General features: G+C 43.7%; 2 protein-coding genes across 2 annotated transcripts; both read right to left on the reverse strand.

Moving 5' to 3' along the window:
* Positions 1-17937: 17937 nt before the first annotated feature.
* On the reverse strand, positions 17938-23958 carry LOC138303570 (trypsin-like). Its single transcript, XM_069242834.1, has 5 exons — positions 23842-23958; positions 22086-22245; positions 21158-21411; positions 19181-19317; positions 17938-18189 (listed from the first exon to the last, which is right to left on the reverse strand). The coding sequence occupies exons 1-5, from the start codon at positions 23879-23881 to the stop codon at positions 18040-18042; spliced, it is 741 nt and encodes a 246-aa protein (XP_069098935.1). The 5' UTR covers positions 23882-23958; the 3' UTR covers positions 17938-18039.
* A 16655-nt stretch (positions 23959-40613) lies between these two features.
* LOC138303571 (trypsin-like) lies at positions 40614-46641 on the reverse strand. The gene is made up of 5 exons (XM_069242835.1): positions 46525-46641; positions 44762-44921; positions 43834-44087; positions 41857-41993; positions 40614-40865 (listed from the first exon to the last, which is right to left on the reverse strand). Exons 1-5 carry the CDS (start codon positions 46562-46564, stop codon positions 40716-40718), a joined length of 741 nt encoding a protein of 246 aa, XP_069098936.1. The 5' UTR covers positions 46565-46641; the 3' UTR covers positions 40614-40715.
* Between the last annotated feature and the right edge of the window lie 25448 nt (positions 46642-72089).

Consider the following 72089-nt stretch of genomic DNA (forward strand, 5'->3'; position numbering starts at 1 on the left):
TTCCACAATGAAAGGGCAGAATTACAGTGGTCAGACATTTTCCCATGAACTACGCATCTAAAAAATAAACTTTTCACAATGCAGGCCATACTAGCCACATGAGGCACCTAAGCCTCTGCCCATTCCGTATTCTACCACACATGAAATACTCTATTCCCTCTTTGTGATGTACATGTATATCTGTCAGGAAGCAGTTAATGTAGAGTCACTACAATGAACTATGCAGTGCACAAATGATGACAAGTGTGCCTATGTATGTGTCTTCATCACACCTTTTTGAAACCCCTCGTAGGTACCGACCCTTGTGGCGAGGAAGGGCACCATCGGTGTACAGACCACTTGTGGAGATGAGGACCATGGTGGAGTGTCAGATCATAATCAATTGCAGACTCACATGTGCAACAATTCAGGAACTTTGTGTTTTACTGGACCCTGCACTAACTCCAGGAAATCGTATTCAGCATGCCATCCCAACTGAAGTGCAGCTGCTCTCCGCACTCTATTTCCTGGCCACGGGCTCATTTCAAGTGACAGTGGGCATGGGTGCTGGGTTTTCACAGCCAATGTTCAGCATGGTACTGACAAGATTTCTGAATGCATTAGTACAACACCTGCAGTCGTATGTGAGATTTCCCCAAAGTTCTGACCTCAATGCCATCAAATCGCAATTCTATGCCTTTGCCAACATACCCCAAGTTATAGGTGCCATTGATGGCACCCACATACTGATCATCCCTGCAAGAGTGAGTAAACAGGTGTACAGAAACAGAAAGAACTTTCACTCCATGAACATCCAATTGGTATGTACTGCAGACCAGTACATCTCACATGTGAATGCCATGTTCCCAGGTTCAGTCCATGATTCCTTCCTTTGTGTTGAGGAACAGTAGTGTGCCACAGAAGATGGAACAACTCCTAGAGGACAGATAGTGGATCATAGGTAAGTGTGCCTGTCACTAACTGACACATAGCAGACAGCCAGGCTGTCTGGCTAAGGGGCATAACAATGACGACTCTGTACTGCACCTTTTTCTAGGTGATCCTGGCTATCCAAACTTGCGTTGGCTCCTGACACCAGTGAGGAATTCCAGGACAGATGTAGAGAGGTATTACAATGAGGCCCATGGACGGACTAGGAGGGTCATAGAGTGAACTATAGGTCTCCTGAAGGCTAGATTTCGTTGTCTACATATCTCTGGGGGTTCCCTGGCCTATGGGCCTGATAAGGTGTGTAGAATAGTGGTGGCCTGCTGCATGCTGCACAACATGACAGTGAGACATTCTATCCCCCTCTTGGAGGTGGAGGGTGCTGTATGTCCTGACCAGCTACCTCAGAGAGGGGAGATGAGTGATGGTGATGATGAGGAAGGGGAAGATGTCAATTCCAGGTACCAACTGATCCAACTCTACTTCCAGTAAATGTGTGGGACTTGGACCTGACATTGGGGTTTGTGACAAATACTGTCAGTGTGCTCAGTCTTATAGGGGGGTTGGTACTGGTAGGTGAAGCATGTTCCACTTCTGCATGGTACAGATTGGAATTTTATGCATTTACTTATTGCCACGATTTAGGCACACAGGACTCCCTTCATGCACAGGTTTGACAATAAAGTAGATATCAGCCAGTTGCATCCATTCTTCACTTTGTTCGCAATTTAAAACAGGGGACAGTGTTACAGGTGTGATATGTGTTTTATTGGTTGATGTGAGTGAATAGTGCTATTTACAGTGATGGCAAGTCGGAACGGGTGCGTGTCCTCAAGACCAACATGGTGGCAGCCTTGTTGGTAATATTAATAGGTCCATCTTGTCTCACAGTAGTTCATATTGCCTCTTAGAAATGTGTGGTTGGTGATTGGGTGGGATGGTTGCTGTGCAGATTGTTGCAGAGTTACTTCTTGAAGGGGGCCTTGTTATTTGCTGGGGTTCCAGTGCCATATCTTGGCCTGAAGGTCAGTTTGGGTGCCTGCTGTTGATCTTCAGGGGATGACATGATAGGCCCTTGGGTTTCCTGTGAGGGGAGTTCCTGGGATGTTTCTGCTGATGGGCTAATCTCATGGTGGTTGTCCGGTGCTGTTGTGGGGGCCTCTTGTCCTGTGTGGGTGTCAGACTGTTTTTTATACCAGCTGCAGCAGTGCTCCTGCAATGGTGGCCATTGTGGCGTTGTGCTCTTTCCACTGCTCCATGGCCTGTTGGTGGTGTTCCTGCTGCATCCTCTGACTGTGCTCCAGGGTGGACACAATCTGTGTCAACTGGTCATGGGTATGCTGGTAGGCCCCCAATACCTCTGATATCATGTCCTGGGCTGCTGCATCCATCCTGTGGCCTCCCCCTGGCCTACTGCCACCCTTGCGCTTGCCCTAGCCCCCCTGTGCCTGTGTCCCCTGCACAGGTCTGGCAGTACCACTTGTACTGGGGCCCTCGCCTTCCTGCATGTTGGGAGTGGGAGACTGTGGCCTCTGTACCTGTGTTCCACCAGTCTGTGGCCTGGATACACTGGTGTGGGGACGCTTGACCTGGGCTGCTGGTCTTGACTGGGTGGTAGGGGTGACAAAGGTTTCCTGGGTGGGGCTGCTGCATGGTGAGAGTCCAGGACTGTGTGAGAGGCCTGCCTGCTCACCAGTGTCCAGGGATCCTTCACCAGTGTCCAGTGAGGTGCCTCTGTCTCCCTGGGGGGCACTGGCACTCCTTGTCCCATCCGTTAGGGTTGCATGGTTGGTGGTCATAGACATGTCTGTTACAGCTGTATGAACATTTGAGGTGAACAGGACTGGGCTATTTTGGGCTGGTGTTACTTTCAGTGGCCTTCCAGTGTGCCTTTGTGAGGTTGACATTGGATTTAGCACCAGTGTGGGGTTGCATTGTGGTGGGGGGTGTCGTTCCATTGTGGGTACTTGCAGGGGTAGGTGGCTGTGTACAGGGGGATGTGAACCTGTTAGTGGGTTTGTGGTCATGCAGGGGGGGTGGATTTAGTGGCTGATGCCTGGGTGGGGTGTTGGTCCTGGTGGGTGTGGGTGGGATGGGGTGGTGTATGCATTACAGGTATGGTGTTTATGGGGTATATGTTGATGACTTACCTGAGTCCATTCCTCCAGTGAGTCCAGTGAGTCCCTCAGGGTGCAGGATGGCCAGTAATTTTTCCTCCCAGTCTTTGTATTCTGGTGGTGTTGGTGACGTTCCTCCCCCAGTCTTCTGCACTGCGATGTGGTGCCTTGGTGCCATGCCCCTGATCTTCCCCTGCAGGTCCTTCCATCTCTTCCAAATGTCATCCCTGGTGCGTGGATAGTGTCCCACTGCATTGACCCTGTTCACAATGGTCTGCCACAGCTCCATCTTCCTTGTGATGGGTGTGTGCTGCACCTCGGCCCGAACATTTGTGGCTCCACCTTCAAGATCTTGTCCACCATGGTCCTTAACTCCCTTTTGGTGAAGCGTGGATGTTTGGGGGGTGACATGGTGAGTGTGGTGAATGGTGTCGGTGCTAGGAAGGAGGTGAGGGTGCTCTGCTGTGGGTCGGTGTGCGTCTCCTGTATGCTGGCGTTCGTTGTCTGCCTCTGGTGCTCTCAGTCTTCTTGGCCTACTTTCGTTGCAAAGGATTGTGGGGTATGTCTGGTGGTGTTTTATGGGCTTATGAATGTGTGTCAGGTGTATGGGTTATACGCTTAGCCAATGTGTGCACTTCTTGCTGGTGAGTCCACTTGCTGCCCGTGGCGGTCAGAGCCACCAATGGTCGTCCGGCCTCCACTGTCCGCCAAGTTGATTTGTGCATCATTAGTTGGACGGCGGGATGTGGGTGTGCTGGTAGTGTGCATCATTAGCTTGCTCTTGTACCCCTGGCGCTGCCCTTGTTGGCCCTTGTCTCAGGGATCAAAACGGAAGCAGCAAGAGATTGTTAACAAGGCTTTATTAGCAGTGTTTCTGTAGTTTCAAATTGTTCCCTGTTCCCTAGGACCTCAGCAGTAAAAAGAAGGCCTTTGAGAGGTCAAAGGTGGGAGGAAGGTTGGCCCTGTGACACCAATGAGGACCGAATGGTGTATGATATCTCTTCTTCTTCCCCGACATGTTTGTGACTCAATAACCCATTACTTTGTCCCTGATTTATATTTTGGTGGTCAGAACCTCCACCAGGTGATGTGATAAAGGTATTTAATCTATCACCTCGGCGGAACAATGGCGAAACCACCAAAATATAAATATTGGCCAGAGTGATGGCTTATAAATCACGTTGGGAAAGAAGAAGTAATATCATACACCATTCTCCAAATTAATAAATGACCACCAAGTTGGCTGTCATTTTTATAGTATTTTCAGCAACAAATGCCATGGTAGTTCCTGTCAATGCATAACACTTATCTGTGCAGGGCTGCTGTATCATGACACAAGCCTGCACCGACAGTATTCTTTTTTATTTTTAAAAAGAAAATTCCAAAGCGGGAATTAAAATAAGTAAAGCTCCCATCACCATGGGAGCCTTATTTGATTTTTATTTGACCCTCACCATGAGGGTTTGCCTGGCAGTGACGGACTGTAAGTAGTAAATCAGTAAAATAATGGCTACCTGTCCACCCACCCTGATTGGGCTGATGGACATGTAGCCATTTCTCCATCGGAGAGATTTGTCTATAGCGGTGATGGAGTAGTGACTGCCATAGCCAAACCAGAGGTATGCTCACTCTTCCATTGAGCGGGTGGACCTTCATGTTAGTAGCATGTATACTCTGTTGCAAAACAATAGCAAGACTAGTGGAGCTTTTAAGAGGCAGAGAAGAGGATGTTTCACTTTATATATTGCTCCACAATAAAGAAATTGAGAGAGACTGGAGTAAGGTACTCCGTTGCAACGGAGTATACATACCCTCAGCATATAAATCAGACCCCTTGTTGCCAGACAATAGGATTGTTACTGATGGAGGGAGAAAGAGAGGGGGTGAAGCAAGTTAGCAGCAAAGTCTTCTGTTCTCACTGAAAGTAGAATGTTTAGATGATAGGAATGAAGTGTAATACTCTTATGTTCTTTTGACAGCATCTTGGAACAGTAGAGCAACATTGATGCCTTTTGGACGTTGATGCCTCCAATAAGTTCACTTCCTCAATTCTTCCAATTGTGTCTGGTTATAGTATCCCTACCTTGGAGCACTGCATACTTCACTACTTCATCTCACTATATTAATCCATCAGGCTGAGTTCCCTAAAAGCATCCAGAGTCTGGGAGCTCTATAAACACTAACTACGAGCTCTGACCTGACTCTATATTTGTGGCTTCACTTCAGTCACCACCTCTCTTCCTGGTCAGGATGTGCATGCATTCTGAGAAGCAGTCCTTGTAGTAGTCGATGGGCTTTAACAGTGATCTTTGTGTAATTCTTCCACCTCATCCATGGTGTCCTGTCCATACACACTCACACACATAAATACACTAACACACACACAGACCCATACACACTAACAAACACACACACACACCCTGATATGCACATTGTTGCACACTGGCAAGTTCCGCTAGACTTCATCCTGCCTGCTATCATCACATCTCCTACTCAAAATCACCAGTATTAGAGTGAATTTTGAAACTGTTCATATATATCTTTGGCGTTAACAGTTGCTAAAATGAAATCTAATGAAATAACCTGTTTAAACCAGGTGCACAACTCTCAAACTCAGTGGTGCTTTATTGTTAGTGCCTCTTAGTTAATTATTAGAGTCAGGGAAAAAGCTAACACCTTGCAGCTGGCATCCTCTGTCTTGGATCAAATAATGGATTACCCGTCTGACTCAATCTGGATAAGATTAAACTGCAAGGGTGTTTTTGAAGTGGAAGCATACGTGTGGAAGGCATTGATACCACACAGCTAAATAAATAACTAGTAAAGAGTAAGTTAAATTCCTAACTTGAGAAGCTAAGCATGTTTTAAAATACATTTTATGGAAGATATGTATTTGTTTAAAAAAATACTATATGCACTGTTGCATTATAATACAAGATTGTTGTTGAACCTGAACATTTTAAGTAGGATAATTTTCAGGTGATTTGTCCATAAGCTTAGATAATTTCTGTCTATAAATATAGATCATCCCAGGTAAAATAATATTTTAAAAAATAAAGCAGTGGGGACTGAGGAAGTTATCAGGTAGGGGCAAGAACCATGCAGCTTCTATTCTTTAGCATTCCAGTAAAATAACCCCATCTCAATTTGAACACAAATATGGCTGTTAGGGATATTTGACTAAAATATAAAATTGAAATACATTTTAAATCAGAAAGTGTCCATATGACATGGAGAGAAGGAAATCCATTTCACTCGTTGACCTAACACATATTCATGTGGGGTGTGCAACTTAAATCATTTTAAACACCTCAAATCAATTTCACTAAGTCACAATCATAACCTTAAACTGTTTTTACCTTATAAAATTGTTATTTGTCAATATGAAAAAACAATTACTGTGGTGGAATCAATGCATTTCAAATCTTACCTGCTTCTGGGAGTTGTAAGTTCACTCCATCTGTAAAACATGATCAACACCTACAACTTGTCAGTTTGTGGGTATTCACAATTTTTTAAAAGGTATTTTCCCACCTTGAAAAGTTCCAAAACCTATATTTCTTATCATATTTTATCTATAGTCCTTAAAAAGAGGGGGAGGGGACTGATCCACTTTCTGCAAATCTCTCTCCTGGCCAATAATATCATGTAAAAAAGTAGTTTTGCTTAATCCATCTTACTTGCCAGTATATCATGACGGCACCCAAATATAACTAGCGGAGCTCTTACCTCCAAGTTTACTTGAAAGATATTACTTATCACTCCACCCACCTTTCCCCAGAACTCTCCAAGCTGGGGGCATATGTTAATCATCAGCTGCAGATAACCCACATTTTTTACAGTTAACAGGAGCGCCTGTTCCCATTTTTGAAAGCCTTGCTGGTGACCAAAAGGCTCTGTGGATTGAAAACAGATGGTTTCTCCTAAGGGAAGCAGGTTTAACTGTGTTGTACAAAAGAGATAGAGATACTTGCCAAAGCTCTTTCAATTGTATCCACGACAAACGATTGCTCAAAATTCCTTCTGGGAAGATAAATTCACCATCCGCACTGTCCGTTATTAACCAATACCATCTAGTCACCTCTATTTTCAACAGGATTGCCAAATGAACCTGATCCTCCAAATCGTTTGAACCTCCCAGTTCCTCCTTCACATTTGATGGCCAGCTTATTATCTGGAGGTATTTAAACTTAGAGAGGTTACCCCCTACCTCACTAATTAGATTTTCATATGATCGTATCTCCCCGTTATAGCAGAGATGACTGCATTCTACTAGACCCACTTCCTTAAGCTGGACGGCCAAAACATCTTTAGTCCAGCCAGGAGAACCTGGCGAGTCCCAGACGGGGGCATTCCCACTATATTATGGAAAACTTGTAGTCCTCCTCACCACATACCAGAGTTTTACTGCATCGTGAAGCACCTTAAATCTCACTTTTTTTCAAGACTTTTGATCTCCAAATTTGCATAAAAAACCCAACTGCCCTCCTCCATTTATCTCTATCATTACTTTAAATATCTTCCCCAGCTCCGAATATCCTGGCTCATTCAACAACTCCCTTACATTTTTTAATAAAAAAGTCCAGGCATAATTTTGCACATCAGATAAGGCCAACCCCCCTTTCTCTTTTTTCCTTCTCAATTTTTTCCAAGCGATACTGGGGCTTTTGGTGGCCCAGATACAAGTGCAAATGTTTCCCTGCAGTTTCTTTAACCACTCCTTATTATACATTAATGGAACTGAGTTAAAGACAAATAAGAATTTGGGTAAGATCGCCATCTTAAATTTACTCGTCCCACAATAGTTAGGGAGAGATTCATTGATCTCTTCATCAGCTGATCAATGTCTTTCAATAATCTCATAAAATTCGTTTTGGCTAGCTCATCTATATTGTGTGTAATAATATTCCCAAATATTTGACCTCCTTTTTTGTTGGAAGACTGCCAGTATCCAAATTCCAAGACATGGCCTAATTTTTATCGTTGTTAATCTCATAACCAGAAAAGTCCCAAAATCCCACTATCACTTCTTCCAATGCTGGTTTTGCTTGGTTAAAATTTGCTGAATAGACCATCAAATCATCCGCATATAAAGCTGCCTTTCTAGATAGATTCCTACATGAGACTGGCACTATTCTTTGATCCCCTCTTATTCTACATGTCAGAGGCACAATACACAAATCAAATAGTAATGGAGAGAGAGGACACCCCTGTCTCGTACCTCTTTCAATCTTAAACGTGGGGGTTGGAGAGCCATTTACTAAAATCCTTGCAGTTGGATCCTGATAAATCTTTTGTAGCACTTTAGTGAACGTCCAGCCTAGGTTATAAATCTCACATAGAGTAATCAGGTAATCCCAATTAACCCTATCAAAAGCTTTTGTTGCATCAACCATTACCATAGCTAAAGGAACTTTACATTTGCAGGCAAGATAAAGTGTGCCTACCAAACCCTGTGTCAATCCATGCATATACCTTCCCTTTAAAAAGCCTTTTTGATCAGTATGAATAAGCTTCCCCACAACTCCCCCCCAGTCTGTCTGCTAGCATTTTTGCAAAGAGTTGATAATCGCAATTAAGCAGTGATATCGGTCGATAAGAGTCACTTTTTAAAAAATCTTTGCCTTGCTTTAAGATCACTGTAATAATGGCTTCCTTCCACGATGAGGGGAGCACAGCGCCATCGAAAATGTCATTACACAGCTCTGCAAAATGTTCCACTATATTACTCCCAAGACTCTATAAACTTCCAAGGGTAGCCCATCCAGACCTGGTGCTTTGCCCAATTTACCAGCTTTAATAGCTTGCTCCACTTAAGGCCTCCCTCTTTGATTTCTCGTTTTTTACACCTCCTAGTCTGTGGCATGACGGTGTCTTGGCTGCAGGTGTGCTGAGAACCACAAGAGGTGATGAGCCTAGTTACTTTTGTCGGCCTATGGTGCATGTTCAATGGGAATGAGTTGACATGAGGGTGTGAATGGGAAGATATTTATGTCCACATACTTTTAACAGCTATTAATAGCTTTCACCTCATTATGTGGCCTTGCAGGTTTCAGGAAGGGCAATTAACAACTAATAAGGCCATCTACAGAGGGAGCTAACTACTGATAACACCATCGGTAGTGAGCTAGAATACTTAATTCAGGAATCATTTAGTTTACCTGATCACGCTCCCAATCCAGGGTATAATGTATTTGGTATTATATAATTGTTCATTTTGGTTTAAACCACTACAGAGATACCTTTTCTGATTCTGATGTTGACTTCTTTTCAAATGGGAGCAGTGCCTCAAGGCCCTCATGGGTGATTTGCTGTGCTCTATAAATGTTTGCTTGACTGATTAATTGACCATAGAAGCAGCTGTCCAATTAGTGTTGTGTTCTCATTACCTATGTGCACCTTAAAGATTTGTTTATCATTTGACTTTTAATTCTTAACACAGCCATTACAACAAAACGTCACTAGCCATATAATTTACCAAAGTCTTATGGAACAGATATCTAATCGATTGACTGGTTATAACAAACTTCAATCCACGTTCTGCTGTTTCCCATTTGCAAAAATGTTCAGTGTCTCCCTAATTGCTAGTTTTTAAAAGATTCTGTCATTCTCTTTCACAATATTCCCCCAATCAGTCATTCTATCTTACTCACACTGGCTTTACTCATTCATACGCATGCTCACTCACTCATTGATTCTCACTCTTTCATTCTCAAACACATTACACTTACACACACTCTCACTCAATCTTATTTTCCCTCCATCACTCACAAACACAGTTTTACTCATACAGACACTGTTTTTTTTCACTTAACATTCTTCCTTTGCTGGCAACTCAAAGGCTCCATTGCAGCAGCAGAGCAGAAATCTGGTGTTGTACATGGAACCAGGAAGCCATGATTCCCAACAGGAGCCAGACAGAGGAGCAGGGCCTGGTTGCAGAGGAAGACCCACAACAAGCCTTCTCTTATGTTCTTGTTAGGACTGAAAGCACAGTCCTATCAGGCGATGGGACAGTTCTGGAGGTCCTGCCCCTGTTGGTCTGCATGACATTTCATTGGCCTCAGGGATGCACTACATATAGTTTAGGCAGGGGCACTGTAGCTCGGCATGCAGGAGGTGCTGCAGCACCCCAGCATCACCATGAAAGAGATCAAATCGAGAATGAGCACTATTGAGGCCCTTTGCGTTTCTTGTAGATTTTGTTGTGTTTACAAAGACAGGCTTTCATTACAAATTAGGCAGAATAGAGTAATACCTTCCCCTGGGGTAAATTGCATCTAAACTTTAACTTGCAAATAAGGTATAACATACAGAATCATTATTTAATACACCAAGGCCAGATGAATCGAGACATTTTTCATTCGCAAACGGTGCATGTCACAGGATTCCATCGTCTGCGAATGCAAAATCGCCTTTCACAATGTATGAAAGGCATTGAAGTGCAAATTTGGAGAATCGCAATTTTTTTTATTTCTCTAAAATTGTGACTCCGAACATAGAATCACAATTTGCGATTCACTAAATAAAAAATCACAAATAGGGAATACCTATTTGCGATTATCTATGCACATAAATCATGCATTTCCTAAATGCAAACTAGTCATTTAGTAAAGGCAATTACCACCAACTCCAAATTGGTGATAACCACTTGTGACTTTAAAAAATGCATTGAAAATGAATTTTTTAAAGTGCCATGTGCACATATTGTTTTGCGGGGTGTGCATCAAAGGGGGCCTTAGGCCCCTCAGCACACCTTGGATTTGCATTACCTAAGTTGCAAATTTCTAAAAGGTATTCGCAAATTATGAAATTCAAACCCATCCGCACCTATGGACCTTCAGGCCCATAGGGATGAATGGATTCCCATTCCCTAATAGCGATTGCGAATTTTAAGAAATCGCTATTAGGCAATCACTATTCTCTGACATACCATTTTGCATTTCTCAAATACCGATTTCTTAACATTCGCTATTTAGGAAATGCTAAACGGTACTTTGATACATCTGAACCTCACATTCAGCATGTTTTGTCCTTTCTTATGGACCTTTTCCCTTGATACGTTTCTGCAGATTTGACCTGCAAGAATTTATCAGCAGAAAATTAGGAGGGTGTTATAGTTATCACACAAATCTTAATTCTCACCCTGGGCATGACTCGAAACTTAGGGCCAGATGTATCATCACGGCCCATGGCGATTCGGTAATAGTGATTTTTAAGAAATCGCTATTACCGACTCGCAAAGGGCCATGTATCACATTTGAGAATCGGTAATAGCAATTTCTTAAAAATCGCAAATGCTATTACCGAATCGCAAATTGCGATACTGGCCCCATTCGCAGCTATGGGCCTGTTGGGGCATAGCTGCGAATTTTTTGCATTTCCAAAATTGTGATTTATGAACCAGAAATCGCAATTTTGGAAATGCAGAAGGCCAGGGTGCTGGGGGCCTAAGGCCCCCTCTCCTGCACCCCAAAATCTTTTTTTTCAACATGTAAGGTGCACACATGCCAAAAGAACATGTGTGCTTTACATGTTCAATTTAAAAATGCAGTTTTACTGCATTTTTAAATTTTGCACCAGGTTACCACCTGGTTGCAAATCATGGTATTTTGCAAGTGCAAAATGCCATTTTGTGAAAAATCGCAATTTGCGATTTTCTCCATCATATCCGTGCGACCTGGAATTTGCGAATTGCAAATTGCGACTCACAATTTCCAGGTCGCAACGCAAGAAATCGTAATTTTAGCGATTTCTTATTTGTGGTCTGCAAATGCATTTCATGCATCGCAGACCACTGTTTTGCACTCACAAATTTACCGATTCGCACCGTTTGCGAGTGCAAAACTTTTTCATACATCTGGCCCTTAGCCCCGGGCTTGTAAAGAGGGCCATACTGTCAAGTATCATCGTAGAATAACCTGCTCATTTTTTATTTTAACATGGAGATATGTGAGTGTTTTTTTTTTTTTCTCTGACTGAAAAATGAGTGATCTGTGAAGAAGATGCTGAATCATGGCATAGTGTAAATTCACCTTTGAAATTCACCAAAGTAAATTTGCACTTCCATAAGGATTTACTCATGTGTAATGCAGCCCAGTATGGTGTAATATTTTGCATGAGTAAATATTTTCCTAGGTGTTGCAAACGAAATTCTGGTGCAGTCATGCCATGAAAGTTTGGAAACACACACAATACCACAAATTGTGGGTATTCACACACATCTCCACCACAGATTCTACCCTGTAAACGAGGTTTCAATCCTGTCGATCACAGGAGTACATTTGTTTTCAAGGAGGGGTGGAAAATAAACATTTTAAAATTAGTTGAGGGTATAGGAATGAATTTCTCCACCTAAAAACGATTTCCTAGAAGAATTAAAAGGAACAAAAGGTCAAAAAATTGCAAGGGTGCAATACATTCTGTACAATAGGTCATGTGGAATTGCTTTTTCACATACATAGTTGGGAATTCACAAAACATTTCCAAAAGTCTTCTATAAACTTTCAACTATTTCATGGCTCGGAAAGTACTTATGAAAAGGTTGTGAATTTGCAAAAAGCGCATGTGCAAACTTTTTTTTCAGAATGCACCTTCTATGCTCACGTATGAATTGAACAATTGTTTTTGTGAGGGCAGAACAAGCCATGACACAATAGGTTTACTTCGTGTGATGCATACAAGGCTAAAACCGCTCAGAAGTGGCATTTCTTTATTTTCATTTAAAGTTCCAACCATGGCAAACCCAATGTTGACCTTATTACTGATGCTACAGACCAGTTTAATATATTGGTATATACCACTATTATCACTAGAAAACACTGGTAGAAAATGTGCAGGTACAAACGTGTAAAGCAAGTGATGAGTGTTGTAGTATGTCAGCCCGCCGCTCACCACCTTCAGGAGGAACCTCAAGATGTGGCTCTTCGGATGGAGGCCCCTCCCCCCAGCGCCTTCAGACCCTCACGGGTGATTAGCCGCGCTTTACAAAAACTGATTGATTGCTGATTGATTTGTGACCAATACATGCAACCTTGAGAGGTAAAGCTCAACAGAAAGGTTATTTCTGCTATCGGGGTTCACCTATTGATTATTGAGCACCTTTGTGTTTCTTTAATCTTCTGCTCCCGGATATCCTATTTTTGAGTGTATTGTAGTCGATGGTATTTTTGACCTTTGTAGCCACCTTTTCCCACCTTTGAGTTATTCAGAGGACCGCCACAAAGAATCAGGCTCTGCGTTAGCTTTAACTGAGGCTGACCACTGTTTAAAAGTTGTCTCTTGGCTCTAGAAATCTACGTTTAAATGGTCTAAAAAAGTTGATGTTAATAGGATGTCAGAAATTTAGAGCTTGCTTAACTCAACACACCCCACATAGTTCCACTGAACAACCACTAGTACAACCTGTGTAACTAGAGAGGGAAGGCACATAACACCACGCCCAATTGTGGACAGAATACCCACTCTGAAAATTGGTCCAGCACCAAGGTCAGCTTTTTGGCACTGGTGTGCGATTTAAAAAAAAAAAAAGACTACAGGCATATGGGCATGGGCTGCTTATCTGCCCGAAACTAGAAAGGCAACTTTAGGCCGGATTTAGAGTCCGGGGTTACTCCCTTACAAACGTAACGGATATCCCATCCGCCGTATTACGATTTTCATAGACTATGGGCCTGAACTAGATATTTACGGGGGGTTACTCCTTCACAAAGGTGACGGATAAACATGTAGATTTTGGGGAACTGGATATCTCTCACCATTGTGACAGAGTAACCCCTCCGCTAATATCTTAATCAGGCCCCATAATGGATTGTAATACAGCAGACATGATATCTACCAAGTTTGTGATAGAGTAATCTCCTCTGCCAAACTCTGAATAAGGACCCTTGTCCTATCTGCCCCTCCAGTTTGCAGTGAAAGGAGAGCAAAGGAGAAACAGCTTTTGGAGACCAATGCGAGATGTGTAAGGGCGTCATTTACGGGTTGCCTGGGGTTGCAGTTGCAACCCCTGTCCTGTCCTCTGCTCCCCTTGGCACTGCCCTTGCATCCCCCAAATCAAGATTCAAAGTCAGAACCACTGCATGTTAGAAAATACAAACATTTTGAATCTGGTGTCTGTAAAACAGCAGCTGAAAATTGAAATGGTTTCAGTTTGTCCAATCCAGCCAGGGTTTGACAAGAAGCACTTCTGTCAGGTTCTCCTGGGCCCCATGTCCCTCCATTCACAGCTGCAGAGTGTTTCACTGGACTGGACTGGAACTTGGTAGTCACAGATCTCAGAGAAAATACTGGCTTTTAGTTTGTTTTAAGATTTTTGAATAGCCAGGTGCTGGTTTTCAATGAGAAGTAAAATTATTTATATATGTTGTTACAAACCAATTCTCCACCTCTCTGCTTTAGTAATCAATTATTAGTTAGGGTTTGTTAGGAATGCACAAAAATAGTTTGCAGTGAATTCCTATTGCATTTCTTGTATTAAGTTAAGAAATAATTGGCAAAAGTCCTGACTTATGTTGCTATGTTATCAAGTTTTTCTCCAATCTCGGCAATGTTATACTGTCCGTGTTGGTCTATTACTGGACACATGACAAAATTTCATGACAATAGTCTCTCCTAGGTTACATATAACATTTCTAAATTGTCCTTCCTATGGCTATATTAGGGCCTTCTATCAAATAGTGTTACCTCTTTTGATGTCACCAAGACTAAAGATAATATTGTGCCATATCCTGTGATGTCTCATCCTGTAATTTCAAAGGATGGGATCAAAGGGCATGTGATGTCGCTTCTGCTACTCCTGGCATTTCAGGGAATCACAATCCAAAGAGAAGCGCCTGAAAATTAGCCCATCAACTTGTCATTCTTCAATGCAAAGACAAACATGCACTGAGCCACATGGGTAGGAATGATGACTTTAAAATATTCCATTCAAGACTATTGCCCACCCCTCCAATAGAGAAGCTCTAAAGCTACAACTCAGAATCAGGGCCATAAATCTAACTTTTTTACTACTCAGTAAGGGTGGAGAATCATACACTACATGTTATCCGAATGGAAAACATTTTATTGAAATAAGTCCACACAATAAAAATTAAAAATATTGACTTGTTGCGTACTGAGATAGGGGAGTTTCCATCCATATTTACATTTGTGAATCACTTCATTATTTCACAAAACAATGTAATCCATTTAAAAGAGTTTTCTTTAAAAAACAAAATCTCTTGAAGACTGTTCTATGACCTGTGTAAAGAGGCCCAAAATGTAGAAATGTGGAGATTAAAAGCCGAACTAAAAATAGTGCAACTTTGTATTCAGTTTAACTTTCATTCCCCTTGATTAACTGAACTTTGTGATGTGCAGAATGCTTAAGAACTACTCCCTTATTTCATATTTTTAAGCAAGTTCTCTTTCTTGGAAAGTAGCCATGAATACTTAACAAGAATGGTGTACCCAGCATGTAAATGTAAATCTTTACCAAGGAACAAAAATTTGATTATTACAAAAGGTGAAACAGAATAGTGGATCAGGAAAAACAAACAGGCATTATTTACAAGTTAGCCTTGGTATCATTTTGTTAATGCTAAGGTCACGTTAAGGAGGCCTTTCTCCTAAGCGCATTTACAAAGTGTTGCAATGTTTTCATTGTGCACACTTTGTAAACCCTTGTGCCACATTATGCCTGTAAGAGGCATAATCTATGCAATGGGGGGTGGTCCGACGCAGGTGTTAAAATGACGCACCCATTTTAATCAATGTGCCTCCCTGTGCTTTGCTGCACTAGCATCAACGATAGTGCAGCAAAGTGCCACAATATCATTAAAGATGTTGATGCTAATGTCCTAACGCCTGCCATGGTGTGTTTTATAGTGAATAAAGTGCAACCATGGTGTTGTTAGGTGGGGCACGGGCAATGCAAGAAAAGTGGTGCATCGGGACCGATGTGCCTGTTCCTTGTAAATGTGCCTTAAGTGTGCCAAGCAGAATAACGGGTGAGATGTACATAGGATGTGGAAAGTATCCAGTCTCTTGAAAATGAATCAAGGTCAGCCTCAAGTGATCCTGTGAACTCCATTCACATTGGTAAGTTTAATCACAAGTGCTTGGAGGTCATAACAGAAAGCGTGTGCACTGGTCAACCTTAGGATGTTCCTAATAAACAGGTTAATGTTAAACAGGTTGAATGTTACCAGTGTTACACTGAACAAACTTTGACAACCGAGAGGGATCTGTGTGGTCCTGATGAAAGCAGATGACCCTTTGGTTTTAACACAATTGGCTGAGACATGTTGGCCTGAGAATATTGGGGGATATTTTCTCCCAAGCCACATCTTGCCCTGTTTTTAACTCACCACTAGTACTCTAACAGAAAAAATATTTTGGGAGTACCTGTAGGCTTTTTTAATTCCTTTACTAATCTCTTGATCATTTGATAGAGTTTCAATTTAAAGAGCTATCTCCAAGAGCAGAGTTGGCAGATGAGGACTCAATGATAAAGCACTCCACACTTACGTGTGGGTGAGAGTCCTTTTAAGAAACAATAGTGCTCTTTGGTTTTCAGTAGAAACTAACCATCATTTCCCTCATTTTTGGGGAGTACCTCCCTGTTTGTTAGGATATTTGCTAGGGAAGACAAGAGTTTCTTCCTACCTTCTTTCTTCCCCACCCCCTTTGTTTAGAACTTTAGGAAAACACTTACATTATTTTTCTTTTATTATTGATGACAAAGAAAACCCTTTTCACTACCTGTTTTCATTGGGAATGGTTTTCACAATGGTTATCTTCCCATTTATTTTCATAGTATACTTTATAATTTTCATAGGGTACATTGTTAGCATAACATTTTGCTTGTGGGGATTATTACTTTTAGGATTGAATGGTGTTGTTTCTTCATATATCCTAGATTTGTGGGACTTTTGCCAAAGATAAAATGTTATTCATATTTTTATATTTAAATTCTATTTGGACACTGATATTCTTTATGTCTTACTGTATTGTAGTATATTGTTGTTATAGTAAGTTTGTTATGCACAACTCTTAGATGCACTGTATTGTCTAATTATCTTAACTTCGATTGCCCATATTTGTATTAATTGAGGTTTGAATTTGCTCTGTGGGGTGGACAGTGCAATATTCACGAACAGAGCAGTGTCTGGCAGTGTTTTTTCAATCACATCCACCAATGATTTGGTTAGAATTAATAGGGTATCATTGATATCAATAAACCTGGGACTGTTTTTTTAATCAAAAAGTAGTTTTGACTTTATGTCTATAAGTGAAAGAGTATTATATTAGAAGTGTATTGGTATTTTTGTATTCATTCATTAAACATTAAATAACGCATTGCCATCCCACTGTTAAATACAGTGTTTTTGAGTGAAGTTGGTACCCTCAGATCGCAGCAGTGCTAGTAATTTTCCCAGTTCGTGTTACAGTTTCTTGACAAAGACAAATGAGGAAACATAGGCACCTAATTTTACTTGTTGCTTTACTTGAAAGTGTCATAGTACATGAATTTGGGGTGAAACGCCTTTTAGAGCAAGGATGGGAAAATTCACTAATATTAGTCTCAAGATCTGGCATCACTAAGAGGTTGTCATAATGTTTTATATGCCACAAGGGAACAGAATCACGCTGCAAATTGTATAAAAAAGTATGTGGAGGGATAGTTAATGTTCTAATTGAATACTTCACAAGTCAATCAGGGTCCTATTTGAAAATATGTTAAATAGTTAACATTTGTAGTCAAGAAGTTGATTGTGTCTTCTCTTGCAATGCATTCAAGCTAATATTTTAGAAAATAATTCTCCTTTGTGAATGTTTGTGTAGGCATGTCTTTGCTGTTTCAAGTAGTATACAAGAATTAATGACTAAATAACACATTCCACAAAAGAGATAAGCATAACATTCTGTTTCATAATTTATTTTGTCTCCACAACAGTGCTGCATGAAATCAAGACTTGAGTGTGGGGATGATCGTCACTTATCATAAATATTCTTAGTTTGAAGCAACAGTGTTCTGAATCCAGCTGACGTAGTTGCAGACCTTGGTGTAAACTCCTGGGTAGTTCCTCTGAGCACAACCAATGCCCCAGGAGACCACACCCTGGAGCTGACCATTGCAGACCACTGGGCCACCAGAATCACCCTGAAAGAAAGAAGACAATGTTCAATCTGCGTTGGACTGGAAACTGTATGAATAATCAGAAAATACACAATGAAGTGCATCCTCACTGGCCATTTCCATCAGCATCAAACAATGAAATCACAGCTGACATCATCCCGAAGCGTGAATAACAGAGCGAGGGTAACATTCTGTTTGTATTTGTTTTCAACATTTACACATAAATGTCCACACTTAATTGACAAACATCATTATAGCTGGTATGGTGATTGTTTTGTATTTTAAAAGTATTTCCTGATATACTGAGTTATAAAAAAATGTAGGTTACTAATTATATTATATGTTATATATTTGTGTTTGAGGTTATTTCTGATCATCTTCTGTGGAGACAGGTGAACCAAGTTTCCACGCAACACATGATTTGTGGTGCATATCAAAAACAAAAACAGTGGGTAGCATTGTGTGCAACAAATTCTATACTTAGACTGCACATTTATCATTGCAGTTCAGTAATACTGAGTACTGAGTTCATCAGATGGTAGGAGGGAGAGGATAATGGGAGCTCTTAATTCAGAGGTGGTTGTAGTGGAATATATTTAAAACCTGTATCATCTACAAAAGCGATCCTTTTCACCAGACCATGAGTTCTACAATGGGAACACAAGCTTTTTAAAACAAATTCTGGGCATATGTTATCAGATTGACTGTCATTTTATTTAAAGAGCATTATAGTTGGTAGCAAGGCAAATTCTAATGCACTTTGCTATGACTATTTTTGACAGATGGACCCAGTGAATAGAAATAGCTTCCTAAATAAGCAGATACAAATTTATACTACTAAAATTCTATGGCTGGAATTAACTTCAAATTTGAGTAAACTAGTAATTAGCTCTCTTTTGTTGAGGTCTGTCTCTCACAATCTGTGAATTCTGTCACCAATAATCCAATACTTCGATCTGCTACAGGATGAAGCATGCAGTGCACAAAGTGTGAAGAACCTTCAGATGTCACATACCTGACAAGAGTCCTTCCCGCCTTCAAGGAATCCTGCGCAGAACATGTTGTTGGTGATCTGCCCAGGATAGGAGCTGGTGCATTGGCTGGTAGTCAAGATTGGTGCATTGAGGCACTGGAGGGCATTAGGGTAGTTTGCTGATGAAAAGAGGAAAATAAAGAAAGGTGTATTGTCAGCTGCTAATAAACAACTTTGAAACTGGTTCAATATTAGAGGTGGGTGTAACTCTTATAATTCTGTGTAGAATAATCATGCAGAATTACCTACGAATACCACAAATTTATACATATAATTATGTGGAAAGAATAATTCTGCATTTGACGCTATTTCTAAATTAAAAAAATGTCCTCTCCCATTCCAAAATGGATGTGTGTATGCATTGTGTGAAATATCGCTAAATGCAACAGAAAATAAATAACCAGGATGTGTGGCCACTCGCCTCGCTAAATGTTCTTTTGGGGTAGGATATTCATCCCCCCAAGTTACTATTGGCACTTAGAGCACTTTTGATTCCAAAATGTACACTAAATTTTTGGTAGGAGTTCAGTATATACTGCAGGCCTATAGTCATCTTTACCTGGTATGTTTTTTTGAGCTGGACCAACTCTTTTGTGCACTACCAAATTTTGATAATCCCAAATAATTTTGGAGAACATTAGTGGCAAATACTGATTTTTTAACTTGCAATAAATAGCCACGCTAATTATTTCTTGGAAAGATTAGAGACACTCTTACAGTTGGTGAATTTTTGAAGAAATTAATTCCAAAAGTCTTCATTAGTACACACTGGCTAAGTACAATTGGGAGAAACCTGGTGGATATCCCAGAACTTTTGTGAGTAGAAAGGTGACAAATTGAGCATTGAGAATCATAGGGACATTTGTGAAAACCCAATAAGATTACAATACTAGCCTTCAAAAATGTTTAAAGGGTTTAAGTGTAAGTGAATTTTCTCTATTTTAAAATATTTGGCTTAGCACCATTGACCAAACCGGGCTTAAATATAAATCCATAGGATAATGTTGAGGATCTCTATACCCATTCCCATGGATTATTTTGAGGACATCCTTTGGCATAAGCCCCAGGTAGCAGCTGTGGTGTCCAAATGACATGTAGCTATCTAGTCACCTTGCCAATCAGTTCTCTGACATCGCAGATGGCTTTCCAAAGATGGATTTCGCAACTTCTTTTAGAATGACTAAGAGAGGCATGATGCAACAGTTTGAACTGTAAAATACACACACTTTCTGAGCAACCAAATGTACATATCAACTAAGAGAGATGTTAAAAAAAGCTTGACTTGAAGGAAAGCTCACGCATGGTTTTCAAGCTGGCTTAAAGATATGATTTAAGCTGCACCTCCCCATGAAGCCTAATAAGGCTGAAACTGTGGTTGTTTGTGTCCTCATTCAGAGAGGACCTGGTTTATCAGCTTGAGCTACAGTACCCTTTTTAGGGCAGGGCCTAGTTTGATTTGCCTAAGGCAGATCATTACTTTAATGGCACACACCATCAATAAATGGTGGAATTGATTCCAGCTCAGAGTGAATACCAGTGGCTAAAATGTATATACAGATTGCAACCATACTTTTGTTCTATCTGACTTTTCATGACATCACAGCCTACGCTGATCAGAGCAAGGTCCTGAAAAATAACAAAAGCAGATTGTAATTTTATCAGACTTCAGGGGATGGAAAATTGATTTAGTTTTAGGCAAGTATTAGCATAAATTGTGCGCAGAGCAGGACCTACTATCACTGATCCACCCTTGTGGACCAATGAAGGCATGGGCCATAAATATTCTTTCTCCTCTGAGCTCAGGGGGCAGCAGGAGTTACCATGACTCTGGAGAACTACAGCTGCTGCCTCATCTCACTGCGTTTGTTCTCTCATTCACCACCTGCAAGCAGGCAGTCCTCTTAGAATGAAGTCCCTGGCTCTGGCTGATGAACGTTCCTTCAGTCCTTGAATACTTACAGCCACTGCCGGACAGGTTGCCCCATCCTGAGATCAGGCACTGGGTTCCCGCTGCCGCACAGCCTGATGGGAGAGCGACGGCCTTGACGTAGCTGTTGAGAGTCGCAGCTTTGGACAGCTTGATCAGCATGATGTCATTGTCCAGGTTCCTGGAGCTGTAGTTTGGATGTCTGATTACTTTGACGGAATCAATGAACTGTTCAGTTCCTTCATTTGATGCAATGTTGTGCTCCCCAAGTCTCACGTTGATACGTCTAGAACACAGAAGATAGATGTATGATTTAACATGACATTTTTTTCAGACAAGATTCAGTATTCAAAAAACATGTGTTCACCATAATATAGTATGCCTTTCTGTGTTCTTCCACTGGGTGGGGGGAGAATCATTTCTTCTCCTGTGTGCTCACATGGGGGCAGAAACCCTGACCGGTCTTCACCACAACAAAGTTTCCCAACTTTAATAGACCCTGCATAGGTAGGATAAAATGCATCCCTAATCACAGCCTGATAAATTATAAAATGTAATAGTCTTGCCTAACAAATCCAATAACATTGACAAATTCTCCCATATTCACACAAATTGAAAGACTTTTCATTGCCTCTTTAATTGTGGCTCCAGTTGAGATCAACTTGAGAAACACACTCACTACCAAAAACATTGATGCCACAGCAGTAATAAGAATTGACTGAAATGCCTATTTTTATAATCACTTCCAATATACATGTTTGTTTCCTATAATATAATATTGTAAAGTGCATTCATTAATAGTTCTAAAAATATCAGTATCACTGCACAAATGGGAATTAGCCTGATAATAAGTGATCTTAGAAAATCAAACTTTGGTACCTGTTACAGTCTAATAATGTCATTAAAATTTGCACTTTTGTGGCAGAAGAGTTTTGAGATATGGGACAAACACAAACTTACGATTGATAGCAGTGAGCAGCCGACACAACCCATTGGCTGTTGATGAGGGACCCGCCACAGAAATGGTAGCCGACATTCAGGGACACCTGGTAGGGGAGCGCGTTCTTCGTACAAGTGTAGCCCCCAACAATTTTATCATCATCATCAACGGGGAAAGCAGCTGAAAGAGAGGCAAGAAATGACACAAGTCAATTTTTAACACAATATTTCAAAATACAGGCTCCCAGTGAACAGGCGAACAAAATAATCACAATTAAATAAATGCTGCCAGACCTTTAAAATAAATATGTGTATCATCATGGTGTCAATGCCGTAGAAAACACGTCCAGTAACTCAGTCCCTCCCAAAGCATCGGAAACATTACTGAACATTTCTAGTAGGTGGGACGACAAAAGAGCACACCTCCTAGTAATTAATTTACCAATGTGCCTCGATGACTCTAGCTCCTGGAGGAGAGATTCAGGAATAACTGGTGATATCCATAGTGGCACCATTTCTAACTCCTATATAAATGGTAACTTTAATAGAACTTGTGGCGCTGCTGTTTCTGTTCTCTCTAGGCATGTGCAAAGTCTGAGCCTTTTGGGTCCTTTCAGAAAAGTGCTACCCCGGAAGGGGCCCCGCAACCATTTATTACTCCACTCAAAGCAATTTTCCACCTTCCTTCGGGAGTTCTGGATTGCTAGTGCCCCGGAGACGTAGGTGTTATTCATGACAGCCGTTAAAATCCAACGCTGGGGATTTGTAATAAATATCACATATTTCAGCACTCCACAATGGTGCATAGCACGGGATTGTTGGTGCTTTTCTTACCAAAATCTGCATTTTCTGGCCTTTACCCCTCTTGAATTCTGGCTGGTTTGAGGGTGCGGTCTTAACTGTACCCGATAATTACAGACACTACTTGTAACTGCAGCCTCTGGACACTACTTGTAATTACACTCTTGGCACTTCTTGTAATTGCGATCTCTGCACACAGATTAATTATCCTCTGACCTTAAACTAAAGTAAATGTGTCCACGTAGCAGAGATTGTACACAATCTAAATTGTGTACAGGTACTAACAAGAATAAAGTTCAAATTATGTTGTCTCACCTTCAAAGTCGTTCATTCGGACTTAGACAAATAAGAAACCAAAATATCTGCAGGTTGAAGCACCAGGACCTAAAACTACTCTTTATCACCAATGCTCCAGTTCTGCTGTTGTGACCTGAGCTTGAAAACTCTCCTCCATGATACTGAGGTGAAACAAAACGTTCTCATAGTTAGGAAACGCCTCGAGGAAACCTTCAGTTCTGAAGCCCTCCAACTGCAGCTCTGCAGTGGCACAAGACACAACTGTTAATTGTATGAAAACAAGATGCAACAGTGTGATGCTCGCCTTAGGTGCACTAGGTGTTAACACTAATCTAAGAAAGCCCCATAATATTTACAGAAGCACAAAGGTACAGCATCTCACTAAGGAAGCCTCTGGTGCCCAGCTGTGCCTAAATAATACAAATATTCTTCCACATCCTTTCACTTGCCTCATTAATCAGTGAATAGAAAATAACTTTGGAACATGTGTGAACCTTTGCGTTCATTGAAATGCCACTGTGGATCCCAGGTGTGACCCCTCTAGGTCTCTGAAGACAGATTTGTGGAGGCTTCAATAGAGGCCCAATCACTAGTTCCCTGGGCTGCTGAAACAAGACTGTGCACACTGCAGTGAAAAGTCCTTCCCATCTCTAACAAAGAGTGTACACCCTGCACTCACCAGCAGCCCCCAGGAGGGCACAGATCAGAAGGAACTTCATGGTGGTCCTGTCAGCACTGGCAGTGGTGACTCCTCTAGAGGAGATCCAGATATTTATACCCAACTAGACCAAACTTTATCTGCTTCTTTCCAAGGATAATTCTATTTCTGCACAAAGCTAATGATGTCATGGAAGGCAAATAGCTGCAATGCATCGAGAAAACCACTATGAACAGGTTAATGATTGTCTGTGCTCCACACACTCCAGGTGTGTCCTTGACATTACACAAATATTCTACATCACGTTTTCTAAAATTCAACTTAATGAGCAGTGGTTCCACACTACCGCATGAGGAGAAGTGGAAAATGTTGGAAACGTAGAAGATTTATTGGAGAACTATTTGTAGCATGACATGTATGTTTAATTTACACGTTGCATGTATGAACACCTAAGTTGAGTTGTCAACTTTTTCAAGGGACTTGTGTGAGCCTGAGAGAAATATCCTAATGGTGTCTGCAGCGCAATGGCTGAAAGTGGGGACCCAGGTAAGAACTTAGAGACCAACATGAATATGACCGTAAATTGTGAGCAGTATTAATTTAATAGGGAGTATTTACAAAGAACCCAATTAAAGGGCAGTGGAGCAATATACTTAGCAACAGGCTATTTATTCAACAAGGGAGGAGAGAGAGACATGTCAGTACATTTACAACTAGACCTCAGGTCAGTAAGTGCATAATAGTCAATAATCAATTCATCATTATAAACAAAATACAAAGGGAAGGTCAGACTTCCTAAAAAATGAAGGTCAGTTTGGGTGCCTGCTGTTGATCTTCAGGGGATGACATGATAGGCCCTTGGGTTTCCTGTGAGGGGAGTTCCTGGGATGTTTCTGCTGATGGGCTAATCTCATGGTGGTTGTCCGGTGCTGTTGTGGGGGCCTCTTGTCCTGTGTGGGTGTCAGACTGTTTTTTATACCAGCTGCAGCAGTGCTCCTGCAATGGTGGCCATTGTGGCGTTGTGCTCTTTCCACTGCTCCATGGCCTGTTGGTGGTGTTCCTGCTGCATCCTCTGACTGTGCTCCAGGGTGGACACAATCTGTGTCAACTGGTCATGGGTATGCTGGTAGGCCCCCAATACCTCTGATATCATGTCCTGGGCTGCTGCATCCATCCTGTGGCCTCCCCCTGGCCTACTGCCACCCTTGCGCTTGCCCTAGCCCCCCTGTGCCTGTGTCCCCTGCACAGGTCTGGCAGTACCACTTGTACTGGGGCCCTCGCCTTCCTGCATGTTGGGAGTGGGAGACTGTGGCCTCTGTACCTGTGTTCCACCAGTCTGTGGCCTGGATACACTGGTGTGGGGACGCTTGACCTGGGCTGCTGGTCTTGACTGGGTGGTAGGGGTGACAAAGGTTTCCTGGGTGGGGCTGCTGCATGGTGAGAGTCCAGGACTGTGTGAGAGGCCTGCCTGCTCACCAGTGTCCAGGGATCCTTCACCAGTGTCCAGTGAGGTGCCTCTGTCTCCCTGGGGGGCACTGGCACTCCTTGTCCCATCCGTTAGGGTTGCATGGTTGGTGGTCATAGACATGTCTGTTACAGCTGTATGAACATTTGAGGTGAACAGGACTGGGCTATTTTGGGCTGGTGTTACTTTCAGTGGCCTTCCAGTGTGCCTTTGTGAGGTTGACATTGGATTTAGCACCAGTGTGGGGTTGCATTGTGGTGGGGGGTGTCGTTCCATTGTGGGTACTTGCAGGGGTAGGTGGCTGTGTACAGGGGGATGTGAACCTGTTAGTGGGTTTGTGGTCATGCAGGGGGGGTGGATTTAGTGGCTGATGCCTGGGTGGGGTGTTGGTCCTGGTGGGTGTGGGTGGGATGGGGTGGTGTATGCATTACAGGTATGGTGTTTATGGGGTATATGTTGATGACTTACCTGAGTCCATTCCTCCAGTGAGTCCAGTGAGTCCCTCAGGGTGCAGGATGGCCAGTAATTTTTCCTCCCAGTCTTTGTATTCTGGTGGTGTTGGTGACGTTCCTCCCCCAGTCTTCTGCACTGCGATGTGGTGCCTTGGTGCCATGCCCCTGATCTTCCCCTGCAGGTCCTTCCATCTCTTCCAAATGTCATCCCTGGTGCGTGGATAGTGTCCCACTGCATTGACCCTGTTCACAATGGTCTGCCACAGCTCCATCTTCCTTGTGATGGGTGTGTGCTGCACCTCGGCCCGAACATTTGTGGCTCCACCTTCAAGATCTTGTCCACCATGGTCCTTAACTCCCTTTTGGTGAAGCGTGGATGTTTGGGGGGTGACATGGTGAGTGTGGTGAATGGTGTCGGTGCTAGGAAGGAGGTGAGGGTGCTCTGCTGTGGGTCGGTGTGCGTCTCCTGTATGCTGGCGTTCGTTGTCTGCCTCTGGTGCTCTCAGTCTTCTTGGCCTACTTTCGTTGCAAAGGATTGTGGGGTATGTCTGGTGGTGTTTTATGGGCTTATGAATGTGTGTCAGGTGTATGGGTTATACGCTTAGCCAATGTGTGCACTTCTTGCTGGTGAGTCCACTTGCTGCCCGTGGCGGTCAGAGCCACCAATGGTCGTCCGGCCTCCACTGTCCGCCAAGTTGATTTGTGCATCATTAGTTGGACGGCGGGATGTGGGTGTGCTGGTAGTGTGCATCATTAGCTTGCTCTTGTACCCCTGGCGCTGCCCTTGTTGGCCCTTGTCTCAGGGATCAAAACGGAAGCAGCAAGAGATTGTTAACAAGGCTTTATTAGCAGTGTTTCTGTAGTTTCAAATTGTTCCCTGTTCCCTAGGACCTCAGCAGTAAAAAGAAGGCCTTTGAGAGGTCAAAGGTGGGAGGAAGGTTGGCCCTGTGACACCAATGAGGACCGAATGGTGTATGATATCTCTTCTTCTTCCCCGACATGTTTGTGACTCAATAACCCATTACTTTGTCCCTGATTTATATTTTGGTGGTCAGAACCTCCACCAGGTGATGTGATAAAGGTATTTAATCTATCACCTCGGCGGAACAATGGCGAAACCACCAAAATATAAATATTGGCCAGAGTGATGGCTTATAAATCACGTTGGGAAAGAAGAAGTAATATCATACACCATTCTCCAAATTAATAAATGACCACCAAGTTGGCTGTCATTTTTATAGTATTTTCAGCAACAAATGCCATGGTAGTTCCTGTCAATGCATAACACTTATCTGTGCAGGGCTGCTGTATCATGACACAAGCCTGCACCGACAGTATTCTTTTTTATTTTTAAAAAGAAAATTCCAAAGCGGGAATTAAAATAAGTAAAGCTCCCATCACCATGGGAGCCTTATTTGATTTTTATTTGACCCTCACCATGAGGGTTTGCCTGGCAGTGACGGACTGTAAGTAGTAAATCAGTAAAATAATGGCTACCTGTCCACCCACCCTGATTGGGCTGATGGACATGTAGCCATTTCTCCATCGGAGAGATTTGTCTATAGCGGTGATGGAGTAGTGACTGCCATAGCCAAACCAGAGGTATGCTCACTCTTCCATTGAGCGGGTGGACCTTCATGTTAGTAGCATGTATACTCTGTTGCAAAACAATAGCAAGACTAGTGGAGCTTTTAAGAGGCAGAGAAGAGGATGTTTCACTTTATATATTGCTCCACAATAAAGAAATTGAGAGAGACTGGAGTAAGGTACTCCGTTGCAACGGAGTATACATACCCTCAGCATATAAATCAGACCCCTTGTTGCCAGACAATAGGATTGTTACTGATGGAGGGAGAAAGAGAGGGGGTGAAGCAAGTTAGCAGCAAAGTCTTCTGTTCTCACTGAAAGTAGAATGTTTAGATGATAGGAATGAAGTGTAATACTCTTATGTTCTTTTGACAGCATCTTGGAACAGTAGAGCAACATTGATGCCTTTTGGACGTTGATGCCTCCAATAAGTTCACTTCCTCAATTCTTCCAATTGTGTCTGGTTATAGTATCCCTACCTTGGAGCACTGCATACTTCACTACTTCATCTCACTATATTAATCCATCAGGCTGAGTTCCCTAAAAGCATCCAGAGTCTGGGAGCTCTATAAACACTAACTACGAGCTCTGACCTGACTCTATATTTGTGGCTTCACTTCAGTCACCACCTCTCTTCCTGGTCAGGATGTGCATGCATTCTGAGAAGCAGTCCTTGTAGTAGTCGATGGGCTTTAACAGTGATCTTTGTGTAATTCTTCCACCTCATCCATGGTGTCCTGTCCATACACACTCACACACATAAATACACTAACACACACACAGACCCATACACACTAACAAACACACACACACACCCTGATATGCACATTGTTGCACACTGGCAAGTTCCGCTAGACTTCATCCTGCCTGCTATCATCACATCTCCTACTCAAAATCACCAGTATTAGAGTGAATTTTGAAACTGTTCATATATATCTTTGGCGTTAACAGTTGCTAAAATGAAATCTAATGAAATAACCTGTTTAAACCAGGTGCACAACTCTCAAACTCAGTGGTGCTTTATTGTTAGTGCCTCTTAGTTAATTATTAGAGTCAGGGAAAAAGCTAACACCTTGCAGCTGGCATCCTCTGTCTTGGATCAAATAATGGATTACCCGTCTGACTCAATCTGGATAAGATTAAACTGCAAGGGTGTTTTTGAAGTGGAAGCATACGTGTGGAAGGCATTGATACCACACAGCTAAATAAATAACTAGTAAAGAGTAAGTTAAATTCCTAACTTGAGAAGCTAAGCATGTTTTAAAATACATTTTATGGAAGATATGTATTTGTTTAAAAAAATACTATATGCACTGTTGCATTATAATACAAGATTGTTGTTGAACCTGAACATTTTAAGTAGGATAATTTTCAGGTGATTTGTCCATAAGCTTAGATAATTTCTGTCTATAAATATAGATCATCCCAGGTAAAATAATATTTTAAAAAATAAAGCAGTGGGGACTGAGGAAGTTATCAGGTAGGGGCAAGAACCATGCAGCTTCTATTCTTTAGCATTCCAGTAAAATAACCCCATCTCAATTTGAACACAAATATGGCTGTTAGGGATATTTGACTAAAATATAAAATTGAAATACATTTTAAATCAGAAAGTGTCCATATGACATGGAGAGAAGGAAATCCATTTCACTCGTTGACCTAACACATATTCATGTGGGGTGTGCAACTTAAATCATTTTAAACACCTCAAATCAATTTCACTAAGTCACAATCATAACCTTAAACTGTTTTTACCTTATAAAATTGTTATTTGTCAATATGAAAAAACAATTACTGTGGTGGAATCAATGCATTTCAAATCTTACCTGCTTCTGGGAGTTGTAAGTTCACTCCATCTGTAAAACATGATCAACACCTACAACTTGTCAGTTTGTGGGTATTCACAATTTTTTAAAAGGTATTTTCCCACCTTGAAAAGTTCCAAAACCTATATTTCTTATCATATTTTATCTATAGTCCTTAAAAAGAGGGGGAGGGGACTGATCCACTTTCTGCAAATCTCTCTCCTGGCCAATAATATCATGTAAAAAAGTAGTTTTGCTTAATCCATCTTACTTGCCAGTATATCATGACGGCACCCAAATATAACTAGCGGAGCTCTTACCTCCAAGTTTACTTGAAAGATATTACTTATCACTCCACCCACCTTTCCCCAGAACTCTCCAAGCTGGGGGCATATGTTAATCATCAGCTGCAGATAACCCACATTTTTTACAGTTAACAGGAGCGCCTGTTCCCATTTTTGAAAGCCTTGCTGGTGACCAAAAGGCTCTGTGGATTGAAAACAGATGGTTTCTCCTAAGGGAAGCAGGTTTAACTGTGTTGTACAAAAGAGATAGAGATACTTGCCAAAGCTCTTTCAATTGTATCCACGACAAACGATTGCTCAAAATTCCTTCTGGGAAGATAAATTCACCATCCGCACTGTCCGTTATTAACCAATACCATCTAGTCACCTCTATTTTCAACAGGATTGCCAAATGAACCTGATCCTCCAAATCGTTTGAACCTCCCAGTTCCTCCTTCACATTTGATGGCCAGCTTATTATCTGGAGGTATTTAAACTTAGAGAGGTTACCCCCTACCTCACTAATTAGATTTTCATATGATCGTATCTCCCCGTTATAGCAGAGATGACTGCATTCTACTAGACCCACTTCCTTAAGCTGGACGGCCAAAACATCTTTAGTCCAGCCAGGAGAACCTGGCGAGTCCCAGACGGGGGCATTCCCACTATATTATGGAAAACTTGTAGTCCTCCTCACCACATACCAGAGTTTTACTGCATCGTGAAGCACCTTAAATCTCACTTTTTTTCAAGACTTTTGATCTCCAAATTTGCATAAAAAACCCAACTGCCCTCCTCCATTTATCTCTATCATTACTTTAAATATCTTCCCCAGCTCCGAATATCCTGGCTCATTCAACAACTCCCTTACATTTTTTAATAAAAAAGTCCAGGCATAATTTTGCACATCAGATAAGGCCAACCCCCCTTTCTCTTTTTTCCTTCTCAATTTTTTCCAAGCGATACTGGGGCTTTTGGTGGCCCAGATACAAGTGCAAATGTTTCCCTGCAGTTTCTTTAACCACTCCTTATTATACATTAATGGAACTGAGTTAAAGACAAATAAGAATTTGGGTAAGATCGCCATCTTAAATTTACTCGTCCCACAATAGTTAGGGAGAGATTCATTGATCTCTTCATCAGCTGATCAATGTCTTTCAATAATCTCATAAAATTCGTTTTGGCTAGCTCATCTATATTGTGTGTAATAATATTCCCAAATATTTGACCTCCTTTTTTGTTGGAAGACTGCCAGTATCCAAATTCCAAGACATGGCCTAATTTTTATCGTTGTTAATCTCATAACCAGAAAAGTCCCAAAATCCCACTATCACTTCTTCCAATGCTGGTTTTGCTTGGTTAAAATTTGCTGAATAGACCATCAAATCATCCGCATATAAAGCTGCCTTTCTAGATAGATTCCTACATGAGACTGGCACTATTCTTTGATCCCCTCTTATTCTACATGTCAGAGGCACAATACACAAATCAAATAGTAATGGAGAGAGAGGACACCCCTGTCTCGTACCTCTTTCAATCTTAAACGTGGGGGTTGGAGAGCCATTTACTAAAATCCTTGCAGTTGGATCCTGATAAATCTTTTGTAGCACTTTAGTGAACGTCCAGCCTAGGTTATAAATCTCACATAGAGTAATCAGGTAATCCCAATTAACCCTATCAAAAGCTTTTGTTGCATCAACCATTACCATAGCTAAAGGAACTTTACATTTGCAGGCAAGATAAAGTGTGCCTACCAAACCCTGTGTCAATCCATGCATATACCTTCCCTTTAAAAAGCCTTTTTGATCAGTATGAATAAGCTTCCCCACAACTCCCCCCCAGTCTGTCTGCTAGCATTTTTGCAAAGAGTTGATAATCGCAATTAAGCAGTGATATCGGTCGATAAGAGTCACTTTTTAAAAAATCTTTGCCTTGCTTTAAGATCACTGTAATAATGGCTTCCTTCCACGATGAGGGGAGCACAGCGCCATCGAAAATGTCATTACACAGCTCTGCAAAATGTTCCACTATATTACTCCCAAGACTCTATAAACTTCCAAGGGTAGCCCATCCAGACCTGGTGCTTTGCCCAATTTACCAGCTTTAATAGCTTGCTCCACTTAAGGCCTCCCTCTTTGATTTCTCGTTTTTTACACCTCCTAGTCTGTGGCATGACGGTGTCTTGGCTGCAGGTGTGCTGAGAACCACAAGAGGTGATGAGCCTAGTTACTTTTGTCGGCCTATGGTGCATGTTCAATGGGAATGAGTTGACATGAGGGGGTGAATGGGAAGATATTTATGTCCACATACTTTTAACAGCTATTAATAGCTTTCACCTCATTATGTGGCCTTGCAGGTTTCAGGAAGGGCAATTAACAACTAATAAGGCCATCTACAGAGGGAGCTAACTACTGATAACACCATCGGTAGTGAGCTAGAATACTTAATTCAGGAATCATTTAGTTTACCTGATCACGCTCCCAATCCAGGGTATAATGTATTTGGTATTATATAATTGTTCATTTTGGTTTAAACCACTACAGAGATACCTTTTCTGATTCTGATGTTGACTTCTTTTCAAATGGGAGCAGTGCCTCAAGGCCCTCATGGGTGATTTGCTGTGCTCTATAAATGTTTGCTTGACTGATTAATTGACCATAGAAGCAGCTGTCCAATTAGTGTTGTGTTCTCATTACCTATGTGCACCTTAAAGATTTGTTTATCATTTGACTTTTAATTCTTAACACAGCCATTACAACAAAACGTCACTAGCCATATAATTTACCAAAGTCTTATGGAACAGATATCTAATCGATTGACTGGTTATAACAAACTTCAATCCACGTTCTGCTGTTTCCCATTTGCAAAAATGTTCAGTGTCTCCCTAATTGCTAGTTTTTAAAAGATTCTGTCATTCTCTTTCACAATATTCCCCCAATCAGTCATTCTATCTTACTCACACTGGCTTTACTCATTCATACGCATGCTCACTCACTCATTGATTCTCACTCTTTCATTCTCAAACACATTACACTTACACACACTCTCACTCAATCTTATTTTCCCTCCATCACTCACAAACACAGTTTTACTCATACAGACACTGTTTTTTTTCACTTAACATTCTTCCTTTGCTGGCAACTCAAAGGCTCCATTGCAGCAGCAGAGCAGAAATCTGGTGTTGTACATGGAACCAGGAAGCCATGATTCCCAACAGGAGCCAGACAGAGGAGCAGGGCCTGGTTGCAGAGGAAGACCCACAACAAGCCTTCTCTTATGTTCTTGTTAGGACTGAAAGCACAGTCCTATCAGGCGATGGGACAATTCTGGAGGTCCTGCCCCTGTTGGTCTGCATGACATTTCATTGGCCTCAGGGATGCACTACATATAGTTTAGGCAGGGGCACTGTAGCTCGGCATGCAGGAGGTGCTGCAGCACCCCAGCATCACCATGAAAGAGATCAAATCGAGAATGAGCACTATTGAGGCCCTTTGCGTTTCTTGTAGATTTTGTTGTGTTTACAAAGACAGGCTTTCATTACAAATTAGGCAGAATAGAGTAATACCTTCCCCTGGGGTAAATTGCATCTAAACTTTAACTTGCAAATAAGGTATAACATACAGAATCATTATTTAATACACCAAGGCCAGATGAATCGAGACATTTTTCATTCGCAAACGGTGCATGTCACAGGATTCCATCGTCTGCGAATGCAAAATCGCCTTTCACAATGTATGAAAGGCATTGAAGTGCAAATTTGGAGAATCGCAATTTTTTTTATTTCTCTAAAATTGTGACTCCGAACATAGAATCACAATTTGCGATTCACTAAATAAAAAATCACAAATAGGGAATACCTATTTGCGATTATCTATGCACATAAATCATGCATTTCCTAAATGCAAACTAGTCATTTAGTAAAGGCAATTACCACCAACTCCAAATTGGTGATAACCACTTGTGACTTTAAAAAATGCATTGAAAATGAATTTTTTAAAGTGCCATGTGCACATATTGTTTTGCGGGGTGTGCATCAAAGGGGGCCTTAGGCCCCTCAGCACACCTTGGATTTGCATTACCTAAGTTGCAAATTTCTAAAAGGTATTCGCAAATTATGAAATTCAAACCCATCCGCACCTATGGACCTTCAGGCCCATAGGGATGAATGGATTCCCATTCCCTAATAGCGATTGCGAATTTTAAGAAATCGCTATTAGGCAATCACTATTCTCTGACATACCATTTTGCATTTCTCAAATACCGATTTCTTAACATTCGCTATTTAGGAAATGCTAAACGGTACTTTGATACATCTGAACCTCACATTCAGCATGTTTTGTCCTTTCTTATGGACCTTTTCCCTTGATACGTTTCTGCAGATTTGACCTGCAAGAATTTATCAGCAGAAAATTAGGAGGGTGTTATAGTTATCACACAAATCTTAATTCTCACCCTGGGCATGACTCGAAACTTAGGGCCAGATGTATCATCACGGCCCATGGCGATTCGGTAATAGTGATTTTTAAGAAATCGCTATTACCGACTCGCAAAGGGCCATGTATCACATTTGAGAATCGGTAATAGCAATTTCTTAAAAATCGCAAATGCTATTACCGAATCGCAAATTGCGATACTGGCCCCATTCGCAGCTATGGGCCTGTTGGGGCATAGCTGCGAATTTTTTGCATTTCCAAAATTGTGATTTATGAACCAGAAATCGCAATTTTGGAAATGCAGAAGGCCAGGGTGCTGGGGGCCTAAGGCCCCCTCTCCTGCACCCCAAAATCTTTTTTTTCAACATGTAAGGTGCACACATGCCAAAAGAACATGTGTGCTTTACATGTTCAATTTAAAAATGCAGTTTTACTGCATTTTTAAATTTTGCACCAGGTTACCACCTGGTTGCAAATCATGGTATTTTGCAAGTGCAAAATGCCATTTTGTGAAAAATCGCAATTTGCGATTTTCTCCATCATATCCGTGCGACCTGGAATTTGCGAATTGCAAATTGCGACTCACAATTTCCAGGTCGCAACGCAAGAAATCGTAATTTTAGCGATTTCTTATTTGTGGTCTGCAAATGCATTTCATGCATCGCAGACCACTGTTTTGCACTCACAAATTTACCGATTCGCACCGTTTGCGAGTGCAAAACTTTTTCATACATCTGGCCCTTAGCCCCGGGCTTGTAAAGAGGGCCATACTGTCAAGTATCATCGTAGAATAACCTGCTCATTTTTTATTTTAACATGGAGATATGTGAGTGTTTTTTTTTTTTTCTCTGACTGAAAAATGAGTGATCTGTGAAGAAGATGCTGAATCATGGCATAGTGTAAATTCACCTTTGAAATTCACCAAAGTAAATTTGCACTTCCATAAGGATTTACTCATGTGTAATGCAGCCCAGTATGGTGTAATATTTTGCATGAGTAAATATTTTCCTAGGTGTTGCAAACGAAATTCTGGTGCAGTCATGCCATGAAAGTTTGGAAACACACACAATACCACAAATTGTGGGTATTCACACACATCTCCACCACAGATTCTACCCTGTAAACGAGGTTTCAATCCTGTCGATCACAGGAGTACATTTGTTTTCAAGGAGGGGTGGAAAATAAACATTTTAAAATTAGTTGAGGGTATAGGAATGAATTTCTCCACCTAAAAACGATTTCCTAGAAGAATTAAAAGGAACAAAAGGTCAAAAAATTGCAAGGGTGCAATACATTCTGTACAATAGGTCATGTGGAATTGCTTTTTCACATACATAGTTGGGAATTCACAAAACATTTCCAAAAGTCTTCTATAAACTTTCAACTATTTCATGGCTCGGAAAGTACTCATGAAAAGGTTGTGAATTTGCAAAAAGCGCATGTGCAAACTTTTTTTTCAGAATGCACCTTCTATGCTCACGTATGAATTGAACAATTGTTTTTGTGAGGGCAGAACAAGCCATGACACAATAGGTTTACTTCGTGTGATGCATACAAGGCTAAAACCGCTCAGAAGTGGCATTTCTTTATTTTCATTTAAAGTTCCAACCATGGCAAACCCAATGTTGACCTTATTACTGATGCTACAGACCAGTTTAATATATTGGTATATACCACTATTATCACTAGAAAACACTGGTAGAAAATGTGCAGGTACAAACGTGTAAAGCAAGTGATGAGTGTTGTAGTATGTCAGCCCGCCGCTCACCACCTTCAGGAGGAACCTCAAGATGTGGCTCTTCGGATGGAGGCCCCTCCCCCCAGCGCCTTCAGACCCTCACGGGTGATTAGCCGCGCTTTACAAAAACTGATTGATTGCTGATTGATTTGTGACCAATACATGCAACCTTGAGAGGTAAAGCTCAACAGAAAGGTTATTTCTGCTATCGGGGTTCACCTATTGATTATTGAGCACCTTTGTGTTTCTTTAATCTTCTGCTCCCGGATATCCTATTTTTGAGTGTATTGTAGTCGATGGTATTTTTGACCTTTGTAGCCACCTTTTCCCACCTTTGAGTTATTCAGAGGACCGCCACAAAGAATCAGGCTCTGCGTTAGCTTTAACTGAGGCTGACCACTGTTTAAAAGTTGTCTCTTGGCTCTAGAAATCTACGTTTAAATGGTCTAAAAAAGTTGATGTTAATAGGATGTCAGAAATTTAGAGCTTGCTTAACTCAACACACCCCACATAGTTCCACTGAACAACCACTAGTACAACCTGTGTAACTAGAGAGGGAAGGCACATAACACCACGCCCAATTGTGGACAGAATACCCACTCTGAAAATTGGTCCAGCACCAAGGTCAGCTTTTTGGCACTGGTGTGCGATTTAAAAAAAAAAAAAGACTACAGGCATATGGGCATGGGCTGCTTATCTGCCCGAAACTAGAAAGGCAACTTTAGGCCGGATTTAGAGTCCGGGGTTACTCCCTTACAAACGTAACGGATATCCCATCCGCCGTATTACGATTTTCATAGACTATGGGCCTGAACTAGATATTTACGGGGGGTTACTCCTTCACAAAGGTGACGGATAAACATGTAGATTTTGGGGAACTGGATATCTCTCACCATTGTGACAGAGTAACCCCTCCGCTAATATCTTAATCAGGCCCCATAATGGATTGTAATACAGCAGACATGATATCTACCAAGTTTGTGATAGAGTAATCTCCTCTGCCAAACTCTGAATAAGGACCCTTGTCCTATCTGCCCCTCCAGTTTGCAGTGAAAGGAGAGCAAAGGAGAAACAGCTTTTGGAGACCAATGCGAGATGTGTAAGGGCGTCATTTACGGGTTGCCTGGGGTTGCAGTTGCAACCCCTGTCCTGTCCTCTGCTCCCCTTGGCACTGCCCTTGCATCCCCCAAATCAAGATTCAAAGTCAGAACCACTGCATGTTAGAAAATACAAACATTTTGAATCTGGTGTCTGTAAAACAGCAGCTGAAAATTGAAATGGTTTCAGTTTGTCCAATCCAGCCAGGGTTTGACAAGAAGCACTTCTGTCAGGTTCTCCTGGGCCCCATGTCCCTCCATTCACAGCTGCAGAGTGTTTCACTGGACTGGACTGGAACTTGGTAGTCACAGATCTCAGAGAAAATACTGGCTTTTAGTTTGTTTTAAGATTTTTGAATAGCCAGGTGCTGGTTTTCAATGAGAAGTAAAATTATTTATATATGTTGTTACAAACCAATTCTCCACCTCTCTGCTTTAGTAATCAATTATTAGTTAGGGTTTGTTAGGAATGCACAAAAATAGTTTGCAGTGAATTCCTATTGCATTTCTTGTATTAAGTTAAGAAATAATTGGCAAAAGTCCTGACTTATGTTGCTATGTTATCAAGTTTTTCTCCAATCTCGGCAATGTTATACTGTCCGTGTTGGTCTATTACTGGACACATGACAAAATTTCATGACAATAGTCTCTCCTAGGTTACATATAACATTTCTAAATTGTCCTTCCTATGGCTATATTAGGGCCTTCTATCAAATAGTGTTACCTCTTTTGATGTCACCAAGACTAAAGATAATATTGTGCCATATCCTGTGATGTCTCATCCTGTAATTTCAAAGGATGGGATCAAAGGGCATGTGATGTCGCTTCTGCTACTCCTGGCATTTCAGGGAATCACAATCCAAAGAGAAGCGCCTGAAAATTAGCCCATCAACTTGTCATTCTTCAATGCAAAGACAAACATGCACTGAGCCACATGGGTAGGAATGATGACTTTAAAATATTCCATTCAAGACTATTGCCCACCCCTCCAATAGAGAAGCTCTAAAGCTACAACTCAGAATCAGGGCCATAAATCTAACTTTTTTACTACTCAGTAAGGGTGGAGAATCATACACTACATGTTATCCGAATGGAAAACATTTTATTGAAATAAGTCCACACAATAAAAATTAAAAATATTGACTTGTTGCGTACTGAGATAGGGGAGTTTCCATCCATATTTACATTTGTGAATCACTTCATTATTTCACAAAACAATGTAATCCATTTAAAAGAGTTTTCTTTAAAAAACAAAATCTCTTGAAGACTGTTCTATGACCTGTGTAAAGAGGCCCAAAATGTAGAAATGTGGAGATTAAAAGCCGAACTAAAAATAGTGCAACTTTGTATTCAGTTTAACTTTCATTCCCCTTGATTAACTGAACTTTGTGATGTGCAGAATGCTTAAGAACTACTCCCTTATTTCATATTTTTAAGCAAGTTCTCTTTCTTGGAAAGTAGCCATGAATACTTAACAAGAATGGTGTACCCAGCATGTAAATGTAAATCTTTACCAAGGAACAAAAATTTGATTATTACAAAAGGTGAAACAGAATAGTGGATCAGGAAAAACAAACAGGCATTATTTACAAGTTAGCCTTGGTATCATTTTGTTAATGCTAAGGTCACGTTAAGGAGGCCTTTCTCCTAAGCGCATTTACAAAGTGTTGCAATGTTTTCATTGTGCACACTTTGTAAACCCTTGTGCCACATTATGCCTGTAAGAGGCATAATCTATGCAATGGGGGGTGGTCCGACGCAGGTGTTAAAATGACGCACCCATTTTAATCAATGTGCCTCCCTGTGCTTTGCTGCACTAGCATCAACGATAGTGCAGCAAAGTGCCACAATATCATTAAAGATGTTGATGCTAATGTCCTAACGCCTGCCATGGTGTGTTTTATAGTGAATAAAGTGCAACCATGGTGTTGTTAGGTGGGGCACGGGCAATGCAAGAAAAGTGGTGCATCGGGACCGATGTGCCTGTTCCTTGTAAATGTGCCTTAAGTGTGCCAAGCAGAATAACGGGTGAGATGTACATAGGATGTGGAAAGTATCCAGTCTCTTGAAAATGAATCAAGGTCAGCCTCAAGTGATCCTGTGAACTCCATTCACATTGGTAAGTTTAATCACAAGTGCTTGGAGGTCATAACAGAAAGCGTGTGCACTGGTCAACCTTAGGATGTTCCTAATAAACAGGTTAATGTTAAACAGGTTGAATGTTACCAGTGTTACACTGAACAAACTTTGACAACCGAGAGGGATCTGTGTGGTCCTGATGAAAGCAGATGACCCTTTGGTTTTAACACAATTGGCTGAGACATGTTGGCCTGAGAATATTGGGGGATATTTTCTCCCAAGCCACATCTTGCCCTGTTTTTAACTCACCACTAGTACTCTAACAGAAAAAATATTTTGGGAGTACCTGTAGGCTTTTTTAATTCCTTTACTAATCTCTTGATCATTTGATAGAGTTTCAATTTAAAGAGCTATCTCCAAGAGCAGAGTTGGCAGATGAGGACTCAATGATAAAGCACTCCACACTTACGTGTGGGTGAGAGTCCTTTTAAGAAACAATAGTGCTCTTTGGTTTTCAGTAGAAACTAACCATCATTTCCCTCATTTTTGGGGAGTACCTCCCTGTTTGTTAGGATATTTGCTAGGGAAGACAAGAGTTTCTTCCTACCTTCTTTCTTCCCCACCCCCTTTGTTTAGAACTTTAGGAAAACACTTACATTATTTTTCTTTTATTATTGATGACAAAGAAAACCCTTTTCACTACCTGTTTTCATTGGGAATGGTTTTCACAATGGTTATCTTCCCATTTATTTTCATAGTATACTTTATAATTTTCATAGGGTACATTGTTAGCATAACATTTTGCTTGTGGGGATTATTACTTTTAGGATTGAATGGTGTTGTTTCTTCATATATCCTAGATTTGTGGGACTTTTGCCAAAGATAAAATGTTATTCATATTTTTATATTTAAATTCTATTTGGACACTGATATTCTTTATGTCTTACTGTATTGTAGTATATTGTTGTTATAGTAAGTTTGTTATGCACAACTCTTAGATGCACTGTATTGTCTAATTATCTTAACTTCGATTGCCCATATTTGTATTAATTGAGGTTTGAATTTGCTCTGTGGGGTGGACAGTGCAATATTCACGAACAGAGCAGTGTCTGGCAGTGTTTTTTCAATCACATCCACCAATGATTTGGTTAGAATTAATAGGGTATCATTGATATCAATAAACCTGGGACTGTTTTTTTAATCAAAAAGTAGTTTTGACTTTATGTCTATAAGTGAAAGAGTATTATATTAGAAGTGTATTGGTATTTTTGTATTCATTCATTAAACATTAAATAACGCATTGCCATCCCACTGTTAAATACAGTGTTTTTGAGTGAAGTTGGTACCCTCAGATCGCAGCAGTGCTAGTAATTTTCCCAGTTCGTGTTACAGTTTCTTGACAAAGACAAATGAGGAAACATAGGCACCTAATTTTACTTGTTGCTTTACTTGAAAGTGTCATAGTACATGAATTTGGGGTGAAACGCCTTTTAGAGCAAGGATGGGAAAATTCACTAATATTAGTCTCAAGATCTGGCATCACTAAGAGGTTGTCATAATGTTTTATATGCCACAAGGGAACAGAATCACGCTGCAAATTGTATAAAAAAGTATGTGGAGGGATAGTTAATGTTCTAATTGAATACTTCACAAGTCAATCAGGGTCCTATTTGAAAATATGTTAAATAGTTAACATTTGTAGTCAAGAAGTTGATTGTGTCTTCTCTTGCAATGCATTCAAGCTAATATTTTAGAAAATAATTCTCCTTTGTGAATGTTTGTGTAGGCATGTCTTTGCTGTTTCAAGTAGTATACAAGAATTAATGACTAAATAACACATTCCACAAAAGAGATAAGCATAACATTCTGTTTCATAATTTATTTTGTCTCCACAACAGTGCTGCATGAAATCAAGACTTGAGTGTGGGGATGATCGTCACTTATCATAAATATTCTTAGTTTGAAGCAACAGTGTTCTGAATCCAGCTGACGTAGTTGCAGACCTTGGTGTAAACTCCTGGGTAGTTCCTCTGAGCACAACCAATGCCCCAGGAGACCACACCCTGGAGCTGACCATTGCAGACCACTGGGCCACCAGAATCACCCTGAAAGAAAGAAGACAATGTTCAATCTGCGTTGGACTGGAAACTGTATGAATAATCAGAAAATACACAATGAAGTGCATCCTCACTGGCCATTTCCATCAGCATCAAACAATGAAATCACAGCTGACATCATCCCGAAGCGTGAATAACAGAGCGAGGGTAACATTCTGTTTGTATTTGTTTTCAACATTTACACATAAATGTCCACACTTAATTGACAAACATCATTATAGCTGGTATGGTGATTGTTTTGTATTTTAAAAGTATTTCCTGATATACTGAGTTATAAAAAAATGTAGGTTACTAATTATATTATATGTTATATATTTGTGTTTGAGGTTATTTCTGATCATCTTCTGTGGAGACAGGTGAACCAAGTTTCCACGCAACACATGATTTGTGGTGCATATCAAAAACAAAAACAGTGGGTAGCATTGTGTGCAACAAATTCTATACTTAGACTGCACATTTATCATTGCAGTTCAGTAATACTGAGTACTGAGTTCATCAGATGGTAGGAGGGAGAGGATAATGGGAGCTCTTAATTCAGAGGTGGTTGTAGTGGAATATATTTAAAACCTGTATCATCTACAAAAGCGATCCTTTTCACCAGACCATGAGTTCTACAATGGGAACACAAGCTTTTTAAAACAAATTCTGGGCATATGTTATCAGATTGACTGTCATTTTATTTAAAGAGCATTATAGTTGGTAGCAAGGCAAATTCTAATGCACTTTGCTATGACTATTTTTGACAGATGGACCCAGTGAATAGAAATAGCTTCCTAAATAAGCAGATACAAATTTATACTACTAAAATTCTATGGCTGGAATTAACTTCAAATTTGAGTAAACTAGTAATTAGCTCTCTTTTGTTGAGGTCTGTCTCTCACAATCTGTGAATTCTGTCACCAATAATCCAATACTTCGATCTGCTACAGGATGAAGCATGCAGTGCACAAAGTGTGAAGAACCTTCAGATGTCACATACCTGACAAGAGTCCTTCCCGCCTTCAAGGAATCCTGCGCAGAACATGTTGTTGGTGATCTGCCCAGGATAGGAGCTGGTGCATTGGCTGGTAGTCAAGATTGGTGCATTGAGGCACTGGAGGGCATTAGGGTAGTTTGCTGATGAAAAGAGGAAAATAAAGAAAGGTGTATTGTCAGCTGCTAATAAACAACTTTGAAACTGGTTCAATATTAGAGGTGGGTGTAACTCTTATAATTCTGTGTAGAATAATCATGCAGAATTACCTACGAATACCACAAATTTATACATATAATTATGTGGAAAGAATAATTCTGCATTTGACGCTATTTCTAAATTAAAAAAATGTCCTCTCCCATTCCAAAATGGATGTGTGTATGCATTGTGTGAAATATCGCTAAATGCAACAGAAAATAAATAACCAGGATGTGTGGCCACTCGCCTCGCTAAATGTTCTTTTGGGGTAGGATATTCATCCCCCCAAGTTACTATTGGCACTTAGAGCACTTTTGATTCCAAAATGTACACTAAATTTTTGGTAGGAGTTCAGTATATACTGCAGGCCTATAGTCATCTTTACCTGGTATGTTTTTTTGAGCTGGACCAACTCTTTTGTGCACTACCAAATTTTGATAATCCCAAATAATTTTGGAGAACATTAGTGGCAAATACTGATTTTTTAACTTGCAATAAATAGCCACGCTAATTATTTCTTGGAAAGATTAGAGACACTCTTACAGTTGGTGAATTTTTGAAGAAATTAATTCCAAAAGTCTTCATTAGTACACACTGGCTAAGTACAATTGGGAGAAACCTGGTGGATATCCCAGAACTTTTGTGAGTAGAAAGGTGACAAATTGAGCATTGAGAATCATAGGGACATTTGTGAAAACCCAATAAGATTACAATACTAGCCTTCAAAAATGTTTAAAGGGTTTAAGTGTAAGTGAATTTTCTCTATTTTAAAATATTTGGCTTAGCACCATTGACCAAACCGGGCTTAAATATAAATCCATAGGATAATGTTGAGGATCTCTATACCCATTCCCATGGATTATTTTGAGGACATCCTTTGGCATAAGCCCCAGGTAGCAGCTGTGGTGTCCAAATGACATGTAGCTATCTAGTCACCTTGCCAATCAGTTCTCTGACATCGCAGATGGCTTTCCAAAGATGGATTTCGCAACTTCTTTTAGAATGACTAAGAGAGGCATGATGCAACAGTTTGAACTGTAAAATACACACACTTTCTGAGCAACCAAATGTACATATCAACTAAGAGAGATGTTAAAAAAAGCTTGACTTGAAGGAAAGCTCACGCATGGTTTTCAAGCTGGCTTAAAGATATGATTTAAGCTGCACCTCCCCATGAAGCCTAATAAGGCTGAAACTGTGGTTGTTTGTGTCCTCATTCAGAGAGGACCTGGTTTATCAGCTTGAGCTACAGTACCCTTTTTAGGGCAGGGCCTAGTTTGATTTGCCTAAGGCAGATCATTACTTTAATGGCACACACCATCAATAAATGGTGGAATTGATTCCAGCTCAGAGTGAATACCAGTGGCTAAAATGTATATACAGATTGCAACCATACTTTTGTTCTATCTGACTTTTCATGACATCACAGCCTACGCTGATCAGAGCAAGGTCCTGAAAAATAACAAAAGCAGATTGTAATTTTATCAGACTTCAGGGGATGGAAAATTGATTTAGTTTTAGGCAAGTATTAGCATAAATTGTGCGCAGAGCAGGACCTACTATCACTGATCCACCCTTGTGGACCAATGAAGGCATGGGCCATAAATATTCTTTCTCCTCTGAGCTCAGGGGGCAGCAGGAGTTACCATGACTCTGGAGAACTACAGCTGCTGCCTCATCTCACTGCGTTTGTTCTCTCATTCACCACCTGCAAGCAGGCAGTCCTCTTAGAATGAAGTCCCTGGCTCTGGCTGATGAACGTTCCTTCAGTCCTTGAATACTTACAGCCACTGCCGGACAGGTTGCCCCATCCTGAGATCAGGCACTGGGTTCCCGCTGCCGCACAGCCTGATGGGAGAGCGACGGCCTTGACGTAGCTGTTGAGAGTCGCAGCTTTGGACAGCTTGATCAGCATGATGTCATTGTCCAGGTTCCTGGAGCTGTAGTTTGGATGTCTGATTACTTTGACGGAATCAATGAACTGTTCAGTTCCTTCATTTGATGCAATGTTGTGCTCCCCAAGTCTCACGTTGATACGTCTAGAACACAGAAGATAGATGTATGATTTAACATGACATTTTTTTCAGACAAGATTCAGTATTCAAAAAACATGTGTTCACCATAATATAGTATGCCTTTCTGTGTTCTTCCACTGGGTGGGGGGAGAATCATTTCTTCTCCTGTGTGCTCACATGGGGGCAGAAACCCTGACCGGTCTTCACCACAACAAAGTTTCCCAACTTTAATAGACCCTGCATAGGTAGGATAAAATGCATCCCTAATCACAGCCTGATAAATTATAAAATGTAATAGTCTTGCCTAACAAATCCAATAACATTGACAAATTCTCCCATATTCACACAAATTGAAAGACTTTTCATTGCCTCTTTAATTGTGGCTCCAGTTGAGATCAACTTGAGAAACACACTCACTACCAAAAACATTGATGCCACAGCAGTAATAAGAATTGACTGAAATGCCTATTTTTATAATCACTTCCAATATACATGTTTGTTTCCTATAATATAATATTGTAAAGTGCATTCATTAATAGTTCTAAAAATATCAGTATCACTGCACAAATGGGAATTAGCCTGATAATAAGTGATCTTAGAAAATCAAACTTTGGTACCTGTTACAGTCTAATAATGTCATTAAAATTTGCACTTTTGTGGCAGAAGAGTTTTGAGATATGGGACAAACACAAACTTACGATTGATAGCAGTGAGCAGCCGACACAACCCATTGGCTGTTGATGAGGGACCCGCCACAGAAATGGTAGCCGACATTCAGGGACACCTGGTAGGGGAGCGCGTTCTTCGTACAAGTGTAGCCCCCAACAATTTTATCATCATCATCAACGGGGAAAGCAGCTGAAAGAGAGGCAAGAAATGACACAAGTCAATTTTTAACACAATATTTCAAAATACAGGCTCCCAGTGAACAGGCGAACAAAATAATCACAATTAAATAAATGCTGCCAGACCTTTAAAATAAATATGTGTATCATCATGGTGTCAATGCCGTAGAAAACACGTCCAGTAACTCAGTCCCTCCCAAAGCATCGGAAACATTACTGAACATTTCTAGTAGGTGGGACGACAAAAGAGCACACCTCCTAGTAATTAATTTACCAATGTGCCTCGATGACTCTAGCTCCTGGAGGAGAGATTCAGGAATAACTGGTGATATCCATAGTGGCACCATTTCTAACTCCTATATAAATGGTAACTTTAATAGAACTTGTGGCGCTGCTGTTTCTGTTCTCTCTAGGCATGTGCAAAGTCTGAGCCTTTTGGGTCCTTTCAGAAAAGTGCTACCCCGGAAGGGGCCCCGCAACCATTTATTACTCCACTCAAAGCAATTTTCCACCTTCCTTCGGGAGTTCTGGATTGCTAGTGCCCCGGAGACGTAGGTGTTATTCATGACAGCCGTTAAAATCCAACGCTGGGGATTTGTAATAAATATCACATATTTCAGCACTCCACAATGGTGCATAGCACGGGATTGTTGGTGCTTTTCTTACCAAAATCTGCATTTTCTGGCCTTTACCCCTCTTGAATTCTGGCTGGTTTGAGGGTGCGGTCTTAACTGTACCCGATAATTACAGACACTACTTGTAACTGCAGCCTCTGGACACTACTTGTAATTACACTCTTGGCACTTCTTGTAATTGCGATCTCTGCACACAGATTAATTATCCTCTGACCTTAAACTAAAGTAAATGTGTCCACGTAGCAGAGATTGTACACAATCTAAATTGTGTACAGGTACTAACAAGAATAAAGTTCAAATTATGTTGTCTCACCTTCAAAGTCGTTCATTCGGACTTAGACAAATAAGAAACCAAAATATCTGCAGGTTGAAGCACCAGGACCTAAAACTACTCTTTATCACCAATGCTCCAGTTCTGCTGTTGTGACCTGAGCTTGAAAACTCTCCTCCATGATACTGAGGTGAAACAAAACGTTCTCATAGTTAGGAAACGCCTCGAGGAAACCTTCAGTTCTGAAGCCCTCCAACTGCAGCTCTGCAGTGGCACAAGACACAACTGTTAATTGTATGAAAACAAGATGCAACAGTGTGATGCTCGCCTTAGGTGCACTAGGTGTTAACACTAATCTAAGAAAGCCCCATAATATTTACAGAAGCACAAAGGTACAGCATCTCACTAAGGAAGCCTCTGGTGCCCAGCTGTGCCTAAATAATACAAATATTCTTCCACATCCTTTCACTTGCCTCATTAATCAGTGAATAGAAAATAACTTTGGAACATGTGTGAAAAGTGAACCTTTGCGTTCATTGAAATGCCACTGTGGATCCCAGGTGTGACCCCTCTAGGTCTCTGAAGACAGATTTGTGGAGGCTTCAATAGAGGCCCAATCACTAGTTCCCTGGGCTGCTGAAACAAGACTGTGCACACTGCAGTGAAAAGTCCTTCCCATCTCTAACAAAGAGTGTACACCCTGCACTCACCAGCAGCCCCCAGGAGGGCACAGATCAGAAGGAACTTCATGGTGGTCCTGTCAGCACTGGCAGTGGTGACTCCTCTAGAGGAGATCCAGATATTTATACCCAACTAGACCAAACTTTATCTGCTTCTTTCCAAGGATAATTCTATTTCTGCACAAAGCTAATGATGTCATGGAAGGCAAATAGCTGCAATGCATCGAGAAAACCACTATGAACAGGTTAATGATTGTCTGTGCTCCACACACTCCAGGTGTGTCCTTGACATTACACAAATATTCTACATCACGTTTTCTAAAATTCAACTTAATGAGCAGTGGTTCCACACTACCGCATGAGGAGAAGTGGAAAATGTTGGAAACGTAGAAGATTTATTGGAGAACTATTTGTAGCATGACATGTATGTTTAATTTACACGTTGCATGTATGAACACCTAAGTTGAGTTGTCAACTTTTTCAAGGGACTTGTGTGAGCCTGAGAGAAATATCCTAATGGTGTCTGCAGCGCAATGGCTGAAAGTGGGGACCCAGGTAAGAACTTAGAGACCAACATGAATATGACCGTAAATTGTGAGCAGTATTAATTTAATAGGGAGTATTTACAAAGAACCCAATTAAAGGGCAGTGGAGCAATATACTTAGCAACAGGCTATTTATTCAACAAGGGAGGAGAGAGAGACATGTCAGTACATTTACAACTAGACCTCAGGTCAGTAAGTGCATAATAGTCAATAATCAATTCATCATTATAAACAAAATACAAAGGGAAGGTCAGACTTCCTAAAAAATGTAGTTTTTTTTTGGTTTGTGTGGAATCACACCAATTGTGTGAAAAGAGATGTTATTCAAAAGCCTTGGTCCATTTACTGCAAAAGCTTATTGGTGTTTGTTCATTGCAAATCTTCTTTTGGATTTGTCAAGGGATGTTCTTAGAGTACATGCCCCACCCGGTGTCCAGAGTTTTGAAGACCAATAGCGGGATCATCTCATGTGAAGGGCTTGTAGCCCATACAGCACACTTCTAGCAAGGAGAAGGGAGCCACAGCAAATCTCTTCAGCAGGGAACTCTGCTAAAATATATTAAAATGGTAGTTAATCAAGCTTCTACATGACAAACATTTTTATTTAGAGTTCATGAGGATTGAAGGAGATCAGTAAGTGTTGCCTGTGTTGAAAGACAAGGGTCTAAATTGTAGACCAGATATTTGTAGATAGGACAGCAAGTTTAAATTAATTAAGTTTAAATTAATTTAATTAATTTAGTTCAAATTAATTAATATAAATTAAATGCAGTAAAGCCATCTGTTCTAAGTTTTTTTTGTTTATGTGGTCTATAGAGGAAAGAGAGGAGTCTTGAAAAACCCTAAAGATTTCACAGAGTATGAAAGTCACATGAAGAAGCCATCTAAATGCATTCTCTTAAGCCTGTCTTAGATGACTATACAATAAAATGATGGATGGAATTCTTTCATTACCCTCAGCCACTTGAAATTATTTGGATTGACTGCCCAGTCCATCATTCTTTAGCAATCGTGCCACTCAGTTTGGAACCAGCAATATGCAAATAATTCTTGACCCTTCTCTTCGGGTTCAATCCAGCCCCAACTATCAGGCCAGGTCCTCAATGAACCAAACCATGAGCAGCGCAAGACCGTTTTTGTTCTAATTAGTACTCATCAGCCAGATGTATTTTCCAGTGACATAGTGTGCATGGGACCCACATCTGGGCATACCCATCCAACTTAGTGTGACAAACTAAAGTATACAAAAAAAGTGATGGTTGAAGTGCTTGAATTAATCTCTACTGATGGTAGTTACTTGGGCTGTATCCAAGTCCATCATTATTTTGCCCAAAATGCCACTTCATTTTGGATCCAGACATTTGCAAATCAGTCTTGGTCCTGCTCCAATGGCAAAAGTCCAGGCCGAACTACTAGGCCAAGTCAGGAAGGACTTTGATGCAGGTTGATGGATTTGCCATAAATTTGGCTTTGACAGCAGATTAATAGAAGGCAGTTAAAACGGTAGCCAAAAAAGTGTTAATTTGAAAAAAGCATTGGCACTGTGTGACAACTCTGCCCAAAATCTGAGAGAACATTGGAAGAATTGAATGTCTTATTTTATGTCAATCCCCAACTGAGAGAACACAGGTAAAGTGAGGCAAAATATTTTTCTGTTGTTTATAACTTTAGCACTGTTTTAATGAATCTGCTTCAAATAAAGCAGGCGGTTAGCTAATTGTACCCAGTGCTCATATTTAAGGTTTTGTTCAGATCCAATGAGGGGAAAGTTGAAGAGGTGGGTTAGAACATCTTTGGTTAACTAAGAACTTTAGCTACATTTGATGAATTTGCATGAAATTAGGCAGAGACTCAACAAGGTCAATCCACAAAGGTAAAAGTGTACACATGAGTAACTCTACAATTGTAAATGTACTCTTATGTTTTGTTGTAACTTTATTACTTTTGGTTCTTAACAGTTTTTGAGTGTAATGTCACTTCAAAGTAAAGACTTATATGTATCCCACCTCTCAGATTAGGATGTGAAGCCTGCATAAACATAATTTATGAATGTAAAGTCAGTACTAATAACCTTATAACTGTGTTTTCCTTTGAGCACACTAAGTGAGACTTTCACACCCAGGAAAGTGTCCTCCAAAGTCAGGTCTGAGACATTCTCATAGGAGGGAGCCACAGGCATGGAAAAGAATAGGAGAATTATGTACATCCGAAGCAAATCATATACACATGACGTTTAGGGGGTCATTATGACTTCGGCGAATGGAAAAGCCCATCCGCCAAAGTCACAATGGGCAGTTTGCACCAGTGCAGCCGCCTTCCTGTGGGACCCATTAAGAGTTTCCCGCTGGGTCAGTAAGGGGAAACAGTGTTTCCACCCAGGTCCAGTGGGAAACGGCCTACAGCATTGTCTCGTAAAGCTGTAGTGCATAGGGTGCATCAGCACTCGTTGTGATGTTCACCGTCTGCAAAGCAGACAGTGAACATTGTGACAGGGCTGGCCAGGGGGGCCCCTGTGCTGCCCATGCCGAGTGCATGGGCAGTACAAGTGCCCCCCTGGGTCACCTGCACCCCATTTCCGCCAGCCTTTACATGGCAGTGCTACTGCCATGTAATCGCTGGTAGAGTAGGGACTCGTAATTCCCAGTGCAGCGCTGCTTGCAGCTCTGTCCTGGCAGATTAGGACCACCTGCACAGCCACACTGTTGAAAAATCATAATCTGTTGGTGCTGGCAGTCCGAGCATGATGCTACCACCGCAGTCATAATGTGGTGGTCGTACCGCCACATTAAAGGCGGACTGACTGCCACCACGGCCCTGACGATCATTGTTGGAAAATGGGTTATTGGTAGGGCAGGTAGGTACCTACACCTAGCAACAAGCCACTAACCTCCACATAGGTACAGTTAGGTCTCAGTAAATTAATCCCAGCTCTACCCTTGGTAGCTTGGCATCGAGCGTCAAGGCTTAACTTAGGAGACAAAGTGTAAAGCATTCAAATATCACAAAACAGTAATTAAATAAAACACAGGAAACAGTTTAAAAATCCAAAACCAATTTATAAAAATAGCTTATATTTTTATCTTTAAAATGACACAAAAACGATTAAAATCGGTTCAGGGGAACCGGAGATATGAATTTTTAAAGTATTATTATTTTCTAGCGCTTAGAAACAAAAAGCGCCAATCGGGTCATCTGGTTGCACCAGGACCGGGGCAAAGTCAAACTTTCAGGCCGACCGCGATGGAGCCCTGCTCGGCTACAAGTCGCGGGAGGCCTCGGTTAAAAAGTTACCTTCTGACTTAGGGCCTCATTATGACCCTGGCGGGCGGCGGAGGCCGCCCGCCAGGATCCCGCCCTCCAAATTACCGCGCCGCGGTCAAAAGACCGCGGCGGGTATTACGAGTTTTCCCCTGGGGTGGCGGGCGGTTCCAGTTAAACCGCCCGCCAGCCCAGGGGAAAACGACCTTCCCACGAGGATGCCGGCTCGTAATCGAGCCGGCGGAGTGGGAAGGTGCGACGGGTGCTACTGCACCCATCGCGTATTTCACTGTCTGCAAGGCAGACAGTGAAATACATTTTGGGGCCCTCTTACGGGGGCCCCGCGACCCCCCCTACCGCCATCCTGTTCATGGCGGCTTTCCCGCCATGAACTGGATGGCGGTAGGGGGGGTCAGAATCCTCATGGCTGCGGAGCGCGCTCCGCAGCCATGGAGGATTCCAATGAGCAGCGGAAAGTCAGCGGGAGACCGCTGACTTTCCGCTTCTGACCGCGGCTGAACCGCCGCGGTCAGAATGCTCATTGGAGCACCGCCAGCCTGTCGGCGGTGCTCCCGTGGTCGGTGGCCCTGACGGCCACCGGCCGCCAGGGTCAGAATGACCCTCTTAGTCTCTTTTTTGATGTTTTTCTTCCCCGGGACGAACCTGCCAGTTGAATCCGACCTCCTGGAGCCCTTGTCCGGATACGCGAAGTCGGTTTCCTCGGTGGTGATTTTTACCTTCGGACTTAGTCGTTTTTTCGAGATGAAAATCCTTCGACCGGGGTAAACCTGGATCTTGATCCGACGTCCATGGAGCCCTTCTCGGATACGATGGCTGGGAGGTCCCGGTCAACTTTTTACGTTCCGACTTAGTCTCTTTTTTGGATGTTTTTCTTTACCGGGACGAACCACGAAGTCAGGCCGGGTCGCGGTTGAGGCAAGCCGGCTAGAATTTCCGCGTCGGGTCGGTCACTTTATGGAGCTTTTTTTAAAAAATTCTCCAATCTTTTCCAAACTTCTGGGGCTTCACCCAGATGTTCTTTTAAGGTTCTTTTGGGGTCCACAGCTCACCCCAAGGGTCCAGAAGTTCTGTGATGGTCCTTGGGGGTGCGGACTTCAACTCCCAGAATGCACCTAGCGCAAACTCCTTTTTGGCCACTGGACAGTGGTCAGCTGGTCGCTTTCTTCAGGAGTTGGTGCAGGGGACTCTGGTTTAGCAATTTTTCACCTGTAGCAAACAGGGAGTCCCTCCATGAACCAGTTGAAGCCAGGCAAAGTCCTTCTTGTGGTGAAGCCCAAGTGTGCAGCTGGTGCAGTCCTTCTGAGTGCAGGGTCCAGGTGCAGGCCAGGGGTCCAGCAGGGCAGTCCTTCTTCTTCTTTAGTTCCTTTCTTGTTGAATTCTGGAGGGGATCTGAGGCGTGGGTGCAGGTCTGCCAGTTTTATCCTTGCTCCTGGGTGAAAAGCAGGGGGGCCCTGGTTCTCCAATCAGGGACAGGGTCGTCCCCCTGTGATGACCACTTCCTGGGAAGTGTGGCAAAAATCCATCCCAGAAGGCAACAGTCTCCAAAAATCCAAAATGGATGAATCTGATTTTTGGAGGAGAGATCTGGCTGAGCCCACCCACTGGTGTGGCTAAAAATCATAAACACACCCCTCTCCTGCCCTCTCCTAATCTAATCAAGGGGGCACCTAGCTGTCTGGGGTTGCAGGATGTGGGGGTGTTGCTGGGTGCTGCAAATGTCCTTCTCTGCCTTTGAAGACCAGTTTGGCAGCCCTCCCCCTTCCTGCCTCACCATCTGCTGAGGGGAGATTCTCTCCCCCAAGCACATTCCTTTGTGTGAAGTCAGGCCACTTCACACCTCATTAAAGTAGCCTGGCAGAAGCTGCTGCAGGCTGGCCAATCAGAGCACAGCAGCAAAAACAATGCAGAGCTGAAATTGGCAACTTTTTAGGTAAAGTCTAAACTTTTTACCTGAACTGGTTATATTAAATCCAACAACTGGAAGTTGTGGGATTTATTATAACAATCAATTTGATACCAAATTCTTGGTATGTAACATTTAAGGAGACTTTAAAATTTAAAATAAAGTCTGCCCATTCTAGCCTATGAAGGCCATTTACTTCAATGAGGGAAAAATGAATTTGGCTGTTTTTACCTCACCAGGGCTTATAAATCTATTTTTATAAAGTCCCTGCTTATAGTTACATGGCACCCAGCCCTAGGGGCACATAGGGCACACCTTAGGGGTGACTTATATGTAAAAATAAGGTAGTTTAAGACTTTGGAAGTACCTTTAATTCCAAAGTCGAATTTGCATATAACTTTAATTTAAAAGCAGCCAGCAAGGCAGGCTTGCTTTTAAAATGACACTGGGCACCTCAGCAATGCACCTAGGTGTGCACCACCTATGCTGTGGTCCCTAAACCTACATGCCCTACCATATACTAGGGACTTATAGGTAGGTTAACTTAGCCAATTATAATTAGCCTAATTTGCATATCCATTTTACACAGAGCACAGGCCCTGGGACTGGTTAGCAGTACCCAGGGCACCATCAGAGTCAGGAAAACACCAGCATAAAGTGGAAAATGGGGGCAAAAAGTTATGGGGCCTCTGCAATCAGCCCCAGTTTCTCACACAACCCCCCCCCAGCCCACACGCCCAGGAGACTCAGCCCAACCCTGGGAGAGTCTTCCTGGCTTGTTAGGCGAGGAAGACAGTGAAGAAAACTGGCTGTCCCTTTGCAGGGCCTACTCTGCCTTACATCCTCCTGTCAGCATCTCTCCCTCTGGGTAGTGAACCCACCCCAACAATGAAAGGACCCATTTCAAACTGAAACTTCCCTCTAGGGGGGTCTTCCTCCTCTCTCTCTGCCAACTTGGGTAGTGAGGTGCCCACCTCCCCTACTCCTAACTTTGCTAGGGCAACACCTAGCTTACCCAAAGAGGTCACCCAACACTTGAGCAACCCCACCATGACCAACAGGGTCAGGGGGCCTACTTTGCTATTGGCCTTGGGGTCTGCCTCCCAGGCCAAGTACAGTGCTGCCAGGAAGGCTAGCACCCAGCAGAGGCTACTGACAGCTGTCAGTACCCAGAACCACACCCTAAGCTCTCCACTGACAGGTGGCAGAGCTGCTTTAGGGGCATCTTTGGGGTCCCGGCACCCCTCTTGCTGTCTAGAGTGGGGGGCTACCACCTCCTGTGGCAGACACCCTCCTTCCACTCTCCCTTCTGTCAGTGCAGGGGCAACACCTTGCATCTGGACAGCTGCCTGACTACTCAGGACTTCCTTGGGGTCAGGTGAGGCCTCACCAGTGCCAACTCTGGGCTCCCCCCCTACTGGGGCAGAAGGCCCTTGGCTCCCTGGAACTCTCTTTAAGAGTGGCCTACCCTTCCTTTTCTTCTTTCCTTTTCTTGGGGACCCCTGTCTCCTAACTGTAGGGACTGACTCCCCAGGACTTTGGGTTGGGGGGGCGCCCTGGGCGACCACCCCATCTGTGACCAGACTCACCTCTGGGAGGTCATTGCCCAGGATACAATCTAGGGGGAGGTCAGCACTGACTACCACCCTAATCCAGTCAAGGATACCCTCCCTCTCTAGGGGCACTATGGCTACAGGTTTGGAGGTGACCTCCCCTGTGGCTATCCTGACTTTCTTTGTCTTTCCTGGGATATACATGTCTGGGGTCACTAACCGGTCACTCACTATAGTGTGACTGGCACCGGTGTCTCTCAGGCCAGTGGTAGGGATCCCATTCACTTGAATGTGGTGGAAGTGCCTACTCCCACCCTCAGGGATCACCAGCTTACCATCTGGTCCTGTCTCCCAGCACAATGCTAGGAGGACTTCATCATCTGAGGAATCCTCCTCTATGGCTACACTCGACAGCCCAGTGCTAACCACCTTCCTTGGACAGGCTGCATCTCCTCTGAAGTGACCTGTCTGCTGACAGTCAAAGCAAGCCCTACTGTCCAAGAGTTTTTTTAACCCTGGGTCTCCCTGTCTCTGCTTGTCAGAGTGGGAGTGGGATTTTCTCTCCTCCTCCATAGGGTTCTGGGGTACAGAGGGAGTCTCTGTGGTGGGCTTACCACCTCCCTCCTTAGGTTTTTGGGGACCTGACCCCTCCTTCTTGGAGTCTCCCCCCTGGGACTTGACAACCACCCTGGTTCTCAACCACTCATCAGCTGCCTCCCCTAGCTCTCTAGGGTTGGTCTGCTTAGAGTCCACTAGATGCTGGCGTAACCTTTCTTGGATACAATTGGTCAAGATGTGCTCTCTCATGATCAGATTGTATAACCCCTCATAAGTATTTACTTTGTTGCCAATAATCCAGCCCTCTAGTGCCTTTAGTGAAATGTCCACAAAGTCAACCCAAGACTGGGTACTGACCTTCTGGGTGTCCCTGAACTTCATTCTATATTGCTCTGGGGTCAGACCAAACTTCTTGACTAAGCACCTCTTCATACTAGGGTATGAATCTGCCTCCTCCCCCCTTAAGGTCAGAAGCCTATCCCTCCCTGAGTTGGGGACCAACTCCCACAAAAGGGAACCCCAGTATTGAGGCCTAACCCTTCTCATTTGGAGTGCCCTCTCAAAGGCCCCTAGCCACTTATCTATGTCATCCCCCTCTACATAAGCAGGAACCACCCCCTTGGGTAATCTGGGGCAAACTCCCCCACCCATGGACACCTCAGCTTCTTTATCGCTGCTTCCATCTCTTTTCTCTTTGTATGCCCACTTTTTCTTTTCTAGGGCCAGCTTCTCTGCTTCCAAAGCTATGTATGCTAGCTGGGCCTCCAGCTCTCTTTCTCTGATGGATGGGTTCTCTCCTCCTGAAAGGACCCCCTTCCCACCACTAGCTTTGGATCTGCCCCTAGTGACTGTATTTACTGAGGACCGTTCTTCCTCGTCCTCACTTAGGGTCAGATGCCTTCCCTCCCCTGAGTGGTTAGAGCTTGCATCCTCCCTTCTTTCTCCCTCCTCTGGAGCTTCTTCTGACTCTACCTCTTGGGCCTCAGCCCATGCTGTCAGGGATGTGATCAGGATTTGCTTCCTGAGATCAGTGGTTGCAGGCAACCCTCTTTCAATACACAACCCCCTAAGCTGGACTACTGTCAGAGTGGGTAGGCTAGCCAGATCAAGCTCCATGGTTCCCTAGTTTTGTGTCAACAAAAACTTTTTGCAAAAATTGGAAACAAGAATTTAGAAAAATTACAAAAATTCAATAATTGAAATTAATCCAAATTAAAAATTAAATTTTTTTTTTGCACTAGAACAATTTAAAGGATTTTTAATTTGTTTTACCTAAAACTGTAACGTGATATTGAACACAAGTACAGGATCCCGTCGCTGCTTCCAATTATGTTGGAAAATGGGTTATTGGTAGGGCAGGTAGGTACCTACACCTAGCAACAAGCCACTAACCTCCACATAGGTACAGTTAGGTCTCAGTAAATTAATCCCAGCTCTACCCTTGGTAGCTTGGCATCGAGCGTCAAGGCTTAACTTAGGAGACAAAGTGTAAAGCATTCAAATATCACAAAACAGTAATTAAATAAAACACAGGAAACAGTTTAAAAATCCAAAACCAATTTATAAAAATAGCTTATATTTTTATCTTTAAAATGACACAAAAACGATTAAAATCGGTTCAGGGGAACCGGAGATATGAATTTTTAAAGTATTATTATTTTCTAGCGCTTAGAAACAAAAAGCGCCAATCGGGTCATCTGGTTGCACCAGGACCGGGGCAAAGTCAAACTTTCAGGCCGACCGCGATGGAGCCCTGCTCGGCTACAAGTCGCGGGAGGCCTCGGTTAAAAAGTTACCTTCTGACTTAGTCTCTTTTTTGATGTTTTTCTTCCCCGGGACGAACCTGCCAGTTGAATCCGACCTCCTGGAGCCCTTGTCCGGATACGCGAAGTCGGTTTCCTCGGTGGTGATTTTTACCTTCGGACTTAGTCGTTTTTTCGAGATGTAAATCCTTCGACCGGGGTAAACCTGGATCTTGATCCGACGTCCATGGAGCCCTTCTCGGATACGATGGCTGGGAGGTCCCGGTCAACTTTTTACGTTCGGACTTAGTCTCTTTTTTGGATGTTTTTCTTTACCGGGACGAACCACGAAGTCAGGCCGTGTCGCGGTTGAGGCAAGCCGGCTAGAATTTCCGCGTCGGGTCGGTCACTTTATGGAGCTTTTTTTCAAAAATTCTCCAATCTTTTCCAAACTTCTGGGGCTTCACCCAGATGTTCTTTTAAGGTTCTTTTGGGGTCCACAGCTCACCCCAAGGGTCCAGAAGTTCTGTGATGGTCCTTGGGGGTGCGGACTTCAACTCCCAGAATGCACCTGGCGCAAACTCCTTTTTGGCCACTGGACAGTGGTCAGCTGGTCGCTTTCTTCAGGAGTTGGTGCAGGGGACTCTGGTTTAGCAATTTTTCACCTGTAGCAAACAGGGAGTCCCTCCTTGAACCAGTTGAAGCCAGGCAAAGTCCTTCTTGTGGTGAAGCCCAAGTGTGCAGCTGGTGCAGTCCTTCTGAGTGCAGGGTCCAGGTGCAGGCCAGGGGTCCAGCAGGGCAGTCCTTCTTCTTCTTTAGTTCCTTTCTTGTTGAATTCTGGAGGGGATCTGAGGCGTGGGTGCAGGTCTGCCAGTTTTATCCTTGCTCCTGGGTGAAAAGCAGGGGGGCCCTGGTTCTCCAATCAGGGACAGGGTCGTCCCCCTGTGATGACCACTTCCTGGGAAGTGTGGCAAAAATCCATCCCAGAAGGCAACAGTCTCCAAAAATCCAAAATGGATGAATCTGATTTTTGGAGGAGAGATCTGGCTGAGCCCACCCACTGGTGTGGCTAAAAATCATAAACACACCCCTCTCCTGCCCTCTTCTAATCTAATCAAGGGGGCACCTAGCTGTCTGGGGTTGCAGGATGTGGGGGTGTTGCTAGGTGCTGCAAATGTCCTTCTCTGCCTTTGAAGACCAGTTTGGCAGCCCTCCCCCTTCCTGCCTCACCATCTGCTGAGGGGAGATTCTCTCCCCCAAGCACATTCCTTTGTGTGAAGTCAGGCCACTTCACACCTCATTAAAGTAGCCTGGCAGAAGCTGCTGCAGGCTGGCCAATCAGAGCACAGCAGCAAAAACAATGCAGAGCTGAAATTGGCAACTTTTTAGGTAAAGTCTAAACTTTTTACCTGAACTGGTTATATTAAATCCAACAACTGGAGGTTGTGGGATTTACTATAACAATCAATTTGATACCAAATTCTTGGTATGTAACATTTAAGGAGACTTTAAAATTTAAAATAAAGTCTGCCCATTCTAGCCTATGAAGGCCATTTACTTCAATGAGGGAAAAACAAATTTGGCTGTTTTTACCTCACCAGGGCTTATGAATCTATTTTTATAAAGTCCCTGCTTATAGTTACATGGCACCCAGCCCTAGGGGCACATAGGGCACACCTTAGGGGTGACTTATATGTAAAAATAAGGTAGTTTAAGACTTTGGAAGTACCTTTAATTCCAAAGTCGAATTTGCATATAACTTTAATTTAAAAGCAGCCAGGAAGGCAGGCTTGCTTTTAAAATGACACTGGGCACCTCAGCAATGCACCTAGGTGTGCACCACCTATGCTGTGGTCCCTAAACCTACATGCCCTACCATATACTAATGACTTATAGGTAGGTTAACTTAGCCAATTATAATTAGCCTAATTTGCATATCCATTTTACACAGAGCACAGGCCCTGGGACTGGTTAGCAGTACCCAGGGCACCATCAGAGTCAGGAAAACACCAGCATAAAGTGGAAAATGGGGGCAAAAAGTTATGGGGCCTCTGCAATCAGCCCCAGTTTCTCACAATCATAAAACCTCAAGGGTCGTAATGACCCCCTTATTCTCTTCCGACAACATAAACCTGCCCACAGAATTGGATCACTTTTTTTCTTCTTCGTCTATCAGCTTCTGCAGTCCCCACTTCTCAAGAGGAAAATACATTTCACTGAGGATGAGAGAATCCTTGCTTTCAAACCTGTGGCAAACAAAACATTATTTCTGCATGGGCTACCTCTGTTCACCCTAAGTGGAATACAGAAGGCAACCTCATGGTAGAAGATAACAGACTCTGTCAATGCATTGAGGGAGGAAAAACACACTGTGGAGAATATAAAAAATGAAAGGACGCAAAAAGGTTGGAGAATCATTAGTTCTTGAGGATTAAGCTGGCACATCCTCTCTCTAGAGGACCATCTGGATCCTTTCGCTAATTCACCTACCCCCCTTGAGGAGGCTGTCCCCTCCACAATGCTGACTCTTGCTAACAACAAAAATGTGCTTCAAGGTGAGATTCTAAGCCCCTTTCTCTCACGGAAAGAAAACCAGCAATCACTCACCTATATCTGTTCTTCACTCATGTTAACATTGTTGATCACACATCACATAAATCATGGCATTTGCTTACCACATTAAAATGTCAATGAGAAATAAACATTTGAATGAAAACTTGTTGTTTTTTGCTTTGCTGCACTATGGTGCTTCCTTATAAATGATATGTCAAAAAGCACCCATAAACAAACATGGATCTAATTTACTGTAGGTATAGTAACTGGGTGTCTTAAAGGTGACTTTATGAATACCACCTGTTAATCTGGTAGGAACTGGAGAACTCTAAAGTGCCTAAATTGCCAATTTTTCAAGTCATATTATTTTGTGAAGGAAATCTACTTTATGCTCTGATTTAGAGAGAAATACTTGAAACACATTTTTTGGCATGTATGTGACATCCATTTTTTTTTAGCATCTGAGAACTGACCACAGCAGTATTTTATAAAAATCCTCAATTAGGGAGGCACTGAACACATTTTTCAAATGTGAAAGATCATAAAAAGGATTGAAGGCTCATACTACTCAGACAAGCTCCTATACATTATGGGCCTCATTAGGATGCTGGCAGTCTTTAGACCGCCAGCCTTGCGGTGGCGCTCAGGACCGCCACTCCTGTTGCGGTCTGACTGCCAGGGTCTTAATGTGAGTTCTACCGTCTCCACTGGGATCGGTGATTTTGACAGGTTGACGTCAGGTAGAGGTCGCAATCCACCAGGGCAGTTCTGCATAAAAAGGCTGGCCGAGAACAGGTGCAGGGGTCTACAGGGGGGCCCTTGAAATGCCCATGCACTTGGCATGGGCAATGCAGGGGTCCCCCTGCCCATACCCACGTAATGTTTACTGTCTGCTGTGCAGACAGTGGACATTGTGAGGATGCTGGTGCACCCTGCAGGCAACCGCATTGCCACCAGCTCAATTATGAGCCGAAGACAATGCTGCCGTCTGTTTCCCATCACTTAACCATAGCGGAGAAAGATTAATAGGTCTGTCAGGGTTGTCAATATTACGGTGGCAGCCACCCTGCAGGAGTTTGGTAGAGGAGATATCCCACCCACCAAACTCTTAAATAGGCCCATTGTTTTCTGGAAGACTACAGCAAATGACAAGGTTATTGAAGTTTTGCTGTAATAGTTGTGTTAATAAGTGAAAGTCAAACAACCAGAAAAGGAAAGAGGAATGAAAGAAAGAAAGCAAGAATGAAATGAAAAAAGAAACAAAGAAATAAGGAAGAAGGAAAGAAATATAGAAATAGTATAGGGAAGGGACATGGTTTATTAATGAATCATTGGTGAAAATGAGTCTAGAATAAATGGTGCTCTAAAGCATTGCCCTCCTATGAATTCACATACATAATATTGAAGTTTTTGAACTTAATACAGAACAGTTTCAAATAGACATAGGCGGTCATTACAACATTGGCGGTAAAAGCCGCTTACTGCCGTGCAGAACACTGCCAACACACCGCCGCACCAGCAGAAATCCGCCACAGCTATTATGACCCACAGCACGGAATCCGCCAAAATTCAGACACCCACACAAGTCTGCCACACTAAAGGTCAGTGATGAACTGGCGAAAATAAAACCCCCACCGTCACGCCAACAGAAATACGCCCACACTATCACGACCCACGAATCCACGCGGCGGTCTTTCAACCACGGTATTCCATTGGCGGTGCACACCGCTGCACTCAAAATACACACACATTCACAAAAAACAGCCACATTGGACAAATCTAAATACACACACCTGATACACATACACACACCACTCCCACACACCCAATACTATATAAAACACACACCCACATCACCCACAAACCCCTACGACCAGATTCACAGAGAGAAGGCCAGAGGGAGACACCACCATCAACAAACTAGCATCCACAGGCACACAACATCATCACCCACATAACTTCCACGCACCTCACACTACACACCACTACATATCAGCACATTTATTACCACACACACCACTCCACACATCACCCACACTACCCCATGGCACGGCAAAGACACCTCAGGTTCTCGGAGGACGAGCTCAGGGTCATGGTGGAGGAAATCATCCGGGGAGAGCCACAGCTATTCGGATCACAGGTGCAGCACACCTCCATTGCTAGGAAGATGGAGCTATGGCGAAGAATAGTGGACAGGGTCAACGCAGTGGGACAGCACCCAAGAAATAGGGATGACATCAAGAAGAGGTGGAAAGACCTACGGGGGAAGGTGCGTACCGCGGTCTCAAGACACCACCTTGCGGTTCAGCGGACTGGCGGCGGACCCCCACCTCCCCCCCCACAACTAACAACATGGGAGGAGCAGGTCTTGGCGATTCTGCATCCTGAGGGCCTTGCAGGAGTAGATGGAGGTATGGACTCTAGTAAGTCAAATCTCTCACTATTTCCTCCCCCACCTAACCTGCATGCCATCACATACCCCCACCCTCACCCCCATCACTCCAACTCCTCACAAATGTACCAATATCACAAACCACACATCCGAACACCAAGCCCTGCATGCAACAACAAAGCATGGACAACCAACACCAAAGCATACCCACTGCACAAACCCATACACCCCCCCTAAATGATCCTCACGCAAGGTCCCACACAGGAATGCAAGCACTGGGGTACATGGTCAACCACCCATTGCACACCATGGCACACACAGATGCAATAATCATGCTTTTACACCCCTGCAGGACCCCTACCCAACGTCACCGCACAGGAGGGTCCAGACATGTCCACACCACCCACAGAAGAGGCCCACAGTGATGACAGCAGTTCTGTCCAACTGGATCTAGATGACCAGCCCGGCCCATCGGGGACCTCGAGACAGTCGGTTCCCATCACACAGTCACAGGCCACTACAGAGCTTCCCCCCTCTGGAAACACCAGCACAGCACCCACCCAGCGGGCCCATACTTCTGTCCCCAGGACACGCCAATCAGCAGTGTGTCCACCACTACAGGGAACCCAGGCTAACCCAGTGGTAGTGGGCACACAGTCCAGGGGACGGAGGCCCAGGAACGCAGCGGAACTGGGAGGGCTGCTGTGCAACAGGGGGAGGACAGGCCAAGGGAACCCACTCTCCACAAGGCCCTCTCCAACATCATGGGAGCCTACCACCACTACCAGGAGGCAATGGCAACGGTACTGGCCAAGTTTCAGGAGACCCAGCGCCTGCAGGAGGAACAGTATTTGTGGTTCAGGGAGGAACTCAGAGCCATCAATTCCACCCTGGGCACCATCGTAGGGGTGCTGAAGGGAGTACTCAACACCAGGAGGGACACTGTGGCACAACAAGGGGCCCCTGACACTAGCCTGGACGATGAACTGCCCACCACCTCCGCCGGCGCTAGTGGACAGGAGGCACCGCCACAGGACCACCACACCAGCACCCCACACCCTGCAGAGGGAGAACCACCCCACAAACGGTCTCTGAGATCCAGGACAAAGACAGAGAACGATGCCAAGACCCCCACCAAAAAATGAGACCACCCTGCATGTCATCTTTTTGTCCCACTTTGTCACCCTGCCCATCCTCAAACTGCCCAGCTCCACTTCCTATGCCCATTTGGGCAATGCACCTGTGAGACCAATAGACTGGACTCTGCCATGGACATACCTCCACCATCACCCCTCCCCATTTTGCAACCCCCTCCAATATTGAGCACTTAAATAAACACCCTTGAAGCACAAAACAATATGGAGTCAGTCTGTGATTTTGAATTAGTGTATTATTAATTACTGTGGGAAAAAGCTCTTACATTTGTAATGCCAACATACCTATGTCACACAGCTCTAGTCCATGAGGAATCAAAGCAGATGTCACAGTGGGACCCATATCTGTGAAATTGTAAGGGAAAGTGACAACTCAGTGACCATACACTAGGTGAAAACGACAGACAGTAGACAGGTAGTAATGTTAAAGTACATGTAGTAGGCACGTTTGTATTCTTACCTGTGTCTCACTGGAAATATTGCAGGATCACAAGTCCCTGTTGTCGATGTCCTCTTCTTCTGCTTCCTCGTCTTCACTGTCCCCATGCTCCACAGATGCAACAACACCGCCATCTGGACCATCCTCCTGCAGAAAAGGCACCTGTCGTCGCAAAGCTAAGTTGTGAAGCATACAGCAGGCCACGAAGATCTGGCACACCTTCTTTAGTGAGTAGAATAGGGATCCACCTGTCATATGGAGGCACCGGAAACTGGCCTTCAGGAGGTCGAAGGTCCGCTCGATTGTCTGCTGTGTTCGCCCATGGGCCTCATTGTAGCGTTCCTCTGCCCTTGTCCTGGGATTCCTCACTGCGGTCAGTAGACATGACTGGTTGGGGTAACCAGAGTCACGCTCAAATGGCGAGGGACAACTGTTAGACACACACTAACCTGTAGGGATATCCCCAGACCCAGACAACCATTCCCACTGACTTGCTTCCAGGTGCTCACCTAATAGCCACACACGTGCCTCTAGAGTTGACCCATCACATAAGGGATGCTGCTACTCCGCAGGATGTAGGCGTCATGCACTGAGCCAGGGAACTTGGCATTAACATGGGAGATGTACTGGTCGGCCAAACATACCATCTGCACATTAATGGAATGATAACTCTTCCGGTTTCTGTACACCCGTTCGCTCCTGCGGGGGGGACCAAAGCCACATGTGTCCCATCGATGGCACCTATGATGTTGGGGATATGTCCCAGGGCATATAAATCACCTTTCACTGTAGGCAAATCCTCCACCTGAGGGAAAACGGTGTAGCTCCGCATGTGTTTCAGCAAGGCAGACAACACTCTGGACAACATGTTGGAAAACATAGGCTGGGACATCCCTGATGCAATGGCCACAGTTGTTTGAAATGACCCACTTGCAAGGAAATGGAGCACTGACAGCACATGCACTTGAGGGGGGATTCCTGTGGGATGGCGGATAGCTGACATCAGGTCTGGCTCCAGCTGGGTACATGGTTCCAGGATTATGGCACGGTCAAGCCTGTATGTGATGATCACATGTCTTTCCTCCATTGTCGATAGGTCCACCATCAGTCTGTACACCGGAGGATGCCGCCATCTCCTCACATGTCCCAGCAGATAGTGCCTATGAAGGACAACAGCGAGCACAGAGTCAACCATCTCAGTGGTACGTACCCACAGTTTACACAGAACACGATTCATAATCCGAAAAGTGGCCAGTATGTGTGTAGAGTCTAGGCCTAGGTATGTGTGACGCAGATACAAATAAAGCCATGTGGGCCCCTGAAATGGCGGCTGCCTGACCTCTAAAGTGGGACAATGGGATGTGAGGTAACTGCGCTGGCCTTGTTCACCGTTGCGGTAGGCGGTCGAAGACCGAGGCGCAATGCTGCATTGGTTAACATTGGACCCTATGGGTCCCAGGAGCCAATGACGATGTACGCCGGCAGTGACGATACGCACCGCCGCGGACGTGACCACCATTTTCTATCTGTTCAATCACTCGATACCTGAGCTTCGAAAGGAGTACACCTACACTGCAAGTGCTGCTGTGACCTCGGTCTGGAAGAGTCAATGGCTCGAGTGTCTGGGGAAAGGGCCCCTGCCTTCACATCGGAGGAGTTGGAGAAACTCATGGATGGGGTCCTCCCCCAGTACACGCTACTCTACGGTCCTCCAGACAAACAGGTAAGTACACTGGGAGCATGCTGTATGTTATGGGCTATGCCTGTGTGGAGAGGGGTGGATGTAAGAAGAAAGGGAGGAGAATGCGGCGTGCATGAAACGACAGTGAGTGCATATGGCACATGCCATATGTAGGGATGGGGGCCAATGACTGTGACGGTGCAGTTGGTAATAAGTTTCTCTTCCCCATGTACAAATCATGTAGGTCAGCACCCACCAGAAAAAATATATTTGGCGTGCCATCGCCAAGGACATCTGGACCCTGAGGGTCTACCACAGACGGACCACCCACGGCCGGAAAAGATGGGAGGACACTCGCCGCTGGAGCAAGAAGACGGCGGAGGCTCAGCTGGGGATGGGCTCCCAACGTGGGAGGGGTGCCCGTCGCACCATGACCCCCCTGATGTTCAGGATCCTGGCGGTGGCATACCCGGAGTTGGATGGGCGCTTGAGCGCATCACAGCAGTCACAAGGGGGTGTGTACACTCTCATCCTGCTGATTTAGCGTGCAGTGTAGGTGTCTGGGTGGGGAGGTGGGCTGTGGGTTTCCCTAGGCCAGGGCGAGTTTAGTAGGCAAGGTCCCTCCGTAAGGCAGTCCATGTGGCACCCCACTCCACCTCTGTAGAGTGCCAAGTACACCTAGTCATGCCCCTGTGTCATCCATGTGTGCAGATGTCGTCCATAGCCTAGTAGGCCATGTCCCAGGGATTGCACAGTGGAGCCCAAGAGCGTGGCGTAGTGCAGGGGGCTTCTGTGTCTGTCGTGTTTGCCAATGGTAGCGGTAATGCATGCACTCAACATGTCTTTCTTCTGTCGTCCCCACCTTTTTGTGGTCTCCCTGTTCTTGTGTGCATTAGCATCATCAGGCGGAGGAGCAGTGGCACCGGAGCAGGAGGGAGCTGCATCCTACATGGCCCTGGAGGGCGAAACTACGGACTCAGAGTTCACTAGGCGGACGGAGGGCGAGGGGAGCTCCACGGCGGGGACAGGAGCTGACACCAGCGACACAGACTCATCTTCTGATGGGAGCTCCCTTGTGGTGGCGGAAACATCTGTGCCCCCCGCATCTACAGGTACAGCCGCCACCCCCCCTACCAGCACCGCCCTCCCAGCAGCCCCTCAGCCTTTGCCCTGTGCCCCGCTCACCCAGGAGGATGGGCATCACCTTCGCCCCAGGCACCTAAGGCCCTGCCCCAGTCACCCCTGCTGCCCTCAGTGAGGAGGCCATTGACCTCCTCAGGTCCCTCACTGTTGGGCAGTCTACCATTTTGAATGCCATCCAGGGTGTAGAAAGGCTGTTGCATTCCTGGAGGGCATTCATCCTGGTCAGGTGGCCCTTCAGCGAGCTTTTCAGACTCTGGCCTCAGCACTGATGGCAGCCATTGTTCCCGTCTCTAGCCTCCCCCCTCCAACTTCCTCCACCCAGACCCAATCCCCTGTACCCCAGCCTATCCCAATCACACCTTCAGACCAGCATGCACACACCTCAACACACAAGGGAAGCTCAGGCAGACATAAGCACCACACATAGGCACTCACGCAAGCATCACACACATGCAGACACACCAACATCCACTGCCTCCACTGTGTCCCCCTCCTCCTCATCTCCCTCCTCCCTCCCAGTCTCGTCTACACTCACACCTGCATGCACTACATCTACAGCCTCTACTGCCATCACCAGCACACACACCACCACACCCCGCTCACGTGCAGTCACCACCCCCACTACCATCCACACGTCCCCTGTGTCCTCTCCCAGTGTGTCTGTGATGCCACCTCCCAAGATACACAAACACAGGCACACACCCACCCAACAGCCATCCACCTCATGACAACCTCCAGCGCAAGCACCTACACCCAAAGTCACCAAACGAACACCTCCTACAACCACAGCTTCTTCCTCCACTCCCAAACCCTCTCCAGCTACCCGTCCCAGTGTCTCCCAAAACCTTTTCCTGTCCAACCTTGACCTCTTTCCCACACCTCCACCACCCCATCCGTCTCCTAGGTCCCGACTCTCCAGGTCCCAACCTAGCACCTAAGCCACAACATCTCCGGGACCACTGGTGCCTGTAGTCACCGGAATCTGGAGTGCACCGGCCACCAGGGCACCCAGTGTGGCACGGAGCCACATCACGGACAGTCGCCCACCTGTCAAGCATCAGAAGTTGGCCACTGCCCGGCGGGAGAGGGGGCAGACTCCAGCCACCAAAGCCGCTCCCAGGGGTCCCGGTGGGAGTGTGGAATCAGCTGCGACACCTTCAAAGGTGGGGAAGGGCTACAAGAAACCCGGCAAGTCTGGGAAGAGCAGCACGGCGGAGGAGACCGCCATCATCCCCACTGCCCAGGAGGCCACTGCCATCATCCCCGCTGCCCAGGAGGCCACCGCCATCATCCCCGCTGCTCAGGAGGCCACCGCCATCATCCCCGCTGGGACAGAGAGGACCGCCAGCACAAGCCCCACTGGGCTAGAGAGGACCGCCAGCAAAAGCCCCGCTGGGCCAGAGAGGACCACCAGCACAAGCCCCGCTGGGCCAGAGAGGACCGCCAGCACAAGCCCCGCTGGGACAGAGAGGACCGCCAGCAGCTGAGTCGCTGCAAAGGAGCCCGCCGCCTCAAGCACCGCTGACCAGGGCACCGCCGCCACAAGCACCACTGAACAGGGCACCGCCGCCTCAAGCACCGCTGAACAGGCCACTGCCGCCACAAGCACCGCTGGGCCATGAGCGCCAAGGGCACTGACGCTACTGAGTCAATCACGAGCGGGATGAAGCACTCTGGGCACCAGGCCCCCTCCAGAACCAGTGGAGTATCACATCCATTACCTCTGTCCTTAGCAGGATGAGGCACTCTGGGCACCAGGCCCCCTCCAGAACCAGTGGAGACTGTTATCCACTTGAGAGACTGTGGCTTTGCACTCCCCAGGATGTAGCAGTGGGCAACCCTCCCACTGTAGAGACTTGAGAGACTGTGGCTTTGCACTCCCCAGGATTGAACAGTGGGCAACCCACCCACTGTAGAGACTTGAGAGACTGTGGCTTTGCACTCCCCAGGATGGTACAGTGGGCAACCCACCCACTGTAGAGACTTGTGAGACTGTGGCTTTGCACTCCCCAGGATTGAACAGTGGGCAACCCACCCACTGTAGAGACTTGAGAGACTGTGGCTTTGCACTCCCTAGGATTGAACAGTGGGCAACCCACCCACTATAGAGACTTGAGAGACTGTGGCTTTGCAGTCCCCAGGATTGAACAGTGGGCAACCCACCCACTGTAGAGACCTGAGAGACTGTGGCTTTTCACTCCCCAGGATGGTACAGTGGGCAAACCACCCACTGTAGAGACTTGAGAGACTGTGGCTTTGCACTCCCCAGGATTGAACAGTGGGCAACCCTCCCACTGTAGAGACTTGAGAGACTGTGGCTTTCCACTCCCCAGGATGGAACAGTGGGCAAGCCACCCACTGTAGAGACTTGAGAGACTGTGGCTTTGCACTCCCCAGGATGCAGCAGTGGGCAAGCCACCCACTGGAGAGACTCAAGAGACTGTGGCTTTGCACTCCCCAGGATGGAACAGTCGGCAAGCCACCCACTGTAGAGACTTGAGAGACTGTGGCTTTGCACTCCCCAGGATGGGGCAGTGGGCATGTGGCCCCCTCATGGATATGGCGTTGTGCACTCAACCGGCTGAGGTGCCCCCCCTTTCCCTCCCCCGGATGTGCCTCTTTCCTTGCTCTCTGATTCCCCAGCAGTGTTCTCTTCATCATGGTCGGGGATCTTCTGTGGGCCTCGCCCATACCGTGTGGGCCCAGTGTTCCACGGACTTTATTGGAGCACTACCTGGACTACTAATCTTTGTGTATATTTTGTTTATGGTGTATATATATATTTTTGCATACTTGATTTTAATATATTACAATGGTTACACTCATTTCCTTTTGTCTTTGCATTCTTCCGGGGGGGTTGGGGGTGTAACTATAATGTATAAATATGTATTAGTGTGTGTGTTGTAGTGGGTGAGGATGGGGGTGGGGGTGTTGCGTGTGTGTCCCCCCTCCCCTGTGTCGTAGGTTCTACATTTAAAATAAATAAATAAAATTAAATATCTAAAATTAATGTATATTAAATTTTAACATAAGCATACTTTTATAAACCTTTTCAATGGAGTCTTGAGGCAGAGACTATGAAAGGGAAGAGACTAGGAAAGGGAAAACTGAACTCCTCTTTAGAGTCCACCAGGTCCCTTCTGGTCCCAAGCAGCATCATTTTCTGCTAACTGCGAGCTTTGCATGTGCCAAGGCTTGTTGGCAGAATCGAGCGATGCAAACCAGGGTGCAATCATCCATCAGGCCTGGGACATCTTCTGCACCAACCAGGCACCCGCATCCGTTTTCTTGGGTGCAGTACTGACTGTTGTTGTTCACCGGTGGTTCTTCTTTTGCACCTTCATCCGGGTTAGCAGAGGCTCATGTTCTCCCTGGACTCTTCAGTGCTTCTTGGACTTGGTGCCCTTCTTCCACAGGTCTTCAGGTCCAGGAATCCATTGTTGGTGGCTTGCAGTCTCTTCTGGTTCAATATCTTCTTTATTGTGTTCTTGTGTGTTCTAGGAAAGTTTTTTAATCGCAATTTTAAAAATTCTCTAAAATTGTGACTGCGAATATAGAATCATAATTTGCGATTCACTAAATAAAAAATCACAAATAGGGAATACCTATTTGCGATTATCTATGCAAATAAATCATGCATTTCCTAAATGCAAACTAGTCATTTAGTAAAGACAATTACCACCAACTCCAAATTGGTGATAACCACGTGTGACTTTAAAAAATGCATTGAAAATGAATTTTTTAAAGTGCCATGTACACATTTTGTTTTGCGGGGTGTGCATCAAAGGGGTCCTTAGGCCCCTCAGCACACCTTGGATTTGCATTACCTAAGTTGCAAATTTCTAAAAGGTATTCGCAAATTATGAAATTCAAACCCATCCGCACCTATGGACCTTCAGGCCCATAGGGATGAATGGATTCCCATTCCCTAATAGCGATTGCGAATTTTAAGAAATCGCTATTAGGCAATCACTATTCTCTGACATACCATTTTGCATTTCTCAAATACCGATTTCTTAACATTCGCTATTTAGGAAATGCTAAACGGTACTTTGATACATCTGAACCTCACATTCAGCATGTTTTGTCCTTTCTTATGGACCTTTTCCCTTGATACATTTCTGCAGATTTGACCTGCAAGAATTTATCAGCAGAAAATGAGGAGGGTGTTATAGTTATCACACGAATCTCAATTCTCACCCTGGGCATGAGTCGAAACTTAGCCCCGGGCTTGTAAAGAGGGCCATACTGTCAAGTATCATCGTAGAATAACCTGCTCATTTTTTTTTAAGTTGGAGATATGTGAGTGTTTTATTTATATATCTCCGACTGAAAAGTGAGTGAATTTTATATTTTATACTTAGTTATCCTATCGAGGAGTCTGTGAAGAAGATGCTGAATCATGGCAAAGATGTTTAATACAGATGCGAAAATTAGCACTGCTTTGCCGACTGAACTTTCAAAGTAATTTCAAATATCCCTGAAACGTGATTCACATGAGCCAGCTGGGACTCTTGGGGCACGATTTAGGAAAGTCAGTTCCACATATAAGTTGTATCTGTGCAGATTTGATAAAAAAAGTAGTTTCCACATTTAAGTTGAAGGTCTGCAAATAGTTTGAACATTTTGTGTAAATTCACCTTTGAAATTCACCAAAGTAAATTTGAACTTCCATAAGGGTTGACTCATGTGTAATGATAGCTCAGTATGGTGTAATATTTTCCATGAGTAAATATTTTCCTAGGTGTTGCAAACGAGATTCTGGTGCAGTAATGCCATGAAAGTTTGGAAACACACACAATACCACAATGCAATGTATTTCTCCACCTAAAAAAGATTTCCTAGAGGAATTAAAAGGAACAAAAGGTTAAAAAAATGCAAGGGTGCAATACATTATGTACAATAGGTCATGTGGAATTGCTTTTTCACATACATAATTGGGAATTCACAAAACATTTCCAAAAGTCTTCAATAAACTTTCAACTATTTCGGAGCTCGAAACGTACTCATGAAATGGTTGTGAATTTGCACAAAGCATATGTGCACACTTGTTTTTCAGACTGCACGTTCTATGCTTATGTATGAATTGAACAATTGTTTTTGTGAGGACAGAACAAGCCATGACACAATAGGTTTACTTTCTGTGATGCACACAAGGCTAAAAACGCTCAGAAGTGTCATTTCTTTATTTTCATTTAAAGTTCCAACCATGGCAAACCCAATGTTGACTTTATTACTGATGCTACAGACCAGTTTAATATATTGGTATACACCACTATTATCACCAGAAAATACTGGTAGTAAATGTGCAGGTACAAACGTGTAAAGCAAGTGATGAGTGTTGCAGTACGTCAGCCCGCCGCTCACCACCTTCAGGAGGAACCTCAAGATGTGGCTCCTCGGATTGAGGCCCCTCCCCCCAGCGCCTTCAGACCCTCACGGTTGAGTAGCTGCGCTTTACAAAAACTGATTGATTGTTGATTGATTTGTGCCCAATACATGCAACCTTGAGAGGTAAAGCTCAACAGAAGGTTATTTCTGCCATCGGGGTTCACCTATTGATTTATTGAGCATCTTTGTGTTTCTTTAATCTTCTGCTCCCGGATATTCTATTTTTTAGTTTATTGTAGTCAATGGTATTTTTGACCTTTGTAGCCATCTTTTTCCGCCTTTGAGTTATTCAGAGGACCGCCACAAGGAATCAGGCTCTGTGTTAGCTTTAACTGAGTCTGAACGCTGTTTAAAAGTCGTCTCTTGGCTCTAGAAATCTACGTTTAAATGGTCTAAAAAAGTTTATGTTAATAGGATGTCAGAAATTTAGAGCTCGCCTAACTCAACACACCCCACATAGTTCCACTGAACAACCACTAGTACAACCTGTGTAACTAGAGAGGGAAGGCACACACCACCGCGCCCACATGTGGATAGAATACCCACTCTGAAAACTGGTCCAGCACCAAGGTCAGCTTTTGGGCACTGGTGTGCGATTAAAAAAAAATAATGACTACAGGCATATGGGCAGGGGCTGCTTATCTGCCCAAAACTGGAAAGGCAACTTTAGGCCTGATTTAGAGTCTGGAGGAGGGGTTACTCCCTTACAAACGTAACGGATATCCCGTCCGGTGTGTTACGATATTCATAGACTATGAGCCTGAACTAGATATAGGCACAGGGGGGGGTTACTCCTTCACAAAGGTGACGGATAAACATGTAGATTTCGGGGACCGGATACCTCTCACCATTGTGACAGAGTAAGCCCTCCGCTAATATCTTAATCAGGCCCCATAATGGATTGTTATACAGCAGACATGATATCTACCAAGTTTGTGACAGAGTAATCTCCTCTGCCAAACTCTAAATAAGGCCCCTTGTTCTATCTGCTCCTCCAGTTTGCACTGAAAGAAGGGCAAATGAGAAACGGCTTTTGGAGACCAATGGGAGGTGTGTAAGGGGAGGGTCATTTACAGGTTGCCTGGGGTTGCAGTTTCAACCCCTGTCCTGTCCTCTGCTCCCCTTGGCACTGCCCTTGCATCCCCAAACTCATGATTCGAAGTCAGAATGTATTGCATGTTAGAAAATACAAACATTTTGAATCTGGTGTCTGTAAAACAGCAGCTGAAAATTGAAATGGTTTCAGTTTGTCCAATCCAGCC

This window comes from Pleurodeles waltl, chromosome 7 (assembly GCF_031143425.1).
Source record: "Pleurodeles waltl isolate 20211129_DDA chromosome 7, aPleWal1.hap1.20221129, whole genome shotgun sequence".
In the NCBI taxonomy this organism is placed as follows: Eukaryota; Metazoa; Chordata; class Amphibia; order Caudata; family Salamandridae; genus Pleurodeles; species Pleurodeles waltl.

Excerpts from the sequence above, each read along its gene's own strand:
- LOC138303570 (XM_069242834.1), bottom strand. The coding sequence starts at position 23,881 with ATGAAGTTCCTTCTGATCTGTGCCCTCCTGGGGGCTGCTG. Across the intron at positions 22,246-23,841 it reads TGCCCTCCTGGGGGCTGCTG|CTGCTTTCCCCGTTGATGAT; the intron begins GTGAGTGCAGGG and ends CCTCTCTTTCAG. Across the intron at positions 18,190-19,180 it reads GCGGGAAGGACTCTTGTCAG|GGTGATTCTGGTGGCCCAGT; the intron begins GTATGTGACATC and ends TCTTTCTTTCAG.
- LOC138303571 (XM_069242835.1), bottom strand. The coding sequence starts at position 46,564 with ATGAAGTTCCTTCTGATCTGTGCCCTCCTGGGGGCTGCTG. Across the intron at positions 44,922-46,524 it reads TGCCCTCCTGGGGGCTGCTG|CTGCTTTCCCCGTTGATGAT; the intron begins GTGAGTGCAGGG and ends CCTCTCTTTCAG. Across the intron at positions 44,088-44,761 it reads GCTGCTCACTGCTATCAATC|ACGTATCAACGTGAGACTTG; the intron begins GTAAGTTTGTGT and ends TCTGTGTTCTAG.